The sequence below is a fragment of the Coffea eugenioides genome, chromosome 3, assembly GCF_003713205.1.
Source record: "Coffea eugenioides isolate CCC68of chromosome 3, Ceug_1.0, whole genome shotgun sequence".
Taxonomy (NCBI): domain Eukaryota; kingdom Viridiplantae; phylum Streptophyta; class Magnoliopsida; order Gentianales; family Rubiaceae; genus Coffea; species Coffea eugenioides.
The window spans coordinates 6,780,790-6,851,544 of NC_040037.1; the positions used below are offsets into that span (position 1 = coordinate 6,780,790).

Here is a 70,755-nt window from a genome sequence, read left to right on the forward strand (position 1 = left end):
TTGTTTCTTGGTGGGATAATTTTTTTGAGAAAAAATCTTTATTAAATTTTAGATGAATATGTAAAATATAAAATTAAATTAGTATAGATCATTTTTTATGAAAAATTAAATGATAAGTCGGATAGAACAAGTATCTATTGACTTGATCCTATCTAATTAGGTACTCGCTGATATGTGGGGCGAATAAGGACAAAAAAATGGCTGACTCGTAAGATGCGAGGTGAGTAAGCCAAATGGTGCACGGGGTAGGTATCCGAACCATGTCCGCCCTTACCACGACTCCATAAGGTCCCATATATCTCTCTTCATTGCAGACACTGAACATTTATAGACTCCTAGCTAGATTATACCACCAGTGCCCACCACCAAAGCTTGATGGGGCCTACCAATTTGCCACATTAAAAAAGAGTGGCTTTGCTTGAAAAATCCAAGCGGGTGTGTAGTGCACATGTTTAGTTCGATGGTGGTTCAGTCCCCTCCAGATTGTCCCTGGGTCTCTTTAGGTCTGTCCCCTCCCCCTAGTGTAGGATAGATTATGTTATACAAACAGTTATCGTAGCCGGAAAAAAAGAAGCTAGATTAAATACTTTATTACAAAAAAAACACTAGATTAAAATTAAATACTGTTTCACAAAAATCTCCTGGAATTCATGCTAGGATCCTGCCCATTGCTGATCTTTATAATCTTATGCCAATATTCTAAAAACAACTCTCAATAGAAAATTTCATAATTCATCTCTTTTGTTTTTAAAATCTTTCAACTGGGGAGAGGTGAAATTTAACAAATATTTTTTATTAATGAAATTTCAATTTTAACCACTAGACTAATACATTCTTGACATCGTAATTCATCTCCGATCCAATAATTGTCACTTTCAAGTTTTCCAACAAAAAACACACCTATAGTGATGTTTCTTTAGTTGTATTTATACACCACAAAAAAAAATCTTAATTTTCCTCTTATGAAATGTTAAAATTAATGAAAGACATCTAAACCAAAATTCTCAAGTCCAAAAATAAAAAATAAAAAAAATTAGAAAACCAAATCAGAAATCTAGAATGACCGTTAATCAACTGTCTCCCGCGGCTTCTCCTAGCTTCCCTGCCACCATCCAATAATACGCCACTAAACTCCACCTTCTTACTACCAAATCTCAAGCTAAATTCTATTGCCTTCTAAAGGCAAAATTCTTGAAAAGTGAAAACCCCTTTATTGAGGAAACAAGAAGGCGGAAAAAGAAAATTCTTGAACCCTCACCTAATCTTCAATGGCAGCTCTTCAACTGCACCTTTACTTCCTTCACTCTGCTCACACCCCAAAAGGGCCAAAACTGCTCCATTTCAAGAATTCCGTTTCACTTTCGTATTCAAGAAAGCTTTTATTTCACAAGAGAATATCTGGGTTCTTGGACTCAAGCTATTTTAGAGCGAACTCCGTTAACGGGCCCCACTTGTTGTGTTGCTTTAGCAAGGGAAATGCAGAAAATGAGACCCTTTTAGCTAAAGAGCAGGAGTCTGAACGTGAAAATGAAAGGCCTCCTTTTGATATCAACTTGGCTGTTATTCTTGCTGGCTTTGCTTTTGAAGCTTATTATACTCCACCTGTAAAGTTCTCAGCTTTATCTATTTTATTCATGTGTTTAGTGGTTATTGTTCCTTTGATTGTTGTTAGAATGAACCAAATGGGATCAGTTAATGTTGTTCGTGCTTCAAATTCCAATGTTGTTAGAAAAAATCTGTCTTTTTAACTAAGAATCAATTTATCTTATACCATTGCAACGAAAACAAGGCAGTTAATTTCTACTTTTAAGTAGATATATGTCTGATGGCACAACTATGAATTTGATGTTTAAATTAATGTGGCTGATGAGAGGGGCAAGAGAAGATATAAAGGAGAAACCAATTCTACTAATACAATTAAGATGCTCCCCTGAACTAATGAAGGTGAATTGTGTACAAATGTAGTTGCACAATTGTCTCTGTGTTGTAAGAATGAGTTTGTAAGTAGCAAAGACCAAATTTGCAGAAAGGATTTAACCAAGAAAAAAGATAATCTTTGAAATTTCAAGTTTCTGTTTGATGTGTATGATTTGATTTTAACTGTTATGCGATTCCTTTCAAATCAGGAAAATATTGGAAAGCGTGAGGTGGACGGAGCAAATTGTCAGACAGTTTTTCTTTCAAAGTATGTAGTCATCTCATTCAGTTAGAACTTACCCTACGACTAGTCATGAGTCATTAATATTACAACCAACTAAGAAAGATCACTTTGGATGGGGTGAAGAAATAGTTCTTTGAGTTCTGGATATTCTTAACTATTGATTTCTTTTTTGTTCTCTTGTTAATTGCTTAGCCATGTCTTTGCACTTTATCTCATGCACACTTAACATTGTTGACTTAGATTTAAGTCCCCTACTTTGGCTTTGCCCGTGTATCTTCCCTGTGGCAATGCTTGGCACCCATTATTGGGCTGTAGTTCCATTGCTCTGGAGCATATTCTTTTAATCCCAGGAACCATGGCAATGCTGACCATTTGGTTCTGTAGTAGGCTGAAAATGCCTCTTCCACCATTGTTAGTAAAGCCTAAGAGTGCATCTAGAAAAGAGCACTAACAAAGCAGAGAAGCTATGCTCGGCTCTGCCGATGTTCCTTCAAGTTGTTGGCAGCATTTTGACAGATCCTATTACTTCAATATAAAGGGTTTCTGTAATTATACTCCTTTAATATACTTGATCAAGATAGCTTACTAGTTTCCCTCTTTAGGCAAAAAGCTTTTTGAGTCAATGTTATAAGTTTCTTTATCGATATGTAAGGACTGATGAACATTTTCAGGTCTTTTATGCGAGAGATTTATGATGGTCAGTTGTTCATAAAGCTAAAGAAGGGGATCAACCTTCCTGCTATGGATCCATGGGTAGGTTGCTTGCCCTCAGAACTCCTTTTCTAGCTGTGGTTGAACTTCTCTATCTCTTTTGGCAATCTCTTGCCAAATGAAAAACAGTTATCACCCATAAGACTTTCTTCTTTCAGTGATATATTACCTACATTTCCTGTCAGGGAACAAGTGATCCATATGTGGTCATTCAACTGGATAGTCAGGTTGTAAAAAGTAAGACAAAATGGGGGTAAGCTTCGAAGTTCTGTTACAGATTCTTAAGAAACTGTCCATGTAAAAATGACCGTTTGTTTTTTTCGAACTTGAGGCATGCATCTGAGGTTATATCTCAGTTAATTAACTTTTGGTTTATGTGAAGTGATAGAGTGCTGATTGACAGAAAAAAGAACATAACATGAATATAAGCCGTTCTGGAGCTTATAGTTTTTGTGTTTTAATGTATTTCTTGTGAATAATCATAGCTGGGACAACATAGACTGAAGTAACAGTGATGCAATTATATCCTTCTTTGATTCTTTGCTGTTATTTTATTAACATCAGATTTTGTTTCTGCTATCTGCTGTTGAAGATACTGCATTCAAGATTCATTCACCCATTAATCCTTGTAAGTGTCTCAACAGAGACAACGAAACCTCAATGGAGATTGTAGGATTTGGCTTCACTTGGTTCAAACATAGTTAAATCTTTTTTATTATGTATGTTTAGTTCTTTATCTACTTTTAGGTTATCTCTCCACATGTTGGAATTTCTTCTGTTGTCAATTATTCTCAGAACTGCAGAGTTCAGTTATGAATATTGGCAGGACTAAAGAACCAACCTGGAATGAGGAATTTGCTCTAAATATCAAGCAGTTGCCAAACCAGATACTTCAGGTTTGTAATGAAATCTTTGGGAATCTTCTTTTCATTGTCCCATGCAGTTCCTTGAGATCCTAAATTTTACAATCCATTTAATTTTCTTTTTAGGATTGGTTTGAGATGTTGACAGAAAAAACTAAATTAACAAATACAGTAAAAGTAATATAGAAATGTTAATGTAGATATCATGATGTGCAGTACAGGCAGCTGCCAAAGTGTTGAATAGAAAATTTGAGACAATCTATAGAACAAATCTCATGATTTATGTATGCATCCTATTTGTGCTTTCATTCAGTTGATATGATCACTCCTCAAATTCAGAGGGATGAGCATATTTGTTCTGAACTTTGTCTCTTACTCGCTGATATGTTCATTTAAAGTTCAGATCGCAGCTTGGGATGCAAATATTGTGACTCCTCACAAGCGCATGGGAAATTCTGGCATTAATTTGGACTCACTCTTTGATGGTAAGATTTCAATGCAAGTCATGCTTGATCAGCATCTAACGATTGTCAAAACCCATGTGATAACACATCAATGTCGGTCAGTTGTCTAGCATTGATCAGCTTTCCTTCAGCCAGCACATCAGTTTATTCCTGTTGCTGAGGGAAGCTATACAAAAATTCAGTCACACCTATCTATATTCCATCCACATGAACAACCCATTATCCATATCATTTTAAGTTTAATTATTAATGGTTATTGATGCCTATGTGATTTTAAACATTATACATCTTAGATTCTGGGCTAAAATTTAAACCAGAGTAGCAAAATAACAAGCATATCTTTTTGTAGGAGATCTGCATGAGGTGATGATTGATTTGGAAGGAATGGGAGGTGGTGGACAGATAGAACTTGAGGTTTGTTTCTTGGTGGAGGATTTAATTTTATTTTATATCTTTTGAGGTACTGGAAACAAAAATATTGCATAATGAGCCTCAATCTTCTGTGTGCAAGAAGACAATGGCTGATGGCTCTTCATCTCCCTCTCTGTCTTTGGGGTTTCTTTGTCTTTTTTCTCGTCCAAACCACACACTCAATGTATCTTAAATACCTCTTCCTGATAACAAACCAATTACATGTAGACTCTACAATCATTTCATGGCACTGTTTGATCCACTAATAGAAGGACTGGGAATATTGCTCTATCTGCACTAACAGACACGGAACAACCTTACTGGGTGAAAGCAAGATAATTTTTTCTTGAATAGGCCATTGTGATTTCAGCTTAGAAATCCTAAGTTGGACTGATTCATTGAGATTACTAAACTTTTCAGCAACAAATTTTTATTCTTATATGTTCTTTGATGTCTCTACCCTGGTCCATTGCCAGAAGAGGAAGAAAAAGAAGGAAAGGGAGATGATGATGTGAAGGGGGGGGGAAGGGATAGAGAAACAGAGAGTTGTTAAAAAAATCTTAAGTACCTTGGGAGGCACTTCTCATTTAGTGTAGGAGAATCATAGTACAAGCTAGGCACTAACAAGAACGTTTAGGAGATGTACATACTTTGAGATTGAAAAAAAATTCTCAGATTTTCTGGAAATTAATTTCCTGAAACTACATCTAATGGTTTTATTAGTTAGTTATTCATTAATCAGGTTTGGCAATAATTTACATTCTATTTGTTACTCTAGAATTGATGCACGAATTGCTTTGTGTGTGTGTTTTTTTTTAATTTATTTTTTTGTAAATCTATAAAAAGCCTCCCGTAAAACATGTGATCTTGCTTTTCTGTGCTCAGATTAGGTACAAAAGTTTTGAGAAAATTGATGAGGAAAAGCAATGGTGGAGGATCCCCATTGTCACTGAGTTTCTTGAGAAATATGGAATTGAAAATGCTGTGAAAAAAGTTTTTGGCTCTGAGACTGTGCAAGCCCGCCAGTTTGTGGAATTTGCTTTTGGTCAGATAAAGTCACTGAACAATGAGTACCTTCCTAATAATTGGTTTTCAAACAGCAGAGTTGGCAACAGATATATTAGTGATCCTTCTGCAGAGTCAGACATGACTCCTCAACCGGAGAGCCATTCAGAGTTTTCTTCAAATGATAGAACTGACGAGGTAGTTGAAAATGAAACAGGAAATAATACAGAAAATAGTGGTGTGGATGATGGCAAGAACTCTTTAACCATCGATCAAGTTGGCGAGACCTTAGAATCAGATAAACAATTCTGGCACAAACTTACTGAAACAGTCAATCAGAATGTTGTTCAGAAACTTGGTCTCCCTGCTCCCAACATAATAAGATGGGATACATTTGATTTATTAAACAAAATTGGTTTACAATCACGAAAAATTGCAGAGGCAGGTTATATTGAATCTGGACTTGCCACTCCTGAAAATCTGGAAAGTGGTAATGGTGATGCAAACACTGGACCAATTTCTCCAGACACCGATCAGTCATCTTTTTCAAATATGAAGAAGGTGACTCAAGATTTGTTACAACAAACTGATGCTGTATTGGGAGCATTAATGGTTCTTAATGCCACAGTTTCTGAAATAAGTAAAAGGTCAGGCTTGCTAGGAAAACAAGATGACAAAACAGATGCTTCAACAGAATCTAGTGAACCATCTGCAAGTCCACCAGATGGATTAGTGTTGGATGAGGAGAAAGCTGAGGAGATGAGGGCACTTTTTTCAACAGCAGAGAGTGCAATGGAGGCTTGGGCAATGCTGGCCACTTCGTTGGGTCACCCAAGCTTTATCAAGTCTGAATTTGAAAAAATATGTTTCTTGGATAACCCATCAACAGACACACAGGCAAGTCAATATTCCAGTGTAGGATATTGTTTAGTAGTCTAGACACATAGATAAATGCGTGCACTTATAAACCAATATAGTCAAACCTACTGAAGTCAAACTGATAGTTATGTTCCCATGCAGGTAGCACTTTGGCGTGATTCAGCTAGGAAAAGATTAGTTGTTGCCTTCAGGGGAACAGAACAAGTTAGTAATTTGGTTATGCAAATCAATTTAGTTAGTTATGCATGGCTTTGCAGTTCATTATCTGACTTGCTTAATTGTCTAGGCTAGATGGAAGGACCTCCGGACAGATTTAATGCTTGTTCCTGCAGGGTAATGTCTTTGTTCTACATATCTTCTCTTCATCCTCATTGAACTTCTAACCAGATAAAACTTCGATAACTGAACTTGAAAGGAAGATTACTGCTTGTACTTTGTATAGTCGTAATGCCAATCAATATATAATTCTTTGATTTAGAGAGAAAATTGATATTTTAAGTCCAAATGTTAACATATGGCGTATTGAACGATCAGAGAAGGAGAAGCAATAAAAGTATTCATTTTAATGCAGTGTATTTTGGTACCATTGTTTTGTTCATGCACAGGAATAGGAAGAAGGATGAGAGAGAAATAACAAGACATTAGACCAGTTAAATCTTGTTGCACTTATTCACACATTGTTTGACTTACCTGACTGTTGGGTTCAAGTTCTATATTTTGGGCTAGGAGGATTCATAAGCCTCTTCCTTTCGTTACTTTCTTCATGTTTTCTTGGTAATGAGGAAAACGAGCTAAACATAATGTGTGCTTCACATCTCCTCCTCCTTTCCATCCCCACAAATTACAGAGTACAATTGATTCAAAACAGTGATCAGCATATAGCTTATGACGTTAAAGTTTCAGCTCTAAATTTTCAAGCTAAAAGGTGGTTGATATTACCTTTGTCGATGTAGGATATGCGTAGAATTTGTTTTGTGACTCATCAACCTGCAAGCTAGTATTGGTAATTGTAACCATCCAATATTGGTGAATGTAACTACTCTCATCTTCTCTTTTGACATGCCTCTAGATTAAATATAAGAGCATGTATTAAAAGTTGGTTTCACAGTATTGCTGTCAGAATATGCAGGCCATATAGTTCTGATTGTTATTCTTGACATGTTCATCATCCTTGTACATAATGAAATGGGATTTTTATGAGTTTGTTGTCCTTGCATATGCATATCCTTTTGGAAATGTATTCTGGGCCCGGATGAATCAAATCCAGGTTAATGGCTGACACACAAGCAATATTGGATTTTTGCATGATAACCTTGCATATTCAAACTGTTTTTCCAACCCTTAATGATGTTTCTGAGTATTAGGTGAAATAATTGTTGATTCTGTTTGGTGTTTTGCTGACATATCATCATGTTATTTAGGTTAAATCCTGAAAGGATTGGTGGTGATTCCCGGCAAGAACTACAAGTATGAAACTTTTTGTGGACTTTTTCAAGTGCATGTGTTTACATCTTTGGATTTGAAATTAGTGTTGCACATTATGCAGGTTCACAGTGGCTTCTTGAGTGCATATGATTCAGTTCGGACAAGGATCCTTAGACTCATCAAACAGGTGGTTGGTTATAAGTAAGTTGTCAGTTTTTATTGTTAACTATATAGCATATTTCCTTTATATGTGAAAGGATGGCTTTGGGACTAAGATTTTATGTATGACACCACTAGCAGGGTTATCAATATATCATAGCTTTTATTTTCGCTATGCAATGTAATCTTTTTCTTTTTTGTTTAACTTCTTTGATGGCTGCACTTTCTAAATTTTGGCAATAGATAATTTCAGTTTCATATATTCCCAAAGCATCTATGGCATTTGTATCTTATGTACTAAAAAATTCTCTCTAAAGGCTGGATGTGTTTATTGCAGTGATGATGATTTTCAGCCACTATCTAAATGGCATGTCTATGTGACTGGTCATAGTTTGGGTGGTGCACTAGCTACCCTACTAGCTCTGGAACTGTCATCTAGTCAACTAGCAAAGTAAGTTCTTTCTTGCACGCTATCCTTCTCTTTCCCTCACATCATTGTTGCTCAATGGTTAATTTATGTGCACGGAAGTACATGACAAGCTCAATTTAATACTGCTGATACTCAGTTGTTGGTCTCTAATTGGATTACTTCCAAAAAGTTGGGAATGACTATTTAAGTTCATGTGGGAAATTGAAGGGGTAAAGCAGAGGCACTTCTGCTGTCAGACAGGTACAGGTGGTTGATGTAATAAGGTGTCATTCAATAACAATGGAGTCATAATCTTTTCAATTACAAGGCAGTGGTTTTTCATTTTGGTGAACTGGTGGATCAATGCATAATTCCATATTCCATGGGCAAATTTGGGAAAAGAAAGAAAAGGAGAGGATAGAGCTGGTTGCCACACATTTGCTGCCAACATCAATTATCAGTACGACAGTTTATAATTTCAGAGTGGCATGATAGGGAGATAGTGTTCCCAGCAATATCGATTTGAAATTTTATTACTAAGGAGTAGGTCATGTAAACCATAGTGGTGAGAATGATTTTTTTTTTTTTTTTGGTCTCTATGTCTATACTTATCTCCATGAAAAAAGTACAAATATGAATCAGAAAAGTAAAGGAATGGCATGGAGTAAATCTGATAATCATGATGGTTGAGTATGTTTGATACATCCGAGAAAGTTCCCACAACTATCACTTCGTAAGCAAGGCTACTTAATCTAAACACTGCCATGGAAAAATGGTCGTATTATCTCTGCTGTAGCATGTGGTCATTTAGTTTGTTTTCAATTTTGGAATTATGTTCTAACTTGTGTTATTATTTTCTTAATTCATTTGATGCAGGCATGGTGCTATTTGTGTCACAATGTACAATTTTGGATCTCCTAGAGTTGGAAACAAAAAATTTGCCGAAGTTTACAACAAGGTTCCTTTTGTTTTCCTTTGTTCTTTTCAGGTCATAGTTCATAATGCTCGTGATTGAAATTTTTGAGTTCTGGCTACTCACACTTTCAACTAGACATTGGAGGACTCTATATGATGAGAAAAAGCTTATTGATATAGAAACAGCTTCCTTTTTTAGCCTAATGTGACATGAAACTCTCCAAATTAACCTGCTCCTCTTCCCCAACCTTTCAACTCTTGTTCCATTTTGTTCTATGGTTAGCTTGTCTCCTAAAGAAGCAGATTTAATTTTGCCACCCTGAATGGGATCTGACGTGCATCATGCCTTCAGTGTCTACTATGAAGTACTCATCTAATTGTTCTAAACGTCCAGGAATAAGATACTATCTCTTTTTTAACCTATAGAAGATTTAAGTAGGTAACACCAGTGAATCCATGCCCTTTGCGGTCCTTATGCATTGACATTACGTGAGAAGTCAAATGAATTATTAGTCACTCATGGCTTCCTGCATTACAGAAAGTCAAAGATAGCTGGAGAGTAGTAAATCACAGGGATATAATTCCTACAGTTCCACGTTTGATGGGCTACTGCCACGTGGCTCAACCTGTCTATTTGGCTGCTGGAGATTTAGAAAATGCATTGGTAAGTTCTTATTGTAAGTTCATTTGTAAACTTAAAATAAAAGTTGAGCACATGTTGCTTACTTTAAAGAATAGTAAGTTTAACTCAGCCATGAGCGAGCCTTGTTGGACATAAAATATTTACTGGTTTTTTTTTTGGTTTTTTGGATAAATGCCTTGGTGAAAGTTTGAATGCATCATCGGTTTTTAACTGACCCATGAAGTCTTTTCACCAATAACATGATCATAAGAATCAACCTACTTGCAATGTTCTCAGTGATCCCGTTTATTTGTTCTCAAAGTATTTTCCTCCCAATCAATATCCTGTGTTTTTGTTCTTAATTTTCCTTCAGGAAATAAGCAGATTGTAACTATGTGGATATTTTTCACCACAAATTAGCTGACCTGCTAAAGCTTGTTCTAATGAACTTCATAACATGCTATATTCAGGAGAATATGAGTCTCATGGCAGATGGTTACCAGGGTGATGTGCTTGGAGAATCCACACCAGATGTTATTGTCAATGAATTTGTATGATCCTGCTCAACTTCTTTTATTTTGTGTATAATTGCATGGTCTTTTTGCACACTTAATATATTATTTCCCACTAAATTTTTAAGATTGAACTACTATAGAAGTTCAGGATGTCTTTCATTGCCTTTAAATCATCGAATTGGCTGGTGTACCAGAACTATGGCACTTTGTGCCATGCTTGTAGTTTATGTAGTCCAGAAAATTGTAGATATCAACATAGCTATATATGATTTCTGCTTGTTGATTTTCCAGTCTTTTCTCCTCCTACTTTCTATTTAAATCACATTAGCGGTATTAGCTTAACTGCTTTCGGAATGAACTTTGGACACATAACCTTAAAGGATATTTCAATATCATCGGATCTTTATAAATGATTGTAATGAATGTGCTTTCATACCAAACCCATGAATATGACATAAATTACGCTTACTAGTTAAGATTTTACTGCCTTGCACATGATTTGTGTGGCTACATTTATTTGAGTAGAGATTATATATTTTACATCTTCCACAACACTTTTTCCATGCCTATCAAAGCTGAAGCAGATGCTCTGCTAATTATTTTTATAGACTGTACAATTGAATTGTTGGCCTCAGACACAATTATGTGATTGTGATTCGTTGCTCTCTATGATGCCAATCATATGTCCAGATGAAAGGTGAAAGAGAGCTCATTGAGAAAATCCTGAACACAGAAATAAATATATTTCTCTCAATTAGAGATGGCAGTGCTCTTATGCAGCACATGGAGGATTTCTATTACGTTACTTTGCTGGAGGTATTATCCTTTTTCATATTCGCAACACTATCCTTTTATATTCCTTATTTTCTTGGCTAATTACATGGTCTTTTGCTTCTAATTTTTCCAGAATGTCAAATCGAACTACCAAACTGTTGCAACATCACAATCTAATGAAGAGAAGAGTGTATCAATTAGTTAAAATCTGAGATTATTGTAGCTACTGAAGATATGTTATGCTTGCTCTCACTAGTAGCCCTGGGACCGAGGAAGTTAAGTTGTCTTGTACAACCGCTACATGAGAAGAAGCAAATGCTCCTAGAGAATTTCACTCTTTGGAGTTCTTGTATTTGCTCATTTATTATCAAGATAATACTCCAGCATGCAAAAACATCAGGACAGGCATCGACATGTAAATCAAATTTTTTTTGGTTAAAGAATCTCTCAGCATTTGCACAGAAAATGAGTCTTGGCGTAACCTGTTTATGGTATCTTGTAATTTCTTTCTGCAAATTTTGATTAAATCCAAGTTTTATAATCTTTTCAAGCTCTACTATGGCTTGGTTTTTGTTTTCTCGATGTTTGAGGTCTGAAGCATCATCTACGAAGCCTTTTCTCTTTTAGGTGTCATCACAGAATGATTGACTCCGCCTATGCTGGCGACAGCTTGACATAGCCACAAAATGCAGAAATCATTGCAAAAAGAGTTTTTACATCAACCATTTTAATGGTTTACATAGAGGAATACAGAGGCCACAGGGAACTTAAACATGATATTATTCGAAGAACATTGATGTTGGATTCAGCTTATATATCCAACTCTATGCTCTTTAAAAATGTGTTTTACCTATCTTTCTTGCCTTTCTTATTGTGGCAGACAATTCTCAAACTTTGTCTCAGTATGTCCACCTCTCTCTCCCATTTGGATTCTTCTTGCTTCATGGTAGCTAATTGTGCTTGAAGAAGCTCTATGGCTTTTTCTTTGGCCATCAGTTCCCTTTGCTGTTCCTCCAACATGTCTTCTGCCTCAGCTCTCCAAAACAGTCCTTCCCCTGGAAAACCATGTTGCAGCTTATAGTATGGCATTGTAGTTCAAACCAGAATAATCAGGGTATGATCTATGATTCTTGAACAGTAATATCAACTTGTTATACCATTATCAGGTCTTACATTAGGGATTGGTTGAGAGTAGCAGTACCTTGATTTGTTCTCTGAATAAGATCATCAAGCTCGACCTTGATGGCAAAGTAAAGCTGCTTCCACTTCTCTACAGCATCGTCTCGCCTTGCTTGTTCCTCCCGTATCTCCTCGAACAAGAAGCTAGGCCCCAAAAAGTGCCATTTGTTACCACTCTTGTCCACCACAAACTCATTTTCCATCCCTTTAAACCTCTCTTCTCTACATTCTAGCTGCTTCCTCAACTTCTTCACCTCCTCTCTCAACTTCTTCCTCTCTTTCTTCCACTCAGCTTCTTTAAACGCAAAAACCATCATTTCTCGTTCGTAAGCTTCGATCTCAGCATCCCTCAAGCAGATTATCTCGCTAACTTCCCCTTGGAGAAGCTTAACCCTATACTGAAGCCCTTCAACAGCTTTGCGACTAGGCATAGTCCTATCCTTGGTCTGGTAACCACCCATAGCTGCTGCAGGTTTCTGTGCTTGCTGGGATCACTCAAAGGAGCTTCTGGGGATGAATTTGATCAGAAGAAAGGCTCCTACATGAATGTCAAGCCCTCCAGCCAAATATATGTGTCACTTGGGATATATGAGAATAATGGAGGCTCCCTTATCATCAAATCAATCAATCATTTATGGGACTGTGGAAGATGCTCGTGATGATGGCTGCTTTTTGAACTCTGATGTATTTATGAGGTTGAAATTGGTGCATGCAAATATTCATATCATGCTCAAGTAAGTCACATGTAAAATTATTACAGGGAGCCTGGACATTTAGCAGTACAAGTTTGGATTCATCATTCATTTGTCAACATGCTGCCCAACTTATATAGGTCCACATTGTTTGCTGAGTTAAGGAATGTTGACTGCAGCAAACACTGAGGCTGCTTGCTTATATATGGATATATGGTTGGTGACGGTGAGCATTTTTTGTCCAAGTTAGTTAGGTGGATGAGGAAATTATACAAGACTGAAAACAAAAATCAACATTACTGGACCATGTTAGGCAATGATGAAAGGTTGGCAAATTAAAGCTCCAACAAAACTCACTGAATTTTTCTTGATTGGCCCTTAATTAGGATATTATCTCATTTTGGATGAAATAATTGATAGTACTAGTTTAGTCCATACCTTGGAATTGGTTCAACCAGATTTCTGAATTTACCAAGGATGATTCGAATAATGCAGCAATCATACCTTTTTTTTCTTTTTGGCCCTATGGTGTCAGGGTTTGTATGAGAAAGTGCCTTATCCTTTTTATGTCTAACACGTGAAAGTGTTGCCTAGCATGGAGGTGATAAGACATGATTTAGCGTGTGTGCAAAAGATTAGTAAAACATTAAGACCACGGCATCCAAGTAAATTGCTGACAGAAGGACGCATGAATGACACTATGAAAACAAAAAGTAGACTCCCAAAAATAGTTAATAGCAACTCACCTTTTGGTCCAATCATACATCATTTACTTATGTCTCATAATTTGTTCAAAGATTTTACTGGTCCGTCTGTCCCATTTTGATAGAATTGATTTTTTTTCTCACACCGTTTTAAAAAAAATTAGTGAGTTTTTGTTGAAAAAATAAATCTAACCTATTGTTTTTCTAAAATATCCTTATATTAATATTAAGAGTATCACTTATCACTATACCTTTATATTAATTAAAACAACAATAATGATGGTATATTGCACCATTCAACACGTGTATCAAAACAATTATTGGGTGAAAAAGTTGCCGTATTAAATAAAGTATATTGTATTTACTGATAATGAAATATATTAAATAAGGGTATTTTAGAGAAGTTAAAAAATAACTATATTTTTTAATTGAAAGGTGCATCATAATTTGGAACGGATGAAAAAGGAAAACAAAAATTATCAAAGTAGGACGGAGGGAGCAAAAGTACACCTTGTTGTTTCTATTTCTCTCTTTTTCTTCGTCTCATTGAATCATCTCTTGTAGCGGGGGCTTTTTTTTATTATTTGTAATCTGTTGTAATTGACGCAGAGTAAGATTTGGATTGTAATTTTTGGTAGAAAATTTTGTTAGTTTTTGTAAGAATGTCTTTTAACATAATTTTTAATTATCTTTTTATTTATATTTTATCTCATATACAGCACATCTAAAAAAAAGTGAGTATATTTTTCTATATAAGAACTCTTCGGAAGGGGTTCTAAATTTCTTAGAAGACAAATGGAAATAATGGCATTGGGCATGGGAGGGGATGCGACCATGTGATGTCGCGACATTCTCATTTTTCGTACAAACAGCTCACCAACTTTGGGCTCGGCCTACCATGGGATGGTAGATCAACAGCCTGGACTAGTTCGTCTTCACAATGGGCCCAGAAACTGATGGGACTGGTTTTACTAGATAAAAAGCTTTAAACTCTAGCTCTTTTTCTCTTTTTTTTTTGGGTGGGGAAAAATGGATCTTAAGCAAATAGTTCATGCACAATACTTTTCTTTTCCTATGAGACTCCATAGCAGTTTACAAATCATATTGGGATACTTTATAATTCATGTGCTTCAGTTTCTGGTTGAAGATATATTATTTTGCCCTAAGTTCTCTCATCACTATGTAGAGTGGTTGGTTATTTTGAAAGTACCTAAAATTTCATTAAATTACAAAATTGACCACTAACATATAAAGGTGCAAAAAAAAATATAACGAGGTCTTTGATCGACTAAGATAATGATGTCAAAGATCCCAATTTAATCAAGAGAATGATGTTTAGTTGGGAATTTGTAAATTGTTATCAATCTAGAAGTCTTGTAAACCCTCTTAACCATGGAGTGCTTTTATTGTACATTTGGTGAAGTGTAAACATGACATGGTGATATAATACCTTAATTACCAACCTCATCAAACGGTGGTTGAAGTGAAATCTATCATGCCCTTGAACTAATATGCCAAGTTAAATAGCTTTACTAGATCATAACTCTATTCATGTGAATTGAGTTCCTAGAGATGCAAATAAAGTAGCTCATGAATTGTTTCTTTATGCCAAATCATCTGATTATGTTGAATCTTTTTGGAAGTCTCTTCCAATTGTTGTCAATCATTTGCTGTTGCACGATTTCCAGTAATCTTAGTAATAAAATTTTTTTTCTTATCGAACAAGAAAAAAAACTAAAGCATATAAGATCAAATTGGGTAGGTGCGTGCATTAATGTTTGAGTAAAATTCAATGGAAAATTGAACACTTTCTCTCCACGAAGTAACTAGCATTCAACCAAATTAATTGGTTACTCCATTCTTCTTGTTGAAATGGTTGAATGGCAAACAACTGCTGCGTTAGTTAACTAAAACTCATGCGCGTTGGACACAAGACCGAACTGAAATGCATTTTGTTGTCACTCTGTGTGTGTGTGTTTTATTCTTTTCTCTTTTTTTCACCAAATAGGGGAGGGGAGTCACCATGTGGTGATAGAATTGTACATGTATCCTATGAAATTTTGGCTATTGATTATCAATATGGTTTGGCACCATTCGGTGGGTTGTTTTTTTCTTTTGTTTTTTTTTTCCTTGAGGGGGAGGATGTAAAGAGTGTGATTTTTACATGCTTTGTCTTTCGAAGATATTATACCTCTAGTATTAGGTCTAAAAGGTTAGAAAAGACATGTCCTATTTGATAAATGAGTTTTTTAGATGTTTGTTTAAAATTTTATTATATTTTATTGTAGAATTTATAGAAAGAATTTTTAAAGTGTGTAAAACTTTTTTTTTCTTTTTCTTTCTTTCTTTCTTTTTCTTTTTCTTTCCTTTCCTCTTCTTCACCCTCAACTCCCATTGATCTTCCTTCTTACTCCCTCTTCACTGGCACCTCCACCAACAACACTCTTACTTTTTTATTTTTAACTTTTTGCTTTTTTCTCCCTCTCTCTCTCCTTCTTCCTTCTCTCTCCTCTCTTCTCCTTCCTTCTCTCCTAGCACCTCCTTTCCCCTTGTCCCTCATCCTGCCACCCAACGCGATTTGGTCGCACGACCAAATCCCCTCTCCCTTGCCACCTCCTTCCCCTCCTCTTCTCCCACCACCTTTCACTTTCCCCAATGTGATCTAGTCGCGCTTTTAGATCCTCTCTCCCTCATCACCTCCTTCCCCCCTCTTCTCCCTTTTCTTTTGCCAGTCTTCCCTTCTCCCCAATGCGATTTGGTCACATAACCAGATTGCTCTGGGGAGAGAGAGATGGCGGCAGGGGAGAGGGGGGCGGCATGGAAGAGGGGAAGGGAAGAGGAGAGAGAGAGAGATGAGAAGGAGAGGAGGTGGAAGGAGAAGGAGAGAGAAGAGGGAAAGAAAGGCAAAAAAAGGGGAAAATCGTTCAAAACGTCCCTCACATTTTACAGGAAGACTTTTTTCGTCCCTCAATTTTAAAAGTATAATTTTACGTCCCTTACAAATTCATATTGACCAAATTTGGTCCCTACCTAGGTTTCCGACTAGTTTTTTGCCGGAATCCACCACGTGACTTGCATGTGATCATTTTTTTAAGGATAAAATTATCAAATCAAATTTTTACATAATCTGATTCATAGTCCCTCACATTTCACAAAATAAATTTTTTCGTCCCTAACATTTTACAAAATGAATTGTTTCGTTCCTCACATTTCAAAAAATGAATGTTTCTATCCCTCACATTTTTCAAAATGAATTTTTTCATCTCTCATTGATCATGTGTACGAATAGTTTTTTTTCTATAAATCCATGTATATATCTATTTAATTTTATCTGAACAGTATGAATAACATGTAATTTATCTCTATTAGATTTTATCTAAACATGCTAATTGTAGTTATACACATACTATTCAATAGATATATATATAGGGGTTTAAAACTAATGATTTTGTTTGAAACCCATGTATATATTTTTATGATTTCACCATTTGAACCTATTCAATATTTGTGACCTTTCTCTTTTGGTAATAATTTATTTATTGAATTGTATAATAAGGTCATCTAATTAATGGGTTCTAACTCGAATTCTATAATTGTGCTAACAATTTTCAGTTTAAATATGAAATTTCTATTCGACACTTTCAAGACTAACAGTTGAATTACTTACCTTGTGATTGTCTTAAAATTTGAAAGTGTCAATCACTTATTTCTTTTTGTCATACTTTTCTTTTGTTTACTTTTTCTATCCAATTTTAATTTGATATAAACAGTCGATAATATTTAGGATTAAATGTCTTCTTTATTTTCAAATTTCGAGTAAAAGAAAATGAATATATGTGAAAACTAACAATTTTTTTAAACCCATATATATATATATCTATTTGATTTCACTTGAGCAGTACGAATAGTATGTAATATATCTCTATTTGATTTCATATGCTATTCGTACTGTTCAGGTTAAATCAAATAGACATATACATGGATTTAAAAAAAATTATTCACACACATGATCAATAAAGGATGAAAAAATTCATTTTGAAAAATGTGAAGGGTGAAAATTTTCATTTTGTGAAATGTAAGGGACGAAAAAATTTATTTTATGAAATGTGAGGGATTATGAATCGAATTATATAAAATCTGATTTGACAATTTTGCCCTTAAAATATGATCATGTGTAAGGCACGTGGTGAATTCCGACCAGAAACTAGTCGGAAATCTAAATAGGGACCAAATTTGACCAATGTAAATTTGTAAAGAACGTAAAATTACATTTTTAAAAGTAAGGGACGAAAAAAGTTATTTTTGCAAAATGTGAGGGATGTTTTGAACGATTTTCCCAAAAAAAAAAAGATGTTGGCATTGGCCGATGATGGAGGTGACGGTGGGTTGAGGTGAGAAGAGTAGAAAGAAGAAAGGAAGTAAGGAAATTTTTTTGTACATTTTGGTGTGTGTATTTTACAAAATTTAAGAAGTTTATTGAAATATTGTAACAAAAGTTGTTAAACTTCATAAGAAAAAACTTGACAAAATAACTCGTTTGCTAAACAAGCCTGTAATTGTAGAGTTTTGAATGTTGAATTTGAGAGAGCTCTTTAAAATAAGGAAGCCAAGATATGTTACAATGACCCAAGAGGGCAATGAACAATATCATATGTAGCTCTTTTTTTTTTTTTGTTTGCCTGTGACTCCTATAGATGGTGTAGATTTGGAATCATGATAGTAACTAGTAAGGCTACTAATTGTGAATGTTTTCCTCTCTCTTTTCCATTTACTGGTTCTTCCTCTTTCCTGCTCCAATTACTTGTGCAAGACCAAATGCACCAATCTCGACGTTTAATTTCAACGATCCCACAGAAAAAAGTCACATATGAGAGAGAACCTACTTTAGGTAACATAAAGTAATTTATTCTTTTAGTCATCATTAGAGAAGGTTTAAGTGGAAGTAGATTGGAGAAACTTTCAAAGATAGACTTAGTTGTTTATGGAAACTTAATCTCTATTATATGCATTTCACTTATTAACATCTCATATAGCTTAGGAAAGTCTGATATCACCTTTTGCAAGTGAGAATAATCATTACTAGAAAACTTGGCCGTGCAACTAGAACTTTACTTTAAGGGTCTAAACATTCACTGCAAGACTAACCTTTACATATGTTTAACTTGGTGAACTTATGGGCTTACTAAATGAATTCACCCTATGAAAAGGCAATTAGCCTAAAATCTACATGGCGTATTGCATGTAGCTCATTAAGTTTTTTTTTTTCAAATATAAATGAGAGATTTCGAATTTAAAACCTGCACCACCAAACCTATCCATCCTCTGCATGTTATTAAGTTAAATAAATTAATCACTTCTTTGCAGTGTTAATTTTCAAAATGTCTCGTAAAGATAGACCTATTATATTAAAGATGATAAGATAATACAGCTAAAACAATCTAGCATGACTTACCGTGACAAAATCTTTCACTTTCTTCATTCCCATTAGTAATACAAAACCTTTAATGTTCTATTATATCATGCTTTATTTTTGTTCCTTTCATATATCTTTCAATAATGTAATTTATATTAACTTTGGATTATATTTGGGCACAAAAACCATCTATCCTCAGCTAACATCATTAAATTCTAATCCATGTGCATTTCTGAAACACATAGATACAAATACCACAAAAAAATAATTTAAAAACCTAAATTATAATAATGTCAACTTTAATTTAGGGGCAATATATGAAAAATCAAAAGGTCCAAAACCATCCATTTTTCTTCTTGTTTTTCACTATCTTAATTTATTGGTCAATGCATGCATGGATACATTCCACACCTCAAAGCCAAAAGTACACCTCAGACATAACATTCCTTGGCTCCGTCAGCAGAATTAGAATCAACCATCTTTGTTTAGATAATCAATTCCCTTTTCTTCCAATCCAGCGGCCACAACAGCCTAGAATCTCGCACATTATCTCTCAACCGTGGATGCTCATTCCTACACTAATTAATTAGTTAATTAGTAAATTAATCTCAGCAAAATCCGGCGTCACGACGTCGTATCCAGATGAAACTCGAAAGTTTATGAAAAGCGCGGGAGAGACATGACGTAAGCATTTCCGACAAACAAATGATGTCCGGAACTCTCGGCGCCTTTTCACATAACTTGATTAAGTGGGCCCCGTTTAGAATCACTGGGTCGAATTTTGACCGTCCGATCAAGTCCTTGTCAGACCCGGAGAAATTTTTCCGACGGTCAAGAGTTTGTTTCGTGATCGTTGATAGGTGCTAAAGGAGTTTGTTGGCTTTGACCGAGATTCCGAAAATATCCATGGCTTTGCATTGGATTAACGACTATACCCTTCGGGCTTAATTTCACAAGGTTTTGACTCAATACTTTTGGGGATAATTTCACAAACCTCTCCTGAGGTTTTTTACAATTACAGAGAGCTCCCCTCAGATTTTAAAAATTATATATACATCTCATACTTTTACTGTTTAGTAACAATATAGGTCCAACAATATAGATTTTCTTATAAAATTCCTAATTGCCCTTTAAACTAAGAAAAATATAGTATACTCAATTATTTTCTTCCACACTTTGCACAAATCAACAAATCTAACCCCTAACAGCCATCCAAGTATAAGTTTTAAAATCAAATAGCCATCCAAAGGATACCAAATTACATGTATAGTATCAATACTTGCTATGTAAAACAAAAAAAAAAAAACATACACACACACACACATACACAAACCCCATTGACAACCAATTTTATACCCCAAAATTAAATATCAATGCTCAAATACCTTTTCAATACAAATTAATCTGACTTAGAATTGCTATTACAGGCTTTCTATGGTCTTAAAAATATTAATATCTTAGAAATAGAGAATAAATTCTACCTCTACAATAAAATCATAATAAAAAATTTCTAATCCAATGAAAGAAATTCTTATGTAATTATTGACATTTTATAAAACTTTTTCTTAACAACAAATAAAATATAACAAATTCAACATCTTTAGTTCTTCTTCTTATTTCAATCATTAATTTCATTATTTATTTCTCTATCACTGCGAGCCTCTTCATTTCCTTCTAATTTGACACATAATCTGCTCCCTCTGTTGATTTCATAATTTTAATTTGCTAATATCCATAAAATTGAAGATAATAAAAAGAGGGTATATTAACTAAAAAAGAGAGGAATGAAAATAGATAATAGATTGAAAAATTTCTTTGGGTTTTGTAAATTTATTGCATTAAATTTAAAATTGTCTACCAAGTGAAGGGTATTATAGGTATTTTACAATACCAAGAGAGGTAAATGTAATTTTTTAAACTTGAGGGGAGCCAAATAAAATTGTCAGAAACCTCAAGGGAGGTTTCTGAAATTATCCCATACTTTTGAGTACTAACTGCTACTACTCGATATATATTTCCATCCTTCTTCCATAAAAGGGTTAAAAAAAAGGTTAATTTTCTCTGCAATCCATTGTAGCTAAACACAGGTAATTAACTGTCTTGTTAGCTCAGCTATTAACTCTGTTCGTAAAATATTTTTATTTGAGTTTGACAATCTTAAATTTGTTAATGTTTTTTTGAATTTATGAGTTCAAGTTTTGGAAGTTTTAATTGTTACAGTTTTAATGTGTACTCACAAGACATACAAGTCGATCTATAAATTCTCTAATGTCCAATAAGAAAAAAGTAGATTAAACTAATAACTAATGCGTTTAGATAGTGAGTGGTCATTGGGCCTAAATAAATTTCTGAAAGAAATGCTATTATTACAAAAAGTTTTTGTTGTGGGAACTTAATTTACAAAATAATCTGAAAGCATGAGTTGATCTATTATCTCAGGAAAAACGAATTCTAATAGTTGTTTCTTCTTTAAGAAATTAAGTGTCCACCTATGAGTTGCTTTCGTTAAGAAATCACACATTAATGATACTTGATCTTAATAGTTTTTAAGATTCATGTATTCCAAACTTTTAATGATTTATGTAACTCATCACTAGAAGTAAAGGCAAAAAGGTGAGTTTTATGTACTTGAGAAATAAGGGTTACAAATTCTAATGTCAAATAGTTACCGACTTTGTAGTGATTTTAAACAAGAAAATGAGTTAAAAACAATCCTTTAAGATCTATATTTGCACAATTGGAAGCATAACAAAGAATGTCATTATTGGGATGTTGCCATTTTGGCTAGATCCTAATTGTCAAGCCAAATTAATCATGTGGGACAAGTCAAAACTCACCAATAAATAATCGATCAATGTCCTTGGCATCACCACGTTTTCGAAGGCTTTCCATTTAAGAAAGGGTTTGAACAATTCCACGTGCAGCTTAGCATTGCCATAGACTCTAAATGCAAGTGGGCTACCATTAATTTCATGTTAATTAATAGTATTAATTGGCTCAAGCAGTCAACTCAATATATAAAACTGAAGAAGAAATGATCATGAGCATAAAATTATAAGCATGAAATAAAGCATTGAGGATATGAAGAGCAGTATTGGTTTGGCATAGTAATTTTGTGAATGAAATGTAGTAAAGCACATCAGATTCACTGCAGCATAGCCAAAATGCTAAGAAGGAAAAGGAAAATAAAGTTGACCTGACTTAAAATCTTTTTTTTTTTTGCTCCATATGGCTGGTTGACAAATGTTAAAAATATTTCTTTGTTAAGCTTTTCCCACAGTTTGATTATAAACAATCTAATTTGAAACTGATAATCTTGTCTTCGTTCCATTGTAACCATCCATTTGTATGAGTTCACATACTCTATATGTGACTTTCATATGAGTCAAGAGTCATGTTAGAGGCACTCAAGGGAATCTTGCGGCAGCAAACTGCATTTGGCTTCCCATCCTTTTACCATTCTGATAGCCCCTTTTATTTCTTTTTTTTGTCTGAACAAATTTGAGTGACACTACTGACTTTCAAGATGCATTATTTTGTTTTGCCTGTAGGCTTTAATCTTTGTGACAAACTAGGAATAGAAAGCTTCAATTTACATTTGTCAAATTCAATAATGCTGCGATTACAACTAAAGAAGGAAAGCTTTCTTTGATGGGGGAAGGGGGAGAAGGAAAGACCGCCGTGTTAAAAAAATGTCACAATATCCAATACAATGATTCTTAATCAGGGATTTTGGTGTTTAGGAATGTATATTTTTGCATTTAGCGCCATGAAATTGCAGAATATGACACATAAAATGAAACAATGTGTTACTTTAAATTTAAGAAAGAAAATTCAAGCTCCTTGTAACATCCTATATATTTTTCTTAACCAGATTAGGTCAATTTTTTCCAAGAGATTGTCCACCATTCTTCCAACATCATTAAATACTAATAATGTTTCCTGTCTAATTAATATGCTCAATCTTAATCTCAAAGATCAGTGTTCATAAATAAAGAGTAACTATGCCACATTATGAAAAGATTCCCAATTTCGTATCTACTTATAAAATAGAATTAGAATAAAACATTACAAAGACTTTTGAAAAACAAAATCCTAAAGATGGAAAAGAGAGAGCCATTGCCACAATCAAATTTCCTATGCTCCTAGTTGTATGAAAGAAAGAAGAGGAAAAGAAAGAGACTAATTATGACCCAAAAAACAATTAAAAGGAGTCCGTTCATTTTAGAGGAAAATAAATGAAAAAAAAATGAAAAAACTGAAAAGGAGAAAAGATCACAAGACATTTCAAGTAAATCAGCAAAAAGTGCAAATTGGAGAATTCAGCAATGACCAAGGGCAATTCCGGAAACTAAAAGAACAACTAACTCCCCACTCCGTTCCCGCAAAATGACGCCACATTCTGCATTTCCATTTCCTCTCCTCTGTCTCTTCTCTCCGCATTTTGACGTTAAAACTTAAAATCACACACAGACACACATTGAAGGTGGAGAATCAAAAGGAAAGAAAAGGGACCAAATAAGAAAAAGAGGAAAGACATTTTCCATTTCCATCTAGGAAAAGGAAAAAGTTGCAGAGGAAAATTTTTGGTACTTTTGGTCCAATTCTGGATTTTTGGATTTTTTTTCCCAGGGAAAAAAAAAAATACTCCATTGCATCCTCTGCAACCATTTCAATTTTCTAAACCCTAATCACGAATTTTCTCATTGTATCTCATTTTCCTCTTTCTTGCATAGCCTGTTTATATCGAATTTAGGCTGTATTGAGTTATTTATATTGAGTTTTCCCGGGAAATTGTTGATGATTTCGGTGTCATTTGCGGCATTGAGGTGAAGCTGGGGTTTTGTGATTGCTTTCTGGTTGAATTGGCTTCAAGAAATGGTAACTTTTATGGCTGTGTTTTAGTACATTTTTGTTTTAAAATGTTTGAATGTGTTTTTATGTATTTTTGTGAGTTGAACTTAATAATTTGTGGCTTAAAGCAGATTTCTTTGGGAGTGAAAGCTGGTGAAATGTCATAAAGTTTTTCACTTTTTGGGTTACTTAGAAATGCATGTTAAACTGTTTAAAATTTGTCTTCCTTCTGATAAAATTAGAACTTGTTGCATTATACTTCTATTATTGTATTTAAAAATTGAGTTATTTCTGTTTTACTTTGCTTAAGAATTTTTTTTAATTCAAATGAAAAAGTATATAATTATTTTGCCATTTTTAAGGCCGGAAAGAAGAAATGAAATGAGTTGGTGGGCAAGACTACTAGTGTAACAGGTTATTTCTGAAATTTATGCTTGTTGGATGTTTCTGTGAAAATGCTCAGCATAAAAACTTTTTCTTATCCTGAATTCAAGATATTGTGTAAGGAGTTGGACTTTTGTTGCGGTTCTATGCTGAAGTCAATTGAAAGGCAATGAGAACTATTGAATCCTCTGCGGGAGCAAGAAAATAGCATATTGTAGGCATTATTAGCTGAAAATGTGACCATATATATATATATCAAATGTGACCATATATATATATATATATATATATAACGTATATCTTTTCCAAAGTTACTACTCTTCATTCTTTGCTTTCTCCGGGATGTTGGACTTCTATGTTGAAACTGCTGTGAATTGCATATCATAGAAATGCTTGCATTTAATGATTGGTGTGGTCAAATGCATTAACATTTCAAATGGCAGAGTTTCTTGTTCTCTTAATGGTGTGGACATTTGCTGGTAAATGGTGTTCGACATTTTTGGTGGACAAATGTGATTAGTATAGCAGTCTCTGATGTCCACCAAGTTGGTATCAAGTATGAAAATTGCGGACAAGCAGCTGAATTCTGATTCTGAAATGAGCTTAAATTGTATGAGATTGGGAGTTTAGTTCCTAAAATGGAGCTACTTGATTGGTTTGAATCAATAAAAGATTACTGACTTTACTGTGGTTAGGCCTCTTTGGATTTGATTCAGGCACTTTGAAAAGGATAATATTGAGATTGGAAATAAGAAGTAACTTTGTTTATAAAGGGATATTTTGTTCACCTTTGCATCTTGGCACTCAATTCCTCGTTTACATAGATAGCCAATTTATTGAACATTTACTTCTGTTGCAGACTGTTTCAACTGGTATAGCAGTAGGATCTCATGTTTGGGTAGAAGATCCTGAGGTAGCTTGGATAGATGGAATCGTCTTGGAAGTTGATGGTGAAGAGATCACGGTGGATTGTACATCAGGAAAGACTGTAAGTACCACCTCTGTAGTTTTTTCCAGTTCTTGGAATAAAATTGTCTCTCTTTAGATAGGTATTTCACATTCACTCACTTATGTATCATGGCATGTATGTTTATTTGTGCATGCTAGCACCTACGCTGTTCTTGTTTCCAAAAACCAAATGATTGTTTCTGCAAGGATGAGCTCTCAGAGCCCTTAATTTAACTTCCTATGATCTTTAGACTGCCCTGGCAATTTGATAGACTAAGATCAAGTTTTTATAGTTTTTGGCTTGGGATGTTTGGAGGGATACACATTGGTAAATTCGTGTCAATGTGCATGCTCTCTGCATTTATAGGTAATGATGGATAATCGGTTAATCCATCGATATACAAGTTATCTGTCAATTGGAATGTGTTGATGCATGGGGATGAAATTGATATGCTTTTATTCCTTCCAATATCGATAGAGATGATATCCTTGATAATACTAGATCATAAAGATTACTTCATAACAGCATTTCCTGAACATGACTTCCAAAAAGTAGCATGCTTAGCAAAAGTTAGGGTTGATGAATTGTCTGGTTTGCAGTGATTTTGATATTATGAAATGTTAGTCTAATTTAGGTTGTGAAAGGGACAAGACACAGTAGATGAATATCAAATGCCTTTCCAAGAAAGCCTACATAAATCAGATTGTATGCATCCTCCAGCTAAATTTTGTCTGGTGTTTTAACTTTTCTTTCCTATTACTGGGTAATTTTAGTCTGCTTCACTCAATTTAGGACTATCATAGTATATCTTATCTGCTTTTTATTTATTTATTTAAATTTCTATGCTGTAGGTTGTTGCTAATGTATCCAATGTACATGCCAAAGATGTTGAGGCTCCTCAATGTGGTGTAGATGACATGACAAAGCTTGCCTACCTGCATGAACCAGGTGTTCTGCAGAATTTGAGGTGTCGGTATGACATGAATGAAATTTATGTAAGCCAGCTTCTGAAATCCTGTTTGCTTAATTGTGTATGTTTCGGATCTTAGTATGCATGTTTATCTTTTTGAGTTTAATAACTTGCTCCTTGTTATCTATCACTATCCATTCAATTCCGTTTCTCTGTAAGTTTATTCATTTGGCCTGTGTAAACCATGAATTTAATCTTCAGGACCTGAGGATTTGTTGTCCCACGATTTTTTTTAGCTAATTCTGTAACGATACCTATTTCTCAATCTAACTTCTCAAATCTTGTTTTCAGACTTATACAGGTAATATACTGATAGCTGTAAACCCTTTCCAGAGGTTACTACATTTATACGACAATCATATGATGGAACAGTACAAAGGAGCCGCCTTTGGTGAGCTGAGCCCGCACCCTTTTGCTATTGCTGATGCTGCATACAGGCAAAGCTTTTGTGCTGATGAGTTTTTAAGCATGTGTCTTGTAGGATCCTGAAAATGTTCTGAACTCTGCACTTTCAAAATGCAGGCAAATGATTAATGAGGGAATAAGCCAGTCAATCTTGGTTAGTGGGGAAAGTGGAGCTGGTAAAACTGAAAGCACAAAAATGCTTATGCAATATCTTGCCTTTATGGGAGGGAGAGCTGTAGCTGAGGGACGGACTGTTGAGCAGCAAGTCCTTGAGGTTTGCATATTATTCAATAATCTTTTTCTACACTCTTATGATGAATGGCCATGTATTTAGACCCTACAATAACACAGCCTCATTTCCTGTGTTATAACTTTGATGTTGATGCATTTGCTGCAGAGTGCTAGCTTTCTTTTTCTTCATTTGATTTGAAAGTGCAATCATTCATTTGAACTTATTTGTCAATGGTCTCGGAGATTAGATTATGCTAGAAATTATGCTGTTCATGATATGATTTAGAAAATTCCTCTTGATCAAAGGCCAGGAATAATTGAACATTTGTTTATTGTGGACAAAAAAAGATCAGAGACAAAAGCACCCCACTTTTTCTAAAAGAATTAGCTAATTTTGAGATTCTCATGGGAATACAAGCCCCTAACAAACTATTCAAAAAGTAATCTCTTATGATAATAGTCAATGGGGGACGGTTACCACCAGTTAGGAGGATCTATAATTTAGCACCAATAAGCCCCTAACAAACTATTAAAGTCTAAAATAAGATTCTTTATTGGTGCTAAATTAAAGTCTAAAATAAAGCGGTATTAAATAGGTGAGTTTCCTATTCCAACGACCATGTATAACTTCATATTTGATGTCAGTACCACTAGCTTTGGAGGCCTTCATTGCGGCAGAAATATGTTCATGCAGATTCTGTGCTGCTTGAAATCATGAATAGAGCTCTGCCTCCCATTAGTGTGTGGTTCAAATGTTCCTGATTTTTGTCATTGTGCATCCTTAGAGAAAAACATTGTACTCTGAATAATGCAGTGCCGCAAGGTCCTTTCACAAATGAATCATTTAGCAGGACAGATGAGGAGATATTTCGCTCATCTTTTGATTTTCTCCTGACATTTTTCATTGCTTTGCAGTCAAATCCTGTTCTAGAAGCATTTGGTAATGCAAAGACTGTCCGAAATAACAATTCAAGGTGGGCAAAGCATAGCTGTTTTACTTGGCAGTTTAGTTTAACCATTCCCTTTAAGTGATCAAAAGTTTCTCTACATAACAAAGTTGATTGTCACGCCAGTCGTTTTGGTAAATTTGTGGAGATTCAATTTGACAAAAGTGGGAGAATTTCTGGTGCTGCAATCAGAACTTACCTGTTGGAAAGATCTCGGGTTTGTCAGGTGTCTGATCCTGAGAGAAATTACCATTGTTTCTACATGCTTTGTGCTGCACCGATCGAGGTAACATATTTCCTGTATCTTACATGGAAAATGTTCGCAGAAATAGTGAAGGCCACATGTTTTTACTTGTATAAACTAGTTCCAAGTATGTGGTGGCCGAACAGAAATGCAAACAACAACAGTTAATTTATGCGATTTGTAAAGTATATGGCCAATTGACACAAGACTTTACACTTAAAACTACCAGGCATAAAGATCTTTAATTATTTTGCCTTCTTTCTCTGCTCTGAATTTCCTAATATTGCCAGTGTCAATCAAATTAACATATATTTTGGTTGATTGTCAATAGAAGATTTGTTGTCATATTGTTTACTTTTTCCCCCCTTGCTGTTAGGATGTCAAAAAATACAAATTGGGAGATCCAAGGATGTTCCATTATCTGAACCAATCGAATTGTTATGAATTGAGTGGAGTTGATGATTCCAAGGAATACCTAGCTACTAGGAGGGCGATGGATGTTGTTGGCATCAGCTCTGATGAGCAGGTAATAATAGTGTTGTCTTATTATGTAGTGCATCTAGGGAGGAAATATCCATTATCTTGTAACTGGTTTTAAGGAGCAGCGCCTCATAGACTGAGTATGGAACAGGAACAGTGTATATTTTGTTAAAATGTCCTTTTCAGGATGCAATTTTTCGAGTTGTGGCTGCTGTTCTTCATCTGGGTAATATTAAGTTTGCCAAAGGAAATGAAACAGATTCTTCTGAACCTGAGGACGAGCAGTCTCGGTTCCATTTAAAGACTGCAGCAGAGCTCCTCATGTAAGTCATTTGATTCTATTTGTACCTAAAAAAGCGATATTCAAATTAGAAACTTTATGGTGGCTTTTGATAGAAACTCCAAAATCTTGTAATACCTCCAGGTGTGATGAGAAGCCTCTTGAAGACTCATTGTGCAAACGTGTGATTGTAACTCGCGATGAGGCAATAACCAAATGCCTTGATCCAAATGCTGCTGCAGTCAACAGAGATGCTTTGGCTAAAATAGTGTATTCAAGATTGTTTGATTGGTTAGTTTGACTCAAATGAAAATGAGTATATGATTGAATCTTGTGTAGCTTGTCCTTTTGTTTTCTTATACCTTCTATATCTTGTCATCTTAGGCTTGTTAACAAGATCAACAATTCCATTGGCCAAGATCCTGATTCAAAATGCTTAATTGGAGTCCTGGATATTTATGGATTTGAGAGTTTCAAGACAAACAGGTGCTTAACTGGTATGCTTTTGTTTTCATCATTTGCAGATGTTAATTCTTGCAGCTAACTGCTTGAGATCCCTTTTAACATACACATAGGATCTACAAGATTTTCTGGGTGCTTTTGTGTCTGAATTTTTCTGAAAATTGCGTTAAATAGTTGGCAAATATAATTTTGCAGATCAAAAGCATGTATGGTTAAGTAATAAATGACCTGTGCTTCTATTTTATACTGATTGGGCATCCTGTCAGGTTTTCTAGATCTACATGTCCTTGTTATGACATAGGCTTTTTAGTACATTAATGACACCTAACTAGCCACTTTGCTTTGGAAATCTTAAATCTCTTATATAGGCTATGGCTTCTGAGAAGACACTTTGACCTTAAAGAACTTGTTGCTTTCTTCTGAATTTCTTGGTGAAGAGTTTTGCTAAAGTTTTTTTGCGAAACATTGTAGTTTCACTATTGATGCTTCTATATCTGAGATTATTTAATTTAATTTTTTTGCTGATATGTTATTCGGTTTGGTCTTATCTCATCTATGCAGCTTCGAGCAATTTTGTATCAATTTGACAAATGAGAAGTTGCAGCAGCATTTCAATCAGGTTTGCCAAGAGTAAATGTGCACATTCTATTGCATTATTGCTTATAAAATTTAAATCTGGAAATATAGCAGTGCGGTTAAGAAAAATGTATCAAATGATTCATAGAAACTCTTTTTTTGTTTTTTTTTTTTATTCCTTTGGCAGCATGTTTTCAAAATGGAGCAAGAAGAGTACACCAAAGAAGAAATTGACTGGAGCTATATTGAGTTTGTAGATAATCAGGACATTCTTGATCTTATAGAAAAGGTTGATATACATCAGCGTGAATATATTTTACTTGAATATAACTTTTTTATATGTTGGTGTGAGTTATTTCCTTCTTGCTTTAGTTCACAATGGAAGCAAATATAAAAACTCTTGCTGTTAAATAATTAAATGATTAATGTTTCCTACACTGACAGTGTATACATTGCCAATGTTAGATAGATGACAACTATGCAAAATTTGAATTTGAAATTCAAGTTTTGTACATATGTCATAGATCCAACGATAATAGTGTAAACACTGTCAGTGTATATAAGATTTACTCAAAAATAAATCAGCCTTACTTCTTGTGAAGTTATGCTAATTATATTTCCTAAACTTAGACAAAAGGATTTTTATTTCTGATTTATGATTTCATGAAGCTTTGGATTTAATTTAACACAGTACAAAAGTTTATCTTCTCTCTGCAATATATGCATACGTCCAGTAAAAAATGTGTCGAGATTTACTTTTTCCCGAGCTTTATCATTTTGAGTCATAACATGTGCAAGCAGCCTGATCCCTCCTGTGTGCTGATATTTGGACATTGCTGATCTATTGATTTAATGTGGTTCCTTCTAGTGGTCATACATTGAGCTAGTTAGATTGAATATTTCTGTCCTGTTGCACTGCATTTTATGTTCATCTTCATTTCATCAGTATAGTCATGCTGATAGAAAATGATAAAACACATAAACACCATTTGATTTTTTTAAAAAAAATTACCTCCCACCTCTCAGTATACCCTTCCCACCCACAAACTGCCAAGCCCAGGGTTTAAACCCTGAACCTGGCAGTGGGAAGAACTCTAAGAGCCCCTTGGCCACTGGGCAAAACACCATTTGCTTCTTGAGTCTACTATTCAAAATTATTGAGGTCATGTTGCATCTCTTCCGGTAACATTTTGTCCATTGGAATTTTTTTTTAATTTAAGAATTTTGTCAGCTGTATTTTAGTGTCATATTCCTAACGTGTTCTGTACTTCCAGAAACCTGGTGGTATAATAGCTCTTGTGGATGAGGCTTGGTATGTATCGATAAAACTTTTAACCTCAATCATACTTGAGTATCAATATGCACCCGCAAATCTAGATACTCGAGTTGAAATGCTTGTGTAATTTGTTACAGCATGTTTCCAAGATCAACTCATGAAACATTTGCACAGAAGCTTTACCAGACATTCAAAGATCACAAACGGTTTAGCAAGCCAAAGTTATCAAGGACTGATTTCACCATTTGCCATTATGCTGGTGACGTATGTGATTAACTTACTAGAATATTTGGTATTAAAATACAGGTTTTATGGTTATTTTCCTTGATTGAGAAAATATCATTCCAGGTGACATATCAAACTGAACTTTTTTTGGATAAGAACAAAGATTATGTTGTTGCTGAGCACCAAGCACTTCTTAGTGCTTCAAGATGCTCCTTTGTAGCTAGCTTGTTCCCACCTTTACCTGAAGAATCGTCTAAAACATCAAAGTTTTCATCCATTGGTTCTCAATTTAAGGTATTTGGTTTTATACTTTTCGGTGAAAGTTATTAACTTCTTTCACCCCCGAGATTAACTCCAGTTTTCTGTAATTAATGCAGCAACAACTGCAAACTTTGCTTGAGACACTGAGTGCCACTGAGCCTCATTACGTTCGTTGCGTGAAACCAAATAATGTTTTGAAACCATCTATATTTGAGAATAAGAATGTACTTCAGCAGCTTCGCTGTGGGGTGAGTTTTGATAGTTGTTGCTGTTTGTGATGAGGCTTTGTTACAATTGCAAGTATTGTAACTAGAAAGTTGTAATTCTAGGGAGTCATGGAAGCAATCAGGATAAGTTGTGCTGGATTTCCCACTCGGAAGACATTTGATGAATTTGTAAGTCGTTTTGGCATCCTTGCACCTGGTGTCTTAGATGGAAGGTACTTGCTTTAACTGCTTGCGATGTATAGTGATATTTTTTGAAGTATCTTAATTCTTGATACGGTTTTCCCCATGGCTTAATAGTTTTTTCCTTCTTTTTCTTCTCACTTATTTCTGTTATCAATAGCTGCGAGGAGGTTAGTGCCTGCAAGACGATTTTAGAGAGGGTTGACCTTAAAGGTTATCAGGTACTTGGTCTTGATAATGATGCTTTTTTCCCCTCATTTCTGCTTGGCAAATAAATTGGTGAGTGCAGGAGATACAGTTAAAAAGGATTAATCAATAAATATAATGGAAGTTCTGTGGGAACTGACATCCAATTTCCAACAAATCTTTTTGTCAAAGTTTAGATGTTTAATTTTTTAATAAGTGAATTTTTCATCTCCTCATAGAATTTTTACATTTGTGACTGATTATAGATTCAGATCTACCTAAAGTTAACTAATTAATAATGTTGTAGATTGGTAAAACCAAAGTGTTTCTGAGAGCTGGTCAGATGGCAGAACTAGATGCTTGCAGGAGTAAGGTTCTTGGAAAATCTGCTTGTGTCATCCAGAGAAAAGTTCGTTCGTATTTTGCCCGCAAAAGCTTTATTGAGTTGCGTATTTCAGCAATACTAATCCAAGCAGTGTGCAGAGGTATGATTGATGCCTGATGTTCTCGTTGCTATTGTCTATAAACTTGCTAGTAGCTTTCAAGGAAAGAACTGTCATCAGTTCATCTTTTTCTTGATGGACTACAGGTGAAGTGGCACGCCATTGCTACCAGCTGATGAGGAGAGAAGCTGCTTGCTTGAAAATCCAGAAAGATGCACGCACCTTTCTTGCAAAGAAAGCTTATAGAGCCTTGTGCTCCTCATCTATATCTATTCAAACTGGAATGCGGGGGATGGCTGCTCGGCATGAACTTCAGTTAAGAAAGCAAACACAAGCAGCCATATGCATCCAGGTAACCATTAGTTGTTTGCTGAATGGAAATCAACATCTAGGAGAACTTTAAGGTGCTTATGATTATTTTAGTTCATTTGCAAAGGAGTTTTTGCTGAAAGGTGTATATCATAAGTAGATCTAGGTCAGCTTTTTTCTTTTTTTAACTATATTGATTAAATAGGTCAGTGGTGTGTTTGCTACTCCGACTTGTTTGTTCTGGTCCATTATTAGTCGAGCATCATGAATCATATTGCTCATGGGTGGCAGATAACTTTGATATAGAGATGCTCTTGATTGGTAATTTTGTAATTTTATGCCAGGACCTGTAAAGATTTTACTGCTGTGCCTCCACAGTTTTCTGTATGCTATTCATTTCATCCATTAGAAGCATTGAGGTCATTTTATTGAAAAATATACTTATTTAACCTCTTGTCAAAGGCCTTACGTAGTTCTATCCTCCATTTGCAACACTTTCATCTAATCATTTTCTTTTTCAAGTCATCCATGGCATTTATGTTGCTCTGCATACCTTCCATTTTCATTCTGGATAAGAGTTAACTAATTGATGCTAATGGCTCATTATAGATTACAGAATTACAAGATGTTCTTCATATGCATGTTTGGTTGATGTGTATATCTTTCCTGGCACAAGAGGTGATCTGTTCCTCGTCCTTCCATGGGTATCATGCTTTTGGGACAATTGTTTCAGGTTTCCTGAGTTGTTCTGTGCCTTGCTAGGATCTTTCTACAACTTCTGAAGTTAACTTTTTTATTTTCCTGACATATTATGGAAACTGCACTTCTTGATTTGCAAATTATAACAGTGTTCCCTAGACAAATGAGAGAAACTTAAAACTTTGCATTTCACATAATGGCAAGCTGTGAGAATTTTTTTTCCTTCCCTCCAGCTTGGGCTTCAGCTTTGTCCGACTCTTGAATATCTCAAAATTGGAATTTAGATAGGGCCATTCATTTGTAGATTTTTATTACTTTTGTGTTGGCTTAAAACTTTTGAAAACTGAATGCGATAGATTTTATTTTTGATTGCTTTTCTTGTTTGACAAAGGGAAATCAGTAAAGCCAGTGTATTTCTTTGACCCAATTCCATGAATTTGACTTTAAAAGAATTGCTTTTTCTTATTTATTTGCTGGTCTTTGTTTGAACTTACAGAATTTCATGCTCCTTTTCTGTCAAAGTGTGTAATATCCTGTTATTTTTTCATAGATAAACTTCTTTTTTTTTAGGTTACATGTTTTTTTTTTTTTTTGTTGGGTAGTGTCATTACCGTGGATATTTAGCACGTGCTCGCTACTTGAAGATGAAGAAAGCTGCAGTAGCTACTCAATGTGCCTGGAGAGGGAAAATAGCCCGTAGAGAACTACGAAAGCTTAAAATGGTGAGATTACTTCTAAGAAACTTGATTGTCTGCTTTTGTTTTTTGAAGGCTGTCTAGTTCATTTTTGAGTCTTAACCTGAATGCCCTAATGGAAGATTAACACGGAAATCATTTTTAAGAGTTGCTTGTGTCTTCCACTCCCTCCACTTTGTGTATGTTTGGTTCATGGGAGTATACACAATCTGTGTCTAGGCTTATTCTGCATTTCTTTGGCAAAAGGAGACAGGAATGCTCATCCCATTTAATCTCAAAATCCCTTTTCCCAAGCCCTTCTCCGGATTATATTCAGGATTACTTATGCAATTGATTGGGTGCAATAAATTATTAGAGGACAAGCAATTTGAAGAAGTAATAAAATGATTTAATTGCACTTACATAAAGATTCTACTCTTTTTTCTTTTTGGGAAGAGGTTATTACTATAATTTCTTTATTTCATTTATGAGATAGGATGCACATTTTATTCGTATTTCTATGTAGTTACTTGCTATTTCCTTCTCTGACTTTGATGTTTCAAATTTGATTTGTATCTTTGCTATTTTGGTGATAAACCCACTTCATTTTCATTTAGATTATGTATGTTTTTCATCTGTGCTGTTTTCATAGACCAGAACAAAAAAGTAGTAATGCTGCAACATATTTTTTTCGTGAGTTTATCTTAATTATGTGCTAATGATATTTATCAAGAATATGTAAAAGTATCTCTATCAATTGATCTTCTCATTTTAATGCCTCTTTTTTCCTTTTGCACTTTGATGTTATCTATTGTAGTATTGCAAGGACATGGTATGCCTTTTAGTTTAGTCTAGGACTAAGTCAATTATGTTTAACAGTATGGTGATACCTATAATGTTTAAGTAGCTATCTTTACATTTTGTTTCCCACTGAAAGTATGAAATGGGATTATTTTGAAGATATCTTTATGAGTTACTCAAGGATTAAGGATTTCTATGATGCTAGAGACTGGTATCTTCTTTTTGTTTGTATTCTGCTAGCTCTATTATGTTGTCCTTGGAAGTTATTAGATTAACTTTATATTTCTTGTGCTTTGCAATTTTCATTATGCCATATGCTGATGGTATTGAATAATTGTGGTGGGACTTCAGGCTGCAAAGGAAACTGGGGCTCTCCAAGCTGCCAAAAGTATGCTGGAAAAGCAAGTTGAGGAATTGACTTGGCGTCTACAACTTGAGAAACGCATGAGGGTAAATACATTATACTACTTTCTTCTAGCAATTTCTTTCTCTTGTTTCTCAATGATTATTAATTTTTTTTTTTTTAAGATTTAAGTCAGTTTCCTTTTTATTAAGTCATATCTTGATATTAGTGAGATGTAACTTCTTTATGCTAGTTTGATAGAATCTTGTAGCCTTAAAAGAAATTAAGGATGATGGTTAAATTCAATATGGTTTGACCTATGTTATTTGACTTGTTATGTAGTATGCCTTCTGTTCATCTTATGATTCAGCATTGATGTATCTTGAGCAATTAGTTCTCCTCTTTTAACTATAGGTAGTTAAACTGCATCTCATGGTTTCTTGTTTTCTGCAAATTGTTTATCTTAAGACTTTGGAACGGAATTAAGATGTGTGGATCATGGAAGAAGAAAGAAATTAATTCTTGGTTCATAAATTCATTCTTGGCTAAGTTATTGATCCTTTCATAGGCGGACATAGAAGAAGCTAAAACCCAAGAGAACAGACGATTGAAGTTAGCTTTGGAAGAGATGCAGCTTCAGTTTGATGAAACCAAAGAACTGCTAATGAAGGAAAGGGAGGCTGCAAAGGAAATAGCTGAGAAAGTTCCTGTAGTTCAAGAGGTCACAGTCTTTGACCATGAAATTGTCAATAAACTTACTGCAGAAAATGAGCAGCTCAAGGTAATTACATTAATTTATTTCTCCATTTTGATTAATGAAAATGAGTTGTTTGTTTGTCCTTTTTTTATGAACTTATCTAAAGTCCTTATTAAAACGTGCAATTTTACACTTGTTAACAATTTATTCTTTAAGATGCAAATAATATAATAACTACAATGCTTTTGTTATAATGTCTTGCAGGCTTTAGTAAATTCACTGGAAAACAGAATTGATGAAACCCAAAAGAAGTACGAGGAAACAAGTCGGCTTAGTGAGGAGAGATTGAAACAAGCTTTGGATGCAGAGTCAAAGATAATTGAGTTGAAAACTGCCATGCAAAGGTTATTGCAGAGAAATTGTCAAAGCATAAAACTCTGTTGAACGTAGAACTCAATGCTTAGAAAGCATTGGCTCAATTTTTTAGTATCACACACTTGTGCACAAACTATTTTTTATATGCAATTTTATGTGTATCTGTTCAAAAAGATCATAACATTTCGTTTTTGGTGAAGCCTTAATTTACTTCTGTCCTGCTTTTGTTTAGAATTTTGAATTAAAATTTAATGTTTAGTTCTGCTTTGTCTCAGACTTGAAGAAAAACTTTCGGATATGCAAACTGAGGACCAGATTTTGAGACAGCAAGCATTGCTGAACGCACCAGCTGGAAAAATGTCTGGACATTTGGCTTTAAAAGATCAGGTTAAGATGCTGGATAATTTAATTTTCTTTCTTCAGACTCTCTTGGGCATACACATCTCACTCTTTCTGTTTCTTGCCTCCTGCAGCCTACTGAAAATGGTTATCATGTAAGTGCACTTTATGCTATAAGCTATGGTTCTAAAAGGAAAAATAGTTTTTAGTTGTCATAATTGCCTGAAAATACACTTTCCAAGTATGATAAGTTTAATGAACCTGTGCTGCAGGAACCACAGAATTCAGCACCTGCAAAACGATTTGGCAGTGGATCGAAAAGATTTGGCAGTGAGTCAATGAGGAGATCCAATATTGAAAGGCAGCGAGTATGTGCTCAAAACTCCTCATATGTGTGCATCCTCTGTCTTATTTTGTTCCTTTCTACTCTTGTTGGCCTTCGAAAGCATTCAGCAAGACAATTCACAGCCACCGATGCATTTGATTTCAATTAACTTAAGTTTCTTATATTCCAGGAATTTGTTGATGCTCTGATCACTTGTGTTTCTCAAGATCTTGGCTTTAGTGAAGGAAAACCAGTCGCTGCATTTACCATATATAAATGCCTTGTTAACTGGAGATCTTTTGAAGCAGAAAAGACTAGTGTGTTTGATCGTCTCATTCAGATGATTGGTTCTGCCATACAGGTTAAATTTCGACACAATCACCTATGCTATCTCACTCAGGCTTCTAGTTCTATGCTGAGCTGGTTGTTTGTTTTCCATTATTCATAACCATTGAATTCTCTCACATAACTTCTACTGAGACCAGATAATTTTAAACATTTCTTGTTATACATTGTTGATTAATTGAAGCTATCTTCTATATTGGTTGATCCTTTAATTTCAGGATGAGACAAACAATGATTACATGGCTTATTGGCTCTCCAACACATCAACATTATTGTTTTTACTTCAGCAGACCATAAAAGCTACTGGTTCAACTCCACCAAAACCTCCCCAGCCAACATCATTATTTGGAAGGATGACCCAGGTGAAGAGATCATTGTTACTCTCTCTCTCTCTCTCTCTCACATTGATTCTTTCATCTGTATGAATTGGTTGTCTTACTCAATGTTATATTCTAGTGTAATATGAATTGAAACTACTTCTTTGTCATTAATTGATGAAAGCTTCAATGTGAGATTGATATATTTTTTAGAGTTTCCGTTCATCCTCTTCTATCACCAACGTTTCTATTGGTGGTCTTGATGGCGTACGTCAAGTTGACGCCAAGTACCCGGCTTTGCTTTTCAAGCAACAACTTACTGCATATGTTGAAAAGATCTACGGTATTATTCGAGATAATTTGAAGAAGGACCTATCATCACTTATTTCTTCTTGTATCCAGGTAATACAGCCTTTCTTTCAGTTTTGGATGCTACCACAGGAACCTTTTTTTGATCCAGCAATACTTCAGATTTATGATCCTAAATTTGTAGAACTCTTTGAATCTGAAATTGATTTATTTGTCAATGCTTGAAAAAAAGAAAAATAAATAAATAAAAAGATTGATTTATTTGTGAATGCTTAAAAATGATAAACTGTTGAATATATTCATTGCTGAAATTGTTGTTTACTATGCTGAAAGTGTTCATTTTTCCTCTCATGTGTGGGCGTCCCATTTTCCTATTTTTTCTGTCAGGTTTAAATTTATATAAGCTTGACTAAACAGTAGATTAGTGCATCTTATTATCTTGACGCTTAATATCCTAGTTAGGCGATGTTTTATGGATATGCAATTAAATGTGTTGCAGTTTATGATTAAGATCCATTTGGCTGCCTGATCTTCCAAGGAGTCCTTGCCTTGTTTGATCAGTTGTAAATTTTTTGTGGATATTACTTGGGACTAAAGTGTGGTTTTGAGTTTTAGCTCTGTTCCTGACTTTTCATCTTATACTTTGACAGTATTAGTAGCCTCGCCTCATATTTTGTGTAATTTTGCTCTTTTAGGCATCCAGAACACCTCGAGGGAACTCTTTGAGATCATCTGGGCGGTCTTTTAGTGGTAGTTCTCCTGCCAGACACTGGCAGTGCATCATTGATAGCTTGAATGGACTTCTGAGTACTCTGAAAGAAAATTTTGTGAGTAAATTCTCCCTAGTTTATGATAAGATGCTTTGATGTAGACAGACATCTAATCTTGTGAATCTCTTTTCATTTTAGGTGCCTCCAGTTCTTGCTCAGAAAATTTTTGTCCAGATCTTCTCTTGCATAAATGTGCAACTTTTCAATAGGTAGATTTTTACCCTTCATTGTATGAGGAATATGCAAATTACATGCCACTTCTTTGCTGTAAGAATGTTAATATTCTTACACCAATTCTGCAGTCTTCTCCTCCGTAGAGAGTGTTGCACATTCAATAATGGAGAGTATGTGAAATCTGGGTTAGCTGAATTGGAACTTTGGTGCGGGCATGCAACGGAAGAGGTAAACATCAATTGTGCAGTTCATGGCAGACTGTCCACGAAAATAAACTGATATGCACTGGATATTGTAACTCTTCTGCTGCATTTCACAATTGCTTGAATAGGCTAGGTCTTGAATATACTTCACCAAAAAGATTGTGAATCCTTGTTCATTTCTGTGCTGCAGTATGCAGGATCTTCGTGGGACGAATTGAAGCATACAAGGCAAGCTGTTGGTTTCTTGGTATGGTTCACTTCTTTGAATGGAAATTACTTATTATGAGGCTGCACTTGTTGGCAAACCAATTAGCTTGGTATTTGATCCAATATTACACTTAGAAACTGTAATAATGTATTCTTCATATAAAAGAAAATTCTCATGCTCCTAAAGCTGCTTAACTAGTTATGGTGCATATGATCATTTGTTATTCGTTTTTTGCTTATTTGTTATTTAATTGAATAGCTCATCTCTTGGTTGCAGGTTATTCACCAGAAGTCTAGAATTACCTATGATGATCTTACAAATGATCTCTGCCCTGTACGTAGTCTGTTTTGGATCATTAATTATTTGTTTTTTGCTTCTGGGGCAGTTGTGCTAGCAAGATATGTTTTGAATTGTTAAACATATACATTTGGTCTCTCAATGCTTTCTACTTTGCTAATTGGAAAAAGCGGTTATGTGAACTAATACAGTGTTAGCATTGGTGTGATATGGTAGTATATTTCACTCATGTTCTGCATTTTCAGGTCTTGAGCATTCAACAGCTTTATAGAATATGCACGCTTTACTGTGATGAGAACTACCATACTCCAAGTGTATCCACAGATGTGAGTCTCTCTCTATATTTTGAAATTGACTTTTTCTCGGGGTTGGTGAGAGACGGGGTGGAAAGGTGCTGTAAGTAGATTTGCTGGGACCTTTTAAATCCTCCTTGGAGGTTTGGAACATTGTCTAAGATCCTCACTCAATTTGCGGATAGTTTCCGGAAACTGCATAATGACAACTTGAGATTGATTAAACTGTGGTTCTGTTCCTTCACATCATGTAGGTGATTTCCAACATGAAGATATTAATGACAGAAGATTCAAATGAAGCTGATACCAGTTCGTTTTTATTGGACGATGATTCCAGGTAATGTGTTAAGAAAAGGGGTTCGATTCTGGAAGAAAATATTCTTGTCTGTTGACCGATGTACTTTTTGACTGCAGTATCCCGTTCTCAGTTGATGATATTACCCATGACCTGAAGGGGGTAGATTTTACAGGTGTAAAACCTGCAGAAGAACTAGTTGAAAATCCAGCCTTCGAATTTTTAAAGGAATAAGGCTGTGGTTTCATTGGCTAGACTTTGAAGTTCTAAAGTGGAAGGATTTGTTGGATCCTTTTATTAGGTTAGTTTCATTGTGTATATCCATCAATAGCTTCGATTTAGATATGGTTTTCCTAGAAATGACTTCTACTGCCCCGTATGTAAAATTCTTTTGAAATTAGAGGATTGTAGAATGCATAGGTTTTGTGAGATAGGTAGAAGGGGCATGGATAAAATCTTTATGCCTAGCTTTTTTCTGTCTAGGATCACCTTCAGCCATCATTTTTTGTATCAATGATTCATCGAATTCTTGTACTGCATAGGGAGCTGCCACTGCTTGGCCTTCCAAAATCAAATTGTACAAAAAACAGTTACAATGGTAGAGTTATTTTAGTTCTATCATTTGTCGGGAAAATCCTGTGCTCTTTCATTTGCACCTGCTGTTATATCTTCTATCTAGTCATGTGCTAGAGATCATCGGAGTTGTTGAAGAATTTATCTAGTTTACGAAGTCTTGGTAGTTGATAGCTAAATGTGCAAAAATGGTTAAACAAGAACTTTGCAAAAGAACTTGGTTTCCATTTTTGCATCATTTAAAAACAAAACTCGATTTTCAGGAGAAAGCGACCTATATGCTGCTAAGGTTGTCATGTATGCCACCCAATACCCTATTTTGATGATTTCATGCTCTTAAACATCAGAAATGAACTTGAAACAAAAATTTCAGATGATTTCAAGGTATTGTACAGGTAATGGTGAGTAAAGCGGGTGCGATTTTGTTTGTATGCGAGCCAAGGATTAAATTCTTGAAGGAGAACTCGTCAGACTTTGGAGTGAAAAACTATTAAATTGCATTAAGTCTTCCTACACACAGTCTCTAGATTCTTCTATACAAGGCAAACTCTTATATACAAAGTTTTAGGCTATTCCATAAGTCTCTTGGACAATCTAGAGTGATTCGAAAGCCTCTAAGGCTTTCTACATACTTTTAATAACATTTGGAAGAGCCTCCATGCATTGGCCAAGACTCCATGGCTTCTCATTGTAAAAAAAATTTCCGTTATATGGAATTGATTTTTTAAGACTAATATCCAATTACCATCCAAACTTTAGTTTGGTAAATTGGATCGGAGAACTAGTAATTCAATAATATCTGAAATTCAAAATGTCAATAGTGAGTTAAAATATATTAATTTTTTCAAAAAATTGTTGTGACAAAGTAATATTCCATATGTTTTTCCAATAAAATTCAATCAACTTAACTCAAACAAACATGATATGCAAAAAAATAAATTAATAATTATGTTCATAATCCTAAATCCTAACTCATAATCTCAATTCTTAAACAATATTGAAATAAATAAGAACTTCAAATTTAATTGTCAAGCTACACTCCAACATGTCAACTTCCATCAAAATTTGACTTCCAAGAATAGTTATAGCTAAGTTAGCTAATTAGTAATTACTAATTACTAGTATTTAGTGACAAGATTAAGATTTACTCTTATATTTAGTAATATATATATAATTATATTATAAAAATTTCGATAATTCGGCTGGTAATTGGTAATTTGGTACTGTATTTTTAATATCCGTTCCCAAAGCATTTTTATTGAACAATATATTTTGATTTTTCTGAATTCCGTTTTACCGATATCCGAAATTTGATCTAGATTGGATTGACCAATTTTTTTCTCTTCAAAATATTAGCACCCCTACTTGTTATTGTCATCTCAACAATATACTTTTCTTCAGCATCAGAAAAGTACAAAAAAAAAGAGAATATATTTATTTGCTTGAAATTCTTGAAAGGAAGCAATGGAGGAATGAAACTATTTTGTAATTTGGAAAAGATCAGCAGTGATTTTCTATTTTCATTTTTAACATTTCATTGTGAGCTTTTAGATAGCATTACTTTTTCCAAATATTATTTTGCTTGCATCATAGTTACAATATCCAATTAATTTTTATCTTCTCAATAATTTTTTTTATTTCATATACATCACTGCATAAAAAGTGCCATAGTAATTATTTCAAATAATATTCTATCCAAAAATGTATATTTCAAGGTCAATCTATTGTCATTTTTATGAGCTTAAGACAATTGACTAGATTTTATATGATTTGATCATGTAATTGTCGGTGTCCAAAATGATTAGGGATTTTATGATAGAGATTTTGCATCATAATTAAACACGCCACTTCTGTTTTGTCTTTAACACAAGTATCTTTTGTTTTTATTTGCTCCTACTAATTAGTAAATACACCACAATTTCATAAATATTCTTCACCGAGTTGCTTTTTTGCGCAGAAAAAAAAAATCAAACAAAATCTCATTAAACAAGAAGCAACTTAATTAATCGAACCCTTGAATAAAAGAAGAAAAAAAAATGAAAACCAGTCCAGACATGAAATCCCTGAATTTATTTTCTTCTTCTGCTTCATTCCAACAGACATTTTCAAGACTGATTAGAAAGAAATGGATACATAAAGAAATATTTCTCTCCTTAACTTTTTTTTTTCTTTTGGGGAAACAAAGAAACTTTCTCCAGCAATTAAGAGGCACATGCCAATCCAGTACTATAGTAATTTCCTTTTGGGATCCTCTGACCATGTTTTTGATGGTCATGTGATCACATGTACTCCCAAGTTTTCATCCATTTTGTTCTCAGAATTTTGATTCTCGGACCAGGGGCTAATTATTCTAATTTCTATATTTTTATTATCTGATACCGTTATTACGGTTATTACAGTTATGCAGTTAGTTGCAATGCATGTAGATGACGTACGTGGACAGAATTTACATGGTCTTCTTGGGAAATCAACATGGAGTTGGATGAGATTTAATGTTGATCCCATGAATGCAGACATTTTAGTGTACACAAAAAAGTATATTATGGGACAGAAAAAATCTATGGATTTGCTTAAAAGCCAATTTGGAAATCTTAATTGCCATTAATATGAGTGCATTGTCAGAAGAAGAAACCTTAATACAATGAACTATGAACAAATCTAGACTTCAAGTCTGAAAGGTTTACTTGCCCCAAGAAGGCAGAATCATAAGACAATTGAATGTGTTTAAGAGTTCCCCCTTAATCCACATATATTGGTTACTGAATTTTTTCTGTACATCAACTCTTATATATGGAGAGATAATAGGACCCACAAGAGCAAATGGGGGTTTCTCCACTCTAAATTACTCCATTTTTTTGCCATGTTTTATTATGCTTGTCTTGTTTACCTTCTTGTTAGCATAAATTTTCTAATAAAAGATAATTACGACCCATTAATAGGTAATCAGTAGGAAATCTCATACAAAATGTACGTTTTAATTTGAAGCAAATTTCACATGCAACACCTTTCTCTTCTTTTATATATGCTTTTTGGGTTATTTTAGAAGGTAAAGAGAGGATGAAGAACTTGGTGGGCTGAATGACTAAATGATGCAGCCAACTGTGCTTGAGATAAGTGGATAACCATTTTAAGAAGAGGAACAATAAAAGCCTTGAGCAATGATCTACATCTAATTCTCAATTAGTACGCCAAAAGTAATCATAAGAAGACCACGGAAAATTGAGTATAAATGGTCTTTGTATTTTTACATTTTTTGGTAAATAATAGTTTAGGAAGAAGGTAAGTTTAGTCCATTTCAGTCAAGGCAGGAGCTTTGCACTAGGACCAATTTGTTCCCTCAATTCAATCAAATCTTGTCCAAGTTTACTCCATTAACTTATTGAACTATTTTAAGGATTTAACCAAAGCTTAGCACATGTTAGATATATAAGACCAAAAAAGAGAGAGAGAGAGAGATCAAAAGGGCGGAAGGGAATTGCAAATTTTCAAACAGTTCAATATTTTTTTTATGATCATCAATGAATAGAGGCACTAATCAAGGCAAAGACTAACATTAGAGATATTAAAACAAAGTTAGTTATCTTTTTGTGGGAAGCACAAGGAAGATTTTGACCAGGGCAAGTGCGCCATGTTGGGCGTGGTTGATTTTCTTTGAGTACAAAACAAAACAGTCTTCATTCATTTAAATCCTAGCCATCGGCTGTATTAATAGTACCTAATTATTGAAAACTGAGTCAAATGAATGTGGAATGATTTAGGATAAAAAAACAAAAAGAGATGACAATGTTATGTTTTTTTGTGCTCAAACATGTAGTTTGATGCTCAATCATGGCAAGCTTCTATTACTTAATTTTGTTGATACCTCTAGTTTCTTTCACTATATAATTATTTGGTTGAGATTTGTTCGCTTGTGTGGCAAATCAAACATCAATCATAATTGTCCCTCATTAATTTGGGATTGCATAAATGGCTTTTTTTTTTTGGTATTACGTGAAATATAACCAATGGCTTAAGCTATAACTAAAAGGGTTTTGAACTGGTATAGGTGTAAATTATTGGTAGGTATACATGCATCAAATTCATTAGGTACCATTTTCACAATGCCCACCATAAGTTTAGCTAATTTTCTTTTCTGGGGCAAAAGGAAATAAATTTTGCTAAGTTAATTAAGACACGCCCTCTAGTAAATCAAATACCAGCACGAGGATTTGTTGCTACTCTCCAAAGTCAAATGAATGATCACGAGTCTGCATGAAGGAAAAATCATGACTTTCTGACAGTTGGCGGAAATGATGGGAGAGGACCTTTGGTGTATTCAAAGAGTCTAAACTTGTCATGTATCCATGTGAACTTTCTTTGAATTTGATAAAGAATGAAGAACATTTTTGCTGACCATAGCTAAAAAATTTGTGTGGAAGCTAGGGTAATTTTTTATTAAGACTGTATTGTATCCCAAATGCACAATGTTAGTAAATGTGATGCAAGTAATTTAAGCCTATGGGTTGTAGAGTGGATCTCATCTACTTAATTGAGTTTGTGCATTAACTTAGTGGTTGCAATGAGTACACTTGAGCATATGAAATAAGGGATCAAGGGTTCCCTTCTTTCATTGTCTTTTAAGATATATCTTGTAGGACCAAAAGGAAAAACATTTGTAATTAAATTGGTTTGTTAATAATTTATTAGGCCATTAATGAATTAAGAAAGGAAAACAAAGGGAAGTACTCTTTAGTAGAATTAATTAATACTTGGAGACTTGAGGAAATCTTATGGGCCCTGCCCTAATCATGGACTAGCTAGGATGACCAATCATTTTTTTGTTGTTTCCACACTACTTTAGTTTTTCATTCACAAAGAACAAATTTTAACTACCATTTGGGGCGTAATGTGATCAACTAAAGGAAAAGGCAAGAAATCACAAAAGCTAAAGATCAATAGATTATGCCTTCTTTCCTCCAATATTTTTTAGGGTTTTTTTGCTAAAAGCCTAAATATGAATTGAAAGCACAAAAGGAAAAAACAAAAGAAAGAAAGAAAGAAAGAAGAAGAAGATGATGATGATGAAGAAGTTGTTGTAGAAAGGAAGAAGATCCTTTTATTCCGGTGGAGGGGCCGCATAATATTAGTTATTATACAGATAAATAAATCAAGCTTCAAGACTCTAATATGATATCCATCACTGGAAAAGATAAGATGGAAGCAAAATGGGATTTGATCCATTAGGTCAAAGCAATTCTGATATACTTAATACACTGATTGATTAAAGCCGTGTTTCACAACTTCAGAGTTTAGTATCCAATCATTACCCCCTGGCATCTATTCCACCAAAGATATTTCTTTTTCTTTCTTTTCTAAGAAATAATTTGAAGTAGTAAACATGCATTTGCTACCCTGCATGCATCGGCTATAGTTTTGGTTCACCTTTGAAAGTGATTAAAGAAGTTTTAGTTAATTGGGTTTTACTCTCTGTAGTATAATTTTGCAACAGAAACCTAAATAAGCATAAATGTTGTTGCCATGTTCTGCTAGGCGGTATAATTGCTTTGTATACTATGATTATTCAGTAAATAGATACATTTTTTTTATAAAACATAAATCAATATTATTAATAATATAGTTGAAAATCGTCCAGCACAATTTGTTTGATAAAGTAATCTGCACTAATGACAGAAATAGATACATTTTGTCTATGGTTTTAGGTAAATGATGCCTTCCTTGGCCTTAAATCAATAAATACTAGCAAAATGAGTATAATAAAGCTAAAAAACTACAAGGAAAATAATGGTTAATTTCATATTGCAACCTTGAATTATATCCCGATTCTTACTTTGGTCCTTAACTTTTAGTTTAAGACACTTTTTAAACTCGTTTGACTTTAATCCAATCAATAACGAAATGTGAAAAACTGTCGAAAGTGTTGCTATTTTCAGTTATTATATTGCTAAAATTAGAATATTATGTTAATAGAGAGTGATAGTTATTCCGTTAGTTTCTGTAACATTCCACTAACAATTAGACTAAAACATATAGGATAAGTTTAGCATTTTAGGAAGTAAAACATCCCAAACTTTAGTTCAGGGACAAAAGCAGAAATTAGGGTGTAGTTCAAGGGTGCCAAATAAAATCAACCCAGAAAAGCAATATATATATATATATATATATATATATATATATATCTTATCAAACGGTCGAGCTTCATAATCTGATATAAAGCCTTCTATGAACATCTTCTAGGAAGCTTGTAAGATTCTAAAGAATTGCAACTTTTATAGGCCCTTGATTACGCGTGGATGTGAACTTAATATATATTCATTGAAGAATGATTAAGAATCTACCTACACGTTTGCTACGTAGGTTTATGCAAAGTATTGCCACCAAAGGAAGGTACGATTACAAAGACTTTTGATGATATTGAAGGCTAAAGAAGCAATATTATGGGAAGAAAAAGGATTGTGACCCATTCTTAATGCCAAAAGTGACTAGTAGATAGTAATAGAGTGGCCCTCTCACAAGCTGTCTAAAACAGCTTTCCTATGGTAAAGCTAAAGTACACATCCCCTTAATAAAGAATAAATGAAGAAAGAAAAAAGAGAAAATTAAGAATAGAGCAATGCTAGGAGGGCAGCAAGATGTTATGAAAATCAAGGTAAAGAAAATATTACCAAATGAAGAAAAAAAAAGGAGTTATAAGTAACTTAATTGCTCAAACACTAATAGGTGTATTTATTAAGTTAAATTATTTTTTCCCAAATACCAAACATAGTGCGCACGCATTAAGAGTGAAATGTCATTGCTTTACCGTTCTATGTCTTTCTGCATAAAAAAAAAAAAAAAAGTGTAAAGATGTGAAGATAATTTTGGTATGATGATTGTACTCTCATTCCAAAGCCATTGGAAAGATATAAGATAGTATATCCCAATGAGAGGAAGAAACAAGGACTACCATCTAATGCTTGCATGGAAAGAAGAGACTATCTTAGCCAAGGTTCCATGCATGCACATGCACCTACACTTTCTTGGCAACCACTCTTTTGCCATTACCCTAAGCTAGAACCACAAAATCACATACACAAGTATAAACAAATGATTTGAGTTTGATCAATGAAACGAAGATCAGATGATTTTGAGCCGTCTAATTAAGTATAGTCATTTAGTGTAGATTGAATGATTTTTCATCGATCAAATTAACTTAGCTTTCTAGTAGTCATGCTACAAACTACAATGGATATTGAAACATGGTTTTTGGTTGGCGCAGAGTTGGACTTTGTGTACACCAAAACAACATTTATAATCTCCATGCAGATGTGAATATGTGATAGGTAATAGATGTAGCAAATCAAAGCTTGATTGTGGTTTCTTTTTCAAATTGCAATCTCAAAGTATGGTGACTGCTGCAGAGTGAAAGTAGGTGTTATTGTTGGGGCTGAGGCGTGGTTCCAAATTCCAACAGGGAATGTGAGCCCCCCCAGGTGCAACTGGTAGCCTTCATCGCCCTACTTCACGTGGGCGCATCGCGCGTACCCTTGTCAGCTTCACCTCGTGGGGATGAACTAGGAAGAAATGAAGCTTCCCACCGCTAAAACCAGGTTGGCTCACCTTGTGATCAGCATTGGACACCTTCTTTTTCTTTTTCTTTTTCTTTTTTTTTTCTTTTCTTGAGTTTATGATCAAACTTCTTACATTTACATAATCTTTTGTTGATAGGTGATCTGTATTAATTTTTAAGAATAAAAAACCTTGAATTTAAATCCCTTTTTCCTTCCTGTTTTTTAAATTCCACTTGTTTATCGGTTGATAAAATAGTGATTTGTAAATATCACTATAAATATTGGGTGATGCTTGTGATTTATTTTGCTTTTGATCGAGTAGGATAACCTGCATTTCTCCTTTTTTTTTTTTTGGCGACAACAAGAAAATGATAAAGAAAAGAAAGCGCCATCACACTACAATCTTTCTATTATTTGATGTGCAAGTTCTAATTATTACGTCACTTGTGACTTTTAAGATTTCAAGTCAACATAAACTGGTTGCCGACGTCCTGCAGAGTTAATTCGACATATCCATACTAAGATTTTATGTGCTTGACTTTGACTAATAAAAGTCGACTAAAGATTTTTCTTTTTAAAGGATACATATATATATATATATATATATATGAAAGTTTACAACTTGTTTGGAGATTTTTTTTTCGCAATGATAGATGTCCTATAACCTACTCTAACCTAATCTAAGGGAAGGGGTAAGGGGAATGGTCAACTAAGACCAGCCACATATTGTGACAAATTTTTTGTGGGAGGTGGGGATTGAGATTTCAGTCGTTTTTTGTTTGGAGATTTCAGTATGTAGCCGTTGGAGGTTTTAGCTTTTAAATGTTTAAGCACACTTCAGTCTGAAACGTGTCACAATCCTATCATTTTCAAATGAAATCTTAATCAACTTTTTCTTTTGGAACTTGTAGATTCAAATGCTCAAAACTTCGAATTGAGAAGTGTCATTAGGCCTTTTGCAATTAGAATATCAAACCAGCGAATAATTTTGGTGACCGTTGGAAGACTAGTATTTTCTAGAGGCAATTATGATCTACATGATTGATTTTAATTTTAAAGTGATTGATATCCTAATTAATTGATTGATATTTTGTTAACGATTAATATCTCCTATTTAATAATGAATGATTGATTGGTATCTTCTGTTAATTGATATCTCACTAAATCAAATAATCAATCAAATAAATTAATTAGTCAGATTTATTATTTTCAGTTATGAATTGATGGAAGAAAACCCTAGAGATTTTAGTATTTGCGGAAGAGTTTCTAAACTAACTTATAATCGATTTGTGATACTCTATCTACAAAACAGTCTCATTGGTTAAACATAGGTTAGAGGCTCCCTTGCTCTAATTCTTTTTTTACGTATATTTTATTTTATTAGAATGGACCAGAAAAAGGCAAGGAAACAAGGAAGCCTCTTTTTAGATTTCTGCTACCTAGTACATTCATATGTACACACTTAGTTTAATACCTGTTTATTTACCCTTTAATGATAAATGATACCAACGTGTTTGACAACTAAAAATTTACAACAGTGTGCGGGATATAGAGTCTTATCTCTTTTTGAAGCCATTTACAGATTCGAATGTGAAAAACATTCATCCCATCTAACTTATTGAGGCCCCTTTCATACCCAACGATCTCTTTCCTTTATCTGAAGCAAGAATAAATCTTATCTTGAAATGACTTTTCTTAGCCGAATAGATATTATAATTCTTGATGAATAGATTAGCCAGCAGGAACGGGCATGTAGCTATTGCAAATTCATCTAGTAGCCTACATTTTGGAGGTTCGAAGATTACATGTATTAATTCGAACCAGGGTGTAAGTTCCCTCATGAAATGCCAAAAAAAAAAAAAAGTTTTTCTAACTCGTTAATACACTTAAAATTCACCTAACTTACTATGTATATACACATATTAACAATTTATATACCTTCCTTATTTAATTTTTCCCACCTTCCCTTGTATTTATTTACTTTCTCTAACTAATTAATCATGCATTTTAAAAAATATGGCACCTGCAATATTTCTTAACAGGCACCTATTAGACAGACCAAAAAAAAAAAAATTTTTTATTTGACCCCGTATCCTCAATTTATGCTTCACTCTACATGGATTATTCAATTGTATCTTTACAAAGTAAAGAATGCACAATTCCAAGTAAAACTCCTCCTTAATAGAACTTTTATTTACGCCATGTATGTTGTTAATTTTTCTTAAGGTGGTAGAGTTATTTTTTTTAAAAGAAAATTGCTTCATGCAAATTAAAATAATAGCATAATGTTACTTGTACATAATCTCACGACCTCAACCACTCCAAATACTTCCATCTTGCTACCATTTTAACAACCATTTCGATCATCACAACCCTTTGTCAACACCTCTTCGTCCTCATTACACTTCATTGGATCACACGACCATCCCCCTTTTAGCATAAAATCTTCTATTAAATTGGACAAGAATACTTAAGAATTCTCAATACTAAGAGGTTAAAAAGTGTTAAATTCAATTATGAAAAATTTCAAAAGCATAAACTTGATGGAGTTTTCTCCTAGTAAATCAATTAATGTATATACAAGTATATTTTCACAAAATAGAAAAAAGAAAATATTTTACAAAATTTCTTGGGTTGCCATCCCCGGAATGCACAAGTCTCTATGCTAATATCCATATAAAGAATCTTGATATATAGTATACAATTCTTGAAATCAAGGATGTCAAAATGCAAATTCCAACATGGAAACTTGAATCCAAGTTCTTGAACTTGCATCTTCATATCTCTCATAAATCATAGGGTATGAAACCGTCACTCCACTTTATTGCTTCTCCTAAAAGCAAAACAAATCTGACTTGTTACTACATTTTATATTGATCTTTTAAAAGACTGTTTGCATAGCTATTGCCAAGAAATGCTACAAAAATATTCGGTAACTGATGCAACATGATTACAAAAACTTTTCTAAATTTGCCATCATTAGCAAAGTCTAGTTGTATGTTTAACTAATGAGCATGCACTTATATCCACTTAAAATAAACAAGTAAATTAGACAGCATTAACTCGAGGAATTGCCGTCATAGCTCAAAAGGACAGAATTGTAGAATTGCATCATGAGAATTGGAATTCAAATCTTGAAATTATTATTACTAATTATTGGGGTTTGATGAGCTCTACCAGTAGGAAGTTTAGTCCGTATAGTCCAGGAATTTTTTATCTGAAAAATCTGTTGGATGAAGAGCCCCTTGTTTTGCAGCCAGGCCAACGCATTCTTTTGGATCTTGATAAAGTTTTGGAATATCTCTCACCACTTTAGTGCAACTATGATAAATAGTACAAGTTGTTTTGTTTAATCTGCCATTGTAGTCATGCAAACATGTTCACTTTTCATATGTGCAAAAAGAGATCCAAAATAGCTTTGGATTTTTGCACAGAGCTCGCCGGGGGTACCACTTGCTGAGCGAAGCAATGCAATCCAAGAACCTGAACCAAAAGTTTAATGTGGATGGCAGTTCACTAATTTTCTAAGGAAAACCTCTATATATGGTATTCTTGATGTGTTGAGAAAATATGACATTTATTAAATTAAACTCGATTTCGACACAAATGTTTCTTAGTTTTTATTTCATGATGTACAGCAAAAGTTATGTGATGGCATATCGAATTATAAAATACAATAAAGTTATGTGAATGTACACCAAATCATGAAAAGAGCACAACAACTGTATCAATTGCGCCTAAGGCCAATCATACTTACCCCATCCCTGTTTTACTCTATAGTAGTTCTTAAGAAATGGTTTAATGAAGGGTTGTTGCTGGTAGAGAGTGAAAATAAAAACGTGATACTTACCAATTTAGTCAGCTTAAGAAACAGTAGGAAACATGTCTGAACGCTATCGCCTCTTTTTTCTTTTGCTGGGTTTTTGGCCGGGAGGGAGGGAGAGGGGGGGGGGGGGTAATTTAATTAGAATTTTTTTTCAAGCAAATAATCGGTTAAAGTATAAATCAATCATTAGCAAAGCACTGAATGTTCGATCAGTAACAATTTCTTGAAGAATGGTAAGCTTGGCTGATGGTGTTGAGAGAAGGGGCCATCAGTTTTTTTTTTTTTTTTTTTTAACCGTGTAGCTGTAGGAATAGATCAGTCTGAAAACTTGTAATTTTCTCATACTGAACCTTGACTCTTGAAGCATTGATCAGAAGCCTTTTACTATTGGGTAGTGTAAAAGTAGTAAATCACTTCCATGAAAAAGTGATGTAGCTCTTATGGTTGTCAGCTTTAGTTTCTTGCATATTTCCTTCCTTCACATAAATATGAGTTTTTGGATCTAATTTATGGAGAAGTCTTCTTCTTCTTCTTTCTTTTTTCTTTTCATTTTCTTTAACACTCTTAGTCTCTTCCGCATTGTATCTGAGATATTTATGGAGTTTTAAGAAGTTTATTAACAACTGCAGCGTATAGCTTTCTATATATCAGGTAATTATAGAATTGCAATGCTCAGTTTTTTTTTTCTTTTAAAGACTACCAAAAAGTTTTGAGAATTATGGCTGAATGTAGTAGAGGTCTTATATAGTTCTTGTCATAGTCTTTCTTAGTTTCCCCTATATTTACTGATGTTGTTTGCAAGAGAAAACATGCATTCAAGTCCTGCAACTTTACTTCCAGGCTAGAAATCATTGCCATTTGCCAACTAACTATTTCAGAGAGGAAACACGTACGTTGTAATGATTCATCTGTTCATAGGCTTCAATTTTCAAAACGTAATAACTATTGTATGGTACACTCTGAAGTTGACTCCATATCCCAAATCAAGTCTTTTTCTAAAGCAAAATTTTGGGTAGAAATGGAGAGCAAGTCGAATTTACGTGTAAAATAATTAATCGTCTAGCAGGTATGTATGTATGCCACACAAAGCAGTATTAGAAATAAAATTGATTTGGATACTTAGGTATCCTCTTATGTGTCTTAAATTCAGTAAACAAATATAAGACTATAATAGGTGAGTGTCACATTTGCTAAGGACAATGAAAACATCATTGTCATATCCTAATTACAAGCTGCCATCATGCCCTGACCTCCCCTATATAAATCTCTCCATTCGTCTAAACCCCCTCCACACATTTCTCTTGGAAGTTGAAACCAATTTCCTCACTTCATTCCTTTCCCAGTTCTCTTCTCCTTCTGCTCTTGTTTGTCCTCTATCCATCATTTGACAAAGATTAAAGACAAATTTGCTTTTCTATATTTGGAAAGTAGCCTCAGTTCGGATAATTTTCATTCTTTTTTAAGCTCCATCACACGTTCCAACAAACTCTTGATGAATAATCAATGTAATCTTTGTCTTCCACCTATGCCTGATGCTTCAGAACATGATGAACTCTTTGCAGGAAGACGAATACTGGTGAATGGCCCTGTCATCGTTGGTGCAGGGCCGTCAGGTTTAGCAGTGGCAGCTGGCCTTCAACAGCAAGGTGTTCCATTCATAATACTTGAAAGGGCCAGCTGCATTGCCTCTCTGTGGCAAAACAGAACGTATGATCGCCTTAAACTTCATCTTCCAAGACAATTCTGTGAACTTCCCTATTTTCCATTTCCCAAAGAATTTCCAGAATACCCCACCAAGAATCAGTTCATTGACTACCTTGAATCTTATGCTAAACACTTTAAAATTAGCCCGAGGTTTAATGAATCAGTACAATCTGCTAAGTATGATCAGAAGTGTGGTTCATGGCGAATCAAGACTGTCGTTGCAAGCGATAATTCAGAGATCGAGTATATCTGCAGCTGGCTGGTGGCAGCAACGGGAGAGAATGCAGAGAAGGTGGTTCCAGAGTTTGAAGGCTTACAAGACTTTGGCGAAGTCATGCATGTTTGTGACTATAAATCAGGCGAGGCTTATGAAGGAAAACGTGTGTTGGTGGTCGGTTGTGGCAATTCAGGCATGGAGGTTTCACTTGATCTCTGCGACTATAATGCAATGCCATCCATGGTAGTTCGAAGCTCGGTAAGTCCACCATCATACATTGAGCAATTAGATTCACTTCATTTTTTCCCAAAAAAATCAAAAGCGGGCATGTCAGAAGGCAACATAAGGACGTTATGGAACATTTGTTCTCATGTTCTGGCTTGAGGAACCAGGCAATTACATTTAACTTCTACATAACAAAATTCTAACTCTTTTTGGTCACAAATCCACAGGTTCATGTCTTGCCAAGGGAAATTCTAGGACTATCAACATTCCAACTAGCAGTATCATTCATGAAATGGCTACCCGTTTGGCTTGTGGACAAGATATTGGTCACTGCAACAAGGTTGATTCTGGGAAATTTGGAGAAGTATGGTATAAAAAGGCCATCTACAGGTCCTCTGGAGCTCAAGAATGCTGAAGGAAAAACCCCTGTTCTGGATATTGGGACACTTGACAAAATTAGATCTGGTAAGATCAGTATTGTCCCTGGGATCAAGAAGTTCTTCAGAGGGGGGGTTGAGTTGGAGAATGGAGAATTTCTTGAAATTGATTCTGTAATTCTGGCTACTGGATATCGCAGCAATGTCCCCTCATGGTTGAAGGTGAGAACTCAAACTAGAATTTGCATGTGTTTTTAGGTGTCTATGTTTTATTGTTTAATACTAGAGTGTAGTTACTACTTAATTAGTCAAGTCAGTTTTACCTCTGTGTGGATTCATGTGATCGTTATGGAAGTTGGTTTCTCCTAGATTCTCTGTCCAATCTTGTCTTGGGTCAGTATGCAGCAGTCTGGTCAGGTCTTCAGTTGGCTTCTCTTTTCTAATAATTATCCTTTTCCCAAATAATTTCTGATCTGCAGAAAATGTGCAGAAAACCGCCACCGATCCGCATGTGACACCCGTTTTTAGTTTTTTTTTTCCCCTTACACTGTTAAACTCTATGGATAGAATAGTCGGTTGGTTTCCTTTCCCCAAGAAAATTGCCAACATTGAGAAACATTTTTTGTTTTTCTTTCTTTGGGTACCTTTTTTTTTTTGGTTATTATTATCGTTTAGATCTCATCTGAGAAATTTTCTAGATGGGACCTGACAACTTTTGTGTGTTTACAGGAAAATGAATTCTTTTCTGTTGATGGATTCCCAAAAACTCCATTTCCAAATGGGTGGAAAGGAAAAGCAGGGCTTTATGCAGTTGGTTTCACCAGGAGGGGCCTCTCTGGTGCATCCTTTGATGCCATTAGAGTATCAAAAGATATTGGCCAAATTTGGAAACAGGAACTAAAACAGAAGAACCAAGGTGCTTTGTCCCTTGCAAATAGAAGAACATGCAAGTCATAATTCCAAGTATATGTCAAGGTTCTAATTCATCGTCTAATGTTTCTTTCATCTTTCTTTTTTTTTTTTTTTTTTTTTTTTGCATATTTGTACTTTGTAAAAGAAAGTAGTTCAGTTTAGGATGGCATAGTTTGATCAGAAAAGGACACAAAAAACAGAGAGCAGCCCTCTCCGGGAAAATCCCAACATGATTTGGGCATTTTTGAATAAAAGGAAGAAGAGGCTTTTTAACCTCCTAGCTTTTGTGAATGACATTTTGGTACAAAAGTCCATATTCCTTTGATATCTAAAGCTTTATCTCAATTGTCTCCTTTACACCCTCTCTATAGCATAATCAAGAAACCAATGCAAAACACTTGGACAGACCTAATTTGACAAAGACTTGGCATATTTGTACTACTGCATTTTAAATGCAAGAAAGTTGTTATATTTCAATAGGGTAATATTTACCAAAGACAGAGACTAACACATTCCTGATTCCACAAATTTGGTCCAAGAAGTAATAAATAGAGCAGGTGGGATCTATCTCTCCACAATTTGGTCCATCTAGGGACCCTTTTAAATGTGGTGGACCCTGTATCCATAATTCCCCAGCATCTCTAACCTATTGAATGCGATACCGACTCTTCACTGTTTTTATTCAGGAGGTACATGTAAAACTCTGGTAAAATCCATATTGCCTAGCACATGGATAGCGCCCACAGACAAGAAGAGAAAAAGGAGGCAAAGAAGAGAGAATCCCTTTACTCCTCTCAAGTCAAAACTGGAGAGGCCGATCATCAGAGTTCTATTAATTTAATTCTTGAACAAGAAGTTCAACAACAAAGAGTACAGCCCAGTTTTCTAATGTTTCCCCACCTATGGAAAATAGCCTTTCTATACCTTGAATGAATGCCACATGAATCTTGCCAGTCACTGTCACCGCCTATGGTTAAGGGGTGTACATATCCTCAATTCCATGGAGGCAATTAAACGGATCAGCCACTTCACTCCCAAGGTGTCATACGACTGCTCCAAGCCCTTTTCATCCAGAAATTTCTTTCTCAAAGTCATACGTTTATCCAATTTGCGAAATGTCATCTTTCATTTCTAGCACAAAACGGATAGAGATAAACATTGATGCTCCACAGTCAATACCGCCTAACTCATAAACAGACATGAGCGTAATGTTCCATGTGAGAAGTGAGTAATAGCTAACTTATCTGATAAATTATTCTTTTCCATCCAAACAGAAAAGAAAATCAATGTAACATAATCTTGCTTTCTTTTCATCACTTTATACTTCAGATATAAACAGGAGCTAAGTAGATTTCTTCGCATGTTTGCTCACAAACTCTCTAAATTCAACGAACAATTAGTGACCTCAATTTTCGGTTTGCAGATCCAGCATAATTTCATTCCGATAGAGCAATCGACCAACATGGGTTCTTTTAACATAGAACTTGGAAGAAAAAGTTAAAATGCAGTGCAAAAATATAGACACCCCATATGTGCACCCATGCTGTTGATTCAACCATGCATTAAAGCCTTTATATAAGTGGCCCATCTAAAGTTGCTCCACCACCACACAGTAAAATCTCATTAGAAAATACAAACTTGTCAACCTCAAACCTTAATGAACATGAACTTAAGCTCACCTTAGTCAACTTGGCTCCACAGAAAGATCGTGTTTGAATTTTGCTCTAGTTCCAGTCAGTGACATGGAAGCTACAGTTGTACTTCTGTCTTATTGCATTGGAACATTCTAAAGTTGTTCTCAGTTCTGCAATGTCCTACTTAGATATTGCTATTTCCAAGAGAATAAAAGACACGCGATCTGGTCACAAACACTACTCAACATCCTCTAGTTCATTAAAAAAAGACCCCCATTCCTACTTGTTTTGATGCATCTTGACAGATATCTGTTGATAGCTTCAAAGTCCTGGAAATTTGATGGTGGGCAAATGCCTTTTGTCCTTCTTCCAGAGTTACCTTCGAAAAATATAACCATTTCAAGTTGCCATATATCTACAATTATTTCCAAGATGTTTTCACGCTTAATTTTGTCCTTTAATGGCTACAAGGGATAGAAATTAGACGGTGGGTACTTTGTGTCCTTTGGTCATTTAAGTTCTGATGTTTCCTTAATCATACCCAAAGCATTCGTGCACTTCATTTTGACTATATCTCAATGTAGTCTAGTACAGGTTACATTAGCTGGATTATGAGCTTAAATCAGATGAATTACAGGAATACATCAGAGGACTGTACTAGGTACATCAAGAAGCTTTACTGACAAAGGACTTACAAGGATGAAGTTTTTTAATCATTTTTGGCATCCATCTTGACAGGTTCCAGACATTTTCTCAGACTTCAGAAGGAAAAAAAACAGGAGGACAACAAAAGAATCTAAAACCATTCCTATACATGACTAAACAAACTTCCCTTCCCTCCCCAGTAAGATGTGAGTTGTCATCTGAGTTCATCAGTGCAGAACAGTTGACCTAATGAAGACTATGAACTAGCTGCGGCACTCTGGATTATACATAGCTCAAACTAGTTTGCAGACTGAAAACTTTAATAGCAAGTTTTAACAGATTTAGTCAATTGATTTCAAGCAACAAACTTGATCAAGTACTAATCTACCTATCTGAACCGGAACAGTTATCAGCAGTCATTTGCACCCCCAGATAAAAGACCACTGTATTGTCAAAGCATGAGGATAACATAAATATTCGTGTGAGGAAACCAATTTACTTGAGCTAAGAAAATTATATACTCCATACAGGACCTGTCTCAGTAAACTAGTAATTCCCTCTAGGAAGATTCACAAATAATACTAAACCTGACAAAGGATGTTGGAGAGCATAAACTACACTGAGTTATTAACAGAAATCCATGCAAAATTTACCAGTAAACAAACTTATTCTTCAGATTAAAAACTCTCTATTAAGTATGCTCAATGTGAACATTCCAACATGGCGATCTCTTTTGAAAGAAAAACTAGTCTGAACGCTAATAGAAGTTGAAGTTCAGAATACAATGAGCAAAGTTAACTGGAAAATCATGGCCCTATCACATTCTTAGTCATGCTAGAATTTGTGGAATATCTATCTGAGTCACACAGCTTAGTTGACTTCTAAACTAACTGTCAATTAAATACAAAATTTACATTTATAAGGGCCTGGAACATGGAACATATGGGACATGAACTATGACCAAGTTGAAAGGTGCTGCTACCATTGTTGACAACAATGCTCATTCATCTGTGTAAGATATAGCGAACATTCAACATGGAAGAAAAATCAGTTCCTTCACTTGTTCTACTCGTTAGAAGGTTTATCAAGCTATACATGCTTGAGCCCACTTTTATCTTTCTAGACAAAAGACAAATTGCAAATCAGACGATTGCTATGGTCCCTTTTTAAAATGGTTATGACTGAATGTTGTGCATTTTCAGGCTACACAACGTTTGGACTTTTTAAAATTTATGTCCACAGCAAAAATTTATGCTGTGGACAGAAATTTATGTTGAAAAAAGGTACTATAAATTTATACTTTTTATGTCAACATAAACTTATGTCAAATTTATGTGACTAAATTTATACACAACGTCAAATTTATGTCCCCAGCAAAAAAAGTACACATAAATTTGACTTTTTAAGACTATCCAATTATCAAGTGACTCTCCCAACCACCAGCTCTTGGGCTGCTGGCCAGGGGAAGGGGTTAAAGCCCTTCCCTGCTGACTGGTCAGGTGATCAATCCCCTGGCCAGCCAGTTGGGGTGGGAGGAAATTGGGGAGGGGGGAAGGGATTCCCAAAAAAAAAAAAAAAGTGACTACTCATGCTACTGTCATTGGATTCACTAGTTGTCCTCTATCAATGCACTACACAGTAGCATCAGTGTGATCTACCACCATCTCACCTGTCCTAAGCGTTGATGGGATATCAGGTGAATGCACTCAAATTTCAAGAATCCACTTAAAGAGATACTCATATGTTCTGGCTTTCAAAGGATGTGCACTTAACATGCCTAATGCAAGGTTCCTCCGAGTGATTCTAAAACAACATGCAGAGTCTTGTCTTAAAAACACATGTATTGGGATGATGCAAAATTCAAACTATGGTTATGTGAGCTTGGCAAAGAAGGTTATATAAGTATATTTCTGTCCTCCTTTCATTGTGTTCACAGGTTATTATACACATCGTTACTTTATTGGTGCACAAGAACAAGTGCCAATGCAACATATATGCAAAAGCAATACCAAACAATTTAACACCACCAAGTGGAAGCTAATAATGACTTAACAAAACAAAAAACTTAGATAGGGAAGGTCGCAATGTTTCATAAGTAGAGTGGAGTCAAGCGAGAGGTACCTTTTAGTATTAATAGATTATCCCAATTAAATTTTAAGAAAAAAACTATATATGGAATCTTCAGTGAGCCATGCCTGAGATAATACTATTACTCACGGATTCCCTCACTTTCTGGTGAAATAACAAGTAATGAATTGATAATGAGAGAAATAAGAGAGGGTTGTTGACAAACCGAAGACGATTTCCTTACTTTTGGAACACTAATGATCCATAAAACAATCAATATTTTTGTTTTAAGATTTCAATACAATTAACAACGTTATGTGAAATAACCCCACATGTACCCATATGGTTTGCTGCTATTCAATTTTAACTTTTTCCTATTATTCTTTATCTTTCTTTTCTATTAATCTGCTAGTTTGTTTTATGAGGCATAGATAAGAAAGATAGACATTATAAAACTGAAGTAGAATATATAAAAAGACTCTTTGTTTCTTGTGATTTACTCAATTTTTAACAATTACTTAACAAAATTTGTTTACAGCTGCAATTCATGCTTTGACATCTATCTCAAAAGTTTTAATGTTAAACAAATTAATTACGATTCAAAGGAGTTATACAGCTCTAAACTATTCTATTAAAAAATAACAATCACTTGAAGAATGAGATAGCATGATTTAAAAATGACGGATCAAAATCTCCATTCAAGGCCATAAACTGTTTCTCTAGAAATAAAGTCCATTTTTCAGTGTGCCTCCAGTAATTTAAGAATCAAGTGCCATGAGGTCTCAAACTCAAGTCACAGGTACTTGAGAAAAAAAAATCACGTGATATTGCCTTTATGAACTACTATAGGGAAAACAAATTTCATTGTATCCTCAGATTATGATGTGTCTTATTGAATTGCACATTAAAAAAGGAACTGGTTCAGTCAAACTTTTCTTTATCTCCTTTCTTTGGAATAAAAATTACTAAAACATTTGAATTGGTTTGGAGTTCATGCATAATAGAAAAACAGTTGTTGGCTAGGTTGGTTTCTTTTCTAATTCGTGCACTACTGATAATCAGAATTTCTTGATCCAAGTTTTCATACAAGCATTAGTTTGACTTGCTGTGAAGCAATGAGTTTTGTGCAGAACAGTCAAGTATCTCTAATTACAAAATCTAAAGGAACGCTTGGTACTACTCTTTTCTGGAGACGAATTAAGATGGAGGGCAAAAAATTAGATGAGTTGAACTCAATCTAACACAAGCCTAGGGAATGATAAGGGTCAGTGAGTGAAAATATCATTTTGTACACAATTCAGACAGTTTGAAATTTTACAACTGCCAGGATAAATGAGGGTCCACCAAATAGGCCAAAAGCCCATTTCCTCAGAATTTAAAACCTTTTCTTCTATTAAATGCTGGCCACTTCAGATACTGATGAAACTTGGAGCGGAACAAAGACTGACCTCAAATAACTATGATGTTTGCCTTCAATGTGGCGTTATCACTACATGGCCACATTTCAGGAGCCCATCACCATATATAGAAGCAGCAATGCACGGAAGTCCTCATACATGGGAATGTGAAGGGAATTTCCACCTTTTGCTGTGTTTTCATCACTTAGTCAAGAGCATTTGATCAATTTCCCCATTCTGGTTATAAATAGAAACAATTTTTTTTGCATATGATGGCATGTGCCTATCAGCTCTGCATACATCAAAATAAGATATAAACCAGAAAAATTAGAGAGAGAGAGAGAGAGAGAGCCTTCAATCTTATGCCAGGAAAGGATACCTTTGTTTTCCCCATGTGCGATTTACATGTAGATAATTTCTGATGGTATGGTAATCTAATGAATAACGAGCAAATTCCAGACCTTTTGGGCCAATCTGAAGCAAACGGAACAGCAATGATGGTAAACTTCTGTACAGTCACTCCGCTTGACAAAAAATTAAGCAAGTGGAATTGTTACTACTTACTAAGTTCAATACAAATGCTAAAAAGTTGCCAACAAACTTTGGGGCAGGTTGAGAAGGACCCTGTCCTGGGAAATCAATAACAATATGCATGGTGGAAATATTCAAAAGTGAGAACTTATAAGTTAATCTGGAAACTACAAGTTGTCATGCATTTCTTTCATGATTTAAAGACAAATTTAATCTTGAATCTAACAGAGATCATGAGAAAAGCACTAAATCTTGTACTGCTAGAAGGTTATGCCAATGCCCACAAACAATCAGCATATCAAATTGGAACTTTTTATCTGCCATGTCCAATGCAAAAACAGAGTCGTTAAAAAAGAGAGTTGACTGGCAGATAGATAGCTATTCAGTTCTTACACAATAGTATCCTTGTAGATAATGCGAATTATGTCAACATCGAGTGTGTAAGACAGGCAAAAGATGCATTTCCTTGTTACTAATATGTCTCTTTAAGCAGGGAAAAGTTGTTCTCTTCAAGTTAGATCAAAAGACAGTAGCTTGAATCAGGGTAGAAGGATGTTATCACTGCTCAATTATATTAAATGGCCTCTACTCTATGCATTCAAAGCTCTTTTAAAACTTCTAATCCATTGGAGGTATTGATGTAGCACCAAAAAAGAGAGATTATGGACAGAATTTATTGACAAAATATTAGTTGTAGAAACTAGCAAGGCCAAAATGACAGGAAACCAGGGAAGAAAGTAGAAAAGCAAGAGACTCTAAGCAATTTTTTATGATAAAATCAAATCCAAAGTACTTTTCATTCCTTCATAAAACAATTACAACTCATTTACCAACAAAAAGACATGGAGGCCTGCATTGATGAACTTAATATCCAAAGAAACTAAACGGTTTAAGGATACTTGAAGATTAAGGAAAATATGGATCCAAGTTTGACTTGAAGATCTAAAGATTGACATTAAAAAGTCTACTTTCAGGAATTAATTACTTACGTGCCTAGTAAAGTGATATTTCAGTATTCACGATAAGAGAAAACGCCCTCAACATTCCAAACTCACGAAACACATCGAAAAAACATAGAATGAAAAATAAACAGAGAATAGTGATTATGGTGTTACTACAGATCAGAAAAAGAATACATTAGAGAAGCAAATAAATGAGAGGGACAAACATAATGAGCAGGCATTCTTTGATCTCAAATCCAGATGCTAGAGGGCCAGTACTACTATAAAGGAAGAGTGAATATATTACTGCTTCAGGTCAAATGAGATGCATTTCTTGAATAAAATGGACAAACTTAATCACAACATACCCAACTTGGCTTTATCGTCTGCCTTCACTGTCTCCATGACAAATGGTTGTCGATTCCCCTGGATAACAAACATATTTGAGTCAATTTCACTGCTAGGATTACTTGAAATCAAATGCATACTAGCTGGAGTATGGTGCATTACCAGACTAGTTGTAGGAGTAATTTCCAAAAGGTTTTCAACAAGTTTCAGCATTTCTCGTCCTCTTTCATTTCTTCCATTTGAATAAAAGGAAAGACAGCACCTTAGGAACTTTATCTCAAATTAAGGTATGACAGGAAGAAAAAATACTAAATGTGCCAGCTAAGAAAAAAATCACATAATGCACAGCATAACACCTGCTAGCACTGGTTTACCTGACAGTAACATACTGTGGATGCTGTGTCATGCTGACACCACTATACTTTGGCACACCCATGTATCCCACCACCAAATCCTGATGTAGTCAAAGAAGAGTAGTAAGACGTTTCACTTGACATATGAAGCAGACAAGCTACAATTTCAAAGGGATATACAATTTTTATCAATCATGACAAGGCCTCTGAAGATGTTTATTGTTATTTTCTAAGGGAAAGGAGATGAAATCACCAGTGTATATAGAAAGATGGGAACGGCTTTCTTTCAATTTTTTTTTTTTTTTTTTTGGTGTTTGGGCGGGGGGGAGGGGGGACGGAGTGGTGACAAGTAGGGCTAGTCCGTAACAAACTAGGGGAAAATACTGTTAGTGACTGGCCATAGATCAAGTAAGGTAACATATAGAAGTGCATTTAAAACAGTAAATGGTTATGAAAAAAAACATCAGAATTTATTATGTATATAATTGAAAAACTAGAAAACGCAGTTACATTACAGAACCTCCAATCCATCCCTTTCTGTCTTCAGAGCTAGAAAAAGGCATTTTTTTGAAAGTTTTTAAAATTCAAAATTTCAGCTGCAACCAGAAAAGGAGAAAGTGGCCTACCCAAACTTATATGTCTATAAGAGATTTAAAGGACGCATATCCAGTGAGAAGACTTACAAAGGATGTGTTTAAGCCCGCAGGCTTGTTCGGTTGATCATTTTAGCTGAATATAGATTCTGATTTTAGATAATCAGTTTTTTCTGATGTTCTCATTTGCTTTTGCATTTAGCTTATAGATCCAAAAAGCTAAAATCCCTAATCTACCAAGGAGTAGCTTTTGCTGATTTTGATTATTCGCTATAATCACTTTCATAATCAGTTTTGCAAAATCTAAAGCAAATGAGAACAAGGCTGCAAATCCAAATTCTCTAACTTGGCACAGTTGTAAACAACAAATGGGCACATATACATTCATTATATATGAATTACATAAACATCAAGCCTCTATCCCAGACTCGGGTAGAAAAAACTCACCGCTAAACCATTTGTGTAGTCAAAACAGCTGTAAGACACAACAAAAGCTAATAGTTTAGCACAAGCTTATATGAAAGAATAAGTTGAAGAGTACCACAACTTTCTGACAGAAATATAAACATTTTAAAAGAACAAAACCTCATAAAATTGATATAAAAACAAAATTTATCAACAGCTGTGATTACAGCAGCACATTAAGATGGTGAATGATAATCACCATCATGGTACAAAATTAACATGTAGGACTAGGTATCACCATTTTCTAATCCTAACTGGCTTTAAAAAACAGGCCTAGTTGCAAAGACAATCTTTCTTGACCAAATGCATGACACCCACTTCATTGACATGTCAGTTATATGCATCATGAATCTCTAGGAGGTAATTACAATTAAATGATAATCATGCAGTTGAATAATTCCAATGAGTTCAATAACCAACTAGCAATTACCTGTAGCAAGATGGTGCAATGACATCTACTAAATCATTTGCTGGTAAACAGAAATAGGGAACCTGCTTTAGTGAAATATAAATTTCGATGAAGTGGCATACTACCAAGAGTTTAGAAGCTAAAAGAAGGATAAGGGTGTTACCTCTTCAATATGTCCATCCAAATGCTTCAAATGAACCTATCAAAGTGTTAGAGAGAGAAAATTCTTTAGCATAGGGAATCGAAATATGTAAGCATCGGTAACTATAGTGGAGCAGCACTAATATGTACTTTTTCCTTCCTAGAAATTTAAGAACATGTACTTATAGATAACCAGCAAAACTGCTCATAAGTATCTTAAAAGTCAAATTCATTTGGAAAAAGCAATTTAGATTAGCTACCCAATTCTGATTTTATTTTGTCGAGGAGAATGAGTCATAGGAGGATAAAATATACACACTTATATAGAACTATAGGTAAACAAAGAGATAGTTCAGAATTGAAAAACTACCTCACAACCAAGTATTGCATCTCGAAGTTCACCAGTTGAACTCCAAAAACTCCAAGACACAAACTTTTCAGACACCACTAGACTCGAATAATTGTAAGCATTTTCATTAAGTTTGATATGAACTTTAGTGTTCATCATGTTCAAAAGAAACCAAAACTGCACATTTTTCTACTGTTCAACGTTGGCAAGATTTCAAACTTGAAAATATTATTTCAGTTCTAAAATTTTAGTGGAAGAAAAAACAAATTAACCACATAATTCTGCTGCCAAACTGTTAGGTTGGAAGCACAAAAAGCAAGAGTAAAAGATATAGAACCTTATAATCTTGCATAAACTCGTAATGGAGGACAGTTTCTGGCTCACTGCTAGCTGCTTTCAGGAATTTATCTAAGCCTTCTCTTGTTCCGTTATCAACTATAGAAAATAGGAAAAATAAGAATCAGTATCCAAGACCTAAGCAAACATACTGGAGAAGAAAATGGGAAAGATTATTTTAATCCCCTCAAACAACAAGCAGAACTACTACTACGGATCAAGCACAAGTTTGACGACTAAAAGCAAAAGGATATCTGGCAAGCAGAACATTGGGTCACTAGAGAACTCCAATTCAATTCCAATCATGTATTCCCATGATTGAGTTTCTACTTACCACAATTAGTACCTAGAACATAAAGCTTCTCCAGATTCAAGTGGTGCTCAACAGATCTCAATGCTGCAGTTTAAGAAATTACTCTGCATTATGATAGTAATAGTCACAAAAAAGAAACTGGAGAAATCAGCACATACCCAGATGATAAACATGTAATACCTTGCACTTGGCACCCTACACCACAAAAAAGAAGGCGTTTCACTCCAGCTGCCTGTCACAAGGAAGATCCAAATTAATAGAGACCAAAACCAAGATATGTATATGCAGAAGTGAAGAAGTTACATGAAAGACCACCAATGACTCACTTCATCAAATTAAAACATAGAAACACAGAAATCCAATTATAAAAAGGAAAGACTATACTAAGGAAGATTTAGAAACTAATGCTTCCAGGAAATACCAAGAGAAGATCGAAAGGAAACATTGCTCAGCTCATGCATTATTTCTGAATATTGACATAGTATTCTCTTTTTAATGCATGTAATCAAAACTAACAGAGGCAATTCAGCAATTAAAATTCATCTCGCAGTCCACAAGTAACAAACATGAAGAATTACTCAAATGGGAAGACAAATGAAAAATGTGGATGCTCACAATTGAGACTTTTGTCATCACTAACCAAGAAGAAAACATTCGTGTACAGATTAAAGGCTCAAATACTTGGTCGTGCATATCATTGCAGACAAAAAGGAACTCAACTCAAATAAACCAGCAGAAGGACCTTCTGTACAGGTTAAAGGCTCAAATACTTGGTCATGCATATCATTGCAGACAAAAAGGAACTCAACTCAAATGAACCAACAGGAGGACCTTCAAAAAAAAAACCATGCGAGATGATTTAAAAATTGTGGCAACTTTCATAAGCACATTTTGTGGGCAATGGTTTGGCGCAAAATCACTCTTGATGAAATTGAAAATTGAAGCACTTTTCTATGAGAAGCACTTCAACACTTACAACTCTCTCAGTTTACTTTCTCAGTTCAACAAAGGCTCTATCGCATACCATCTAATGTCAGCTAAGCTGAGTTAGTTTATGTCAAGTAACAATAAGTACCACAAGTGTAATATATGTATAAAGATATAAACAGAAAGTAACAATGCTAAAGAGCTATAGGAAGAACCTCAACAAGGGCCAGGGTGTTAAGATTAGGGGATAGTGTCGGCTTAACACCTTTGGCTGCAATGACTTCCTCTGGTGTCCTACATGTACATCAACATTAGACACAAGAACATAAGTAGAAGGCAATATGAAAAGATTTAATGAAGAGGTCTCTTAATAAATGAAGACTAAGCTGAAGTGAGAAATTGAACTCAGCATACCTTGCTAGGACAGGTCTTGGGGTAAATCTATCTTCAGGATCACTTGAGCAAATTAAAGAGAGAATTAGGAACCCAGACAACAGAAGAAATGAAAACTTTTCAAAATTAAATCCATTGTAGAATAAACAAACTTCTTGGAACATCACGAAATGGTAAACTACCTCTGGACACAAATAACAGCTTCTACCATGCCAGTTTTAAGCATTTCCACGGCAATTGTTGTAACTATTCCAGTCCACTGAGCTCCTACAAATCAACAGCATAAGTCAAGACATATGAATCACCTAATGCATCTCAAAAAGAATAAAGGACATAAAGCTGTCCAGCAATTCAAGATGCCACAAAATCAAAGCCGCAATCACCAGAGCCATGAGTTATTCAACAGCATTAATCAGGACATATAAATCACCTAATACATATCAAAAAGAATCTGTCAGGTAATTCAAGATGCCTCAAAATCAAAGCCGGAATCACCAGATACACGGATTAAAAAGAATTCATCATAACTGTTAGCTTAAGACAGGTATGTTTCGACAGAAAACCAACTTCAGCCAATTTTTCACCTACAAGAATAGAAAAATCACAGACATAGAGGGGCAAAAGAAGTAAAGTACAAAAGCGTCTGGAAGATCCTCGCTGCCTACATTCCGCTTCTATTGGCCAAATTGATTATATACACAGTTTAAATGTAACATACAATAATTTTGTAACTCTTATTAAAACTCTTATATTATAGATTTATTTAAAAATTTTGGAATATAGAAATCTTGAGAGTGAAAAACATTAATGATAAAACTAAATGAAGGGCATTTTATTTAATTAGCTATAATATTTTATGGAATCACCAAACTCCTTCCAAATAAACTCAGATGAGCCTCTATCAAGAAGTAGCAGCACCGGATAAAAGACAAAAGCATCAAGTTTAAGTTAGTTATCTAGCATCTAAATTTCTCTACTTATAAAATGTGTTCAAGAACTCAATATGCTTACCATCAACAGGCTTAATTTTTCGAGCATACAAAAGATTCTCATAGACCCCCAGGTACACCTCATCCAGCGAATCTGCTTTCCTCCCTCGGCCATGGACCATCTGTTCTAAGGCCTGAGGCAAAACGAACAAGAAAACAGCACAGACTGTAATTCACAGTCAAGAAATATTTGTTATTGCAAGATACTGCACGCACAAAACTGGAAACTTTTTACCGATCTCAAAGAGTCACTATTGCTAAACCAGGGCTTAGGAGGAAATTCCTAGGACACTTTGAATGTAAAGATATATAGCATTACGGTTATCTCTTACCATGTGAGAAAGCATTTATTTGGTGCGTAATTTCAATTGTCTACCACATCCAAAAAACAACTATGCAGCTTAATTGACTTCATAAAATTTAATTCTTAAATTTAGACATAACTCTATCCTGAAGCAAATGCCAATGAGAAATAACTTAAATCACGACTAGAGTCACAAGGTTTGTAGAAAGGAGAAATTTAACATCCTCTTAAAGAATCTGGTTTTTTTGCATATCTACAGGAGTTCATCTACTTCACGTGACTATAAATTTAAATATTTCACAAGAATCTGTGCTGCATAACATTAGCACCAGTACAAACTCTATTGATGGCTCAGAGGCCTAAGGAAGAAAATGTGGCACAACAAATAAGACTTGAATGTTGGACAAACCTATCTTTACATGCTAAGTAGCTCGTCAAAATGAACATCGTATAGTTTAGAAAGAGAGAATTCTTTGATTTAGTAGAAAATTTGTATAGCTAACTACTTTCTTCCTAAGCTAAAGGTTCCAGAGTACTTAATCAAACAACATTTGTACTTCATTTTTCCAATTCTCAAAGATTTCATATGCAAGAATTTTTTGACTTCAGAGACAAAGTTTCAGATCAATGAACCACCAAAGGACAAGCTAAAATGTTCTAGGTGGGTGCCAACAGACTTCTGTCTAATGCTCCACTTTGGCTATTGTAGAGACTACCACAATGCACCTACAAATTACAGAATCCTAAAAGCTGCACCATGCACGGTGGGAGCTACCTTTAGAATCCTTACAGATGACATAGGGAGTTTGTGGAGGGAGATCAAATTGCATTTATTCCAAATAGATTACTTAGAGATTCTTTTATAAGTAAGTAAAACTTAGGATGGTATTCTTCCAGCTACCCACTCCGTTCGGGCTGTTACAATATACTAATACTCAATAAGCCTCTCACTTTAATTATGATTGCCACCTGTTATCTCATTCCAATAGATGGAGATTAAGAAATAATATCACTCCCCCAGCTTTATATTGCACGCTCGAACAGTTTAAACTGTTAAATAAAACATTAGTTCCATATCATACAAAATATTATCCCCGTATGCTACAGAAATTGGACAACTAAAAAGCATGATAAATAGACAAAGCTGGAAAAACTCACTTCAATTCTGGACATGCCATCTCCTAGAAAAGCACAAGCATTCTTGACATGGGCAATATAATAAGTATCACACAACCCGCATTTACTGCCAAACCAAGAAATCAAGGGAACCAATTTCAGCCACTTCAAAATTTAATTACCGTTACTGTAACTAAGCATAAAGAAACAAAATCCAAGTAGATTATTCTTTATAAAAATAAAAAATACAATGATTCCCAACAAGGGCTTTCAAGAAAATGCGAAAATTTAAACCTGCAGTGGTCCTTTGCTGGATAGACCCCACCAGGAGGAATTGGTCTGGACTTTTTCCTCCAGTCCTCCCTTAATTTCACTGACTTTGAGCTTGAATTTGAACTTGTTTCTGCAAAATTCTCCGCAGCATTAGCAAAAATGAGCATAAAAGAAGAACATGTACAACATATCTATA

General features: G+C 34.7%; 5 protein-coding genes across 8 annotated transcripts in view; 3 read left to right on the forward strand and 2 right to left on the reverse strand.

Moving 5' to 3' along the window:
* Positions 1-1,096: 1,096 nt before the first annotated feature.
* Positions 1,097-11,779, forward strand: LOC113765495. 2 transcript variants are annotated; one of them, XM_027309701.1, is made up of 18 exons: positions 1,097-1,604; positions 2,127-2,185; positions 2,833-2,914; positions 3,058-3,125; positions 3,699-3,768; positions 4,139-4,220; positions 4,549-4,613; positions 5,496-6,512; positions 6,636-6,698; positions 6,781-6,827; positions 7,916-7,961; positions 8,041-8,120; positions 8,416-8,529; positions 9,364-9,445; positions 9,941-10,066; positions 10,495-10,575; positions 11,230-11,355; positions 11,447-11,779. In XM_027309701.1, exons 1-18 carry the CDS (start codon positions 1,269-1,271, stop codon positions 11,516-11,518), a joined length of 2,616 nt encoding a protein of 871 aa, XP_027165502.1. In that variant the 5' UTR covers positions 1,097-1,268; the 3' UTR covers positions 11,519-11,779. The 2 variants fall into 2 exon arrangements, with proteins under 2 accessions (XP_027165502.1, XP_027165503.1); XM_027309702.1 differs by lacking the exon at positions 2,127-2,185 and having other exon boundaries at positions 1,442-1,604.
* A 213-nt stretch (positions 11,780-11,992) lies between these two features.
* Positions 11,993-13,187, reverse strand: LOC113765496. The gene is made up of 2 exons (XM_027309703.1): positions 12,515-13,187; positions 11,993-12,368 (listed from the first exon to the last, which is right to left on the reverse strand). Exons 1-2 carry the CDS (start codon positions 12,951-12,953, stop codon positions 12,160-12,162), a joined length of 648 nt encoding a protein of 215 aa, XP_027165504.1. The 5' UTR covers positions 12,954-13,187; the 3' UTR covers positions 11,993-12,159.
* A 10,906-nt stretch (positions 13,188-24,093) lies between these two features.
* On the forward strand, positions 24,094-41,277 carry LOC113765109 (myosin-8-like). Its single transcript, XM_027309169.1, has 39 exons — positions 24,094-24,182; positions 25,399-25,527; positions 26,340-26,483; positions 26,750-26,895; positions 26,981-27,137; positions 28,010-28,068; positions 28,168-28,327; positions 28,662-28,811; positions 28,952-29,088; positions 29,190-29,336; positions 29,430-29,531; positions 30,069-30,126; positions 30,271-30,372; positions 31,358-31,395; positions 31,497-31,623; positions 31,708-31,878; positions 31,962-32,093; positions 32,175-32,284; positions 32,413-32,473; positions 32,746-32,923; positions 33,028-33,233; positions 34,492-34,611; positions 35,716-35,814; positions 36,276-36,488; positions 36,669-36,808; positions 37,055-37,166; positions 37,253-37,273; positions 37,391-37,486; positions 37,634-37,804; positions 38,007-38,150; positions 38,319-38,507; positions 39,110-39,241; positions 39,323-39,393; positions 39,487-39,586; positions 39,752-39,808; positions 40,046-40,102; positions 40,312-40,392; positions 40,614-40,696; positions 40,774-41,277. The coding sequence occupies exons 1-39, from the start codon at positions 24,180-24,182 to the stop codon at positions 40,886-40,888; spliced, it is 4,518 nt and encodes a 1,505-aa protein (XP_027164970.1). The 5' UTR covers positions 24,094-24,179; the 3' UTR covers positions 40,889-41,277.
* Positions 41,278-54,125: 12,848 nt separating this feature from the next.
* Positions 54,126-56,080, forward strand: LOC113765886 (probable indole-3-pyruvate monooxygenase YUCCA3). The gene is made up of 3 exons (XM_027310128.1): positions 54,126-54,779; positions 54,974-55,345; positions 55,853-56,080. The coding sequence occupies exons 1-3, from the start codon at positions 54,126-54,128 to the stop codon at positions 56,078-56,080; spliced, it is 1,254 nt and encodes a 417-aa protein (XP_027165929.1).
* Positions 56,081-57,906: 1,826 nt separating this feature from the next.
* Positions 57,907-70,755, reverse strand: part of LOC113765483 (7-hydroxymethyl chlorophyll a reductase, chloroplastic) — a 13,107-nt gene continuing 258 nt past the window's right edge. The window contains exons 2-20 of one of the 3 annotated variants that reach the window (XR_003467726.1): positions 70,581-70,689; positions 70,329-70,413; positions 68,889-69,000; positions 68,060-68,144; positions 67,899-67,940; positions 67,700-67,778; positions 66,738-66,789; positions 66,579-66,641; positions 66,246-66,343; positions 65,582-65,617; positions 65,440-65,501; positions 64,992-65,019; positions 63,973-64,052; positions 63,761-63,830; positions 63,619-63,676; positions 62,343-62,407; positions 62,158-62,252; positions 61,830-62,070; positions 57,907-58,048 (exon numbers count right to left, since the gene is read on the reverse strand). Coding sequence is in view for 1 of the 3 variants with exons in the window: in XM_027309683.1 (XP_027165484.1) it covers positions 61,980-62,070; positions 62,158-62,252; positions 62,343-62,407; positions 63,619-63,676; positions 63,761-63,830; positions 63,973-64,052; positions 64,992-65,019; positions 65,440-65,501; positions 65,582-65,617; positions 66,246-66,343; positions 66,579-66,641; positions 66,738-66,789; positions 67,700-67,778; positions 67,899-67,940; positions 68,060-68,144; positions 68,889-69,000; positions 70,329-70,413; positions 70,581-70,689 (1,310 nt within the window). In the remaining 2 variants the exon portion in view is untranslated. Of the gene's footprint in view, positions 58,049-59,011; positions 59,323-61,436; positions 62,071-62,157; positions 62,253-62,342; positions 62,408-63,618; positions 63,677-63,760; positions 63,831-63,972; positions 64,053-64,991; positions 65,020-65,439; positions 65,502-65,581; positions 65,618-66,245; positions 66,344-66,578; positions 66,642-66,737; positions 66,790-67,699; positions 67,779-67,898; positions 67,941-68,059; positions 68,145-68,888; positions 69,001-70,328; positions 70,414-70,580; positions 70,690-70,755 lie in introns of those variants that run through there. The other 2 variants (XR_003467725.1, XM_027309683.1) reach the window with 2 other exon arrangements.

Bases quoted from the DNA above. Each gene is read 5' to 3' on its own strand.
- LOC113765495 (XM_027309701.1), top strand. From the start codon at position 1,269: ATGGCAGCTCTTCAACTGCACCTTTACTTCCTTCACTCTGCTCACACC. The intron at 1,605-2,126 runs GTAAAGTTCTCA...CTTTCAAATCAG, and splicing joins AAGCTTATTATACTCCACCT to GAAAATATTGGAAAGCGTGA. The intron at 10,576-11,229 runs GTATGATCCTGC...TCATATGTCCAG, and splicing joins ATGTTATTGTCAATGAATTT to ATGAAAGGTGAAAGAGAGCT.
- LOC113765496 (XM_027309703.1), bottom strand. From the start codon at position 12,953: ATGGGTGGTTACCAGACCAAGGATAGGACTATGCCTAGTCGCAAAGCT. The intron at 12,369-12,514 runs GTACTGCTACTC...ATGGTTTTCCAG, and splicing joins TATTCAGAGAACAAATCAAG to GGGAAGGACTGTTTTGGAGA.
- LOC113765109 (XM_027309169.1), top strand. The intron at 32,094-32,174 runs GTGAGTTTTGAT...TTGTAATTCTAG, and splicing joins TTCAGCAGCTTCGCTGTGGG to GGAGTCATGGAAGCAATCAG. The intron at 40,697-40,773 runs GTAATGTGTTAA...TTTTGACTGCAG, and splicing joins TTATTGGACGATGATTCCAG to TATCCCGTTCTCAGTTGATG.
- LOC113765886 (XM_027310128.1), top strand. From the start codon at position 54,126: ATGCCTGATGCTTCAGAACATGATGAACTCTTTGCAGGAAGACGAATA. The intron at 54,780-54,973 runs GTAAGTCCACCA...ACAAATCCACAG, and splicing joins CCATGGTAGTTCGAAGCTCG to GTTCATGTCTTGCCAAGGGA. The intron at 55,346-55,852 runs GTGAGAACTCAA...GTGTGTTTACAG, and splicing joins ATGTCCCCTCATGGTTGAAG to GAAAATGAATTCTTTTCTGT.